Source organism: Ammodytes marinus, assembly GCF_949987685.1.
Source record: "Ammodytes marinus genome assembly, chromosome: 4".
Lineage (NCBI taxonomy): Eukaryota > Metazoa > Chordata > Actinopteri > Uranoscopiformes > Ammodytidae > Ammodytes > Ammodytes marinus.
The window spans coordinates 3,855,674-3,923,272 of NC_137233.1; the positions used below are offsets into that span (position 1 = coordinate 3,855,674).

Below are 67,599 nucleotides of genomic sequence, written 5' to 3' on the forward strand. Positions count from 1 at the left end.
ACACTTCCTAAGGATCTCTTCAGTGTTGGAGGAGAATTTCAGCTGGCTGTCGAAGATGGTGCCCAGGTATTTATACTCCTCCACCAGCTCCACCGGCTTCCCGTGGATTGAGATGATGGATGCTGCGGCCAGCTCTCCCTGCCTCTTAGAGAAGGTCACCACCATCTCTTTGGTCTTACTCACATTCATCTCAAGGCATGAGCTGTCGCACCACTCCACAAACTCCTGGAGAGCTGATCCATGCTGCTGTGAAGGACCTGAGAGCAGGGACAGGAGAACTGTATCGTCTGCGTACTTCACCAGGTGACACTGAGGCTGTGTGGATCTGCAGTCATCTGTATAGAGGATGAAGAGCAGAGGTGAGAGCACATGGTTATGGTTATTATTATGCACACAATCTGATACTGTGGATCACCCAAAACCCCAAATACTCCTGTTTCAAATGAAAATTGAAAATGTTATCAATTTGAGCAAGGTGTGGTGGCCAAGTGGTAAGGTGTTGGTCTCGTAAACCAAAGATCATGGGTTCAATTCCCATCCATACCTTCAACACCTTGTACAGTCTTCGTTCTAGATCTGGTTCAGAGTCTGAGAACCCTGGTTCTTTCTGATGAATTAGCCAGAGTTCATTCCTGTTTAAGTGTAACCAAGGTTTGACCATATCCTATGCCATGGTCTCTAACTTCTCCTGGCTCTGCTTTATTTTGAAAACCTCTCACCTTAAATCCAGCTCTTTATGGTTATAATCTACCCAAGCTGATACACTGGATCACGCAAATCAACAAGTACCACTGTTTCAAACTAGAATTGAAGATGATGCTTTTGTCTCCTTCCTTAAACTGTACCTTGAATCCAGAAATAGTTCTATATGGTTATAATGCACAATCTGATAGTGAATCGCCTAAGACCCCAAATACTCCTGTTTCAAACGAGAATTGAAGATTATATGATCAGATACAAGGTGTGGTGGCCAAGTGGTAAGGCGTTGGTCTTGTAAACCAAAGATCATGGGTTCAATTCCCATCCATACCTTAAACAGGCAAGACAGTAACCGGTTAGGGTTCCACCCACCTCTACTCACAAATGACTGAGCTTCTCACCCTCTCTAAGTGAGATGTCTTCATGAGAAAACCCTTTTTAACCACTTGTCCCCACAACATCATTGCTATAACTCTATGGGACGGTTTCACAGACATGGATTAAGCCTTGTTCTGGACTACATTGTATTTTCAATGGACAATCTCCATTCAAAATTCCATTTAGTCCAGGACTAGGCTAAATCCATGTCTGTGAAACTGGCCCTAAATGTTTATAATGCACTCAAGCTATTACTCTTGACACTTAATACTGGTGTTCCAATCGAAAATGTAAGATTATATGTGAAGAAGCAAGGTGTGGTGGCCAAGTGGTAAGGCGTTGGTCTTGTAAACCGAAGATCATGGGTTCAATTCCCATCCATTCCTCAAACATTTAAGAAGTTTCTCATCCTGACTTGTAAACCCTCTTTGGGTTGAAGATTAACCCACCTCTACTCTGCCCAGGGTCCTCACAAATGACTGAGCGTCTCACCCTCCCTGAGTTCCAATCACCATACTTCCCTACTATTTAGTATTCCAGAAAAAGATTCAGGATGTCCCAATACATGCATGTCAATTGTAGTATGCTGCAAATACATAAATACCCCACAAACTCCAGTAGCATTTTGGAGTATTCGTCTTTAGTCTTGACATTTCTCGACATAATGAAAAGAAATCTTCCTCGTACGATTTTTTTCTCTCTCCTGTGGCCCCAAAACTCTTCTGTACTTTAGTATGTAGTGTAGTAAAAAGAAAGAGTATGTGATTTGGAACGCAGGGACACCAGCCACCCTCCTGAGAAAACCCATTTTGGCTGCTTGTACCCACAATCTTGTTGGTGAATCTATATGGTTATATGGTTATAAATTCCAAACGAAAAAAAACAGAGCTGAAAACAATAGATACACGGTGTGGTGGCCAAGTGGTAAGGCGTTGGTCTCGTAAACCAAAGATCATGGGTTCAATTCCCATTCATACCTTCAACACCTTGTACAGTCTTCGTTCTAGATCTGGTTCAGTTTCTGTGTCTGAGAACCCTGGTTCTTTCTGATGAATTAGCCTGAGTTCACTCCTGTTTAAATGGAACCAAAGTTTGACCATCTCCTATGTCATGGTCTTAAGATGCTCTCTAACTTCTCCTGGCTCTGCTTTATTTTGAAAACCTCTCACCTTAAATCCAGCTCTTTATGGTTATAATCTACCCAAGCTGATACACTGAATCACGCGAATCAACAAGTACCACTGTTTCAAACTAGAATTGAAGATGATGCCTTTGTCTCCTTCCTTAAACCGAACCTTGAATCCAGAAATAGTTCTATATGGTTATAATGCACAATCTGATAGTGAATCGCCCAAGACCCCAAATACTCCTGTTTCAAACGAGAATTGAAGATTATATGATTAGATACAAGGTGTGGTGGCCAAGTGGTAAGGCGTTTGTCTCGTAAACCAAAGATCATGGGTTCAATTCCCATCCATACCTTAAACAGGCAAGACAGTAACCGGTTAGGGTTTCGCCCACCTCTACTCACAAATGACTGAGCTTCTCACCCTCTCTAATGCCTTGTTTCCAGTGGGTTGTAGCGGAGCGGTTCGGTCCTGGTATGGATTTTCATTTGCCAAAAGTTGGGTAGGGTAAATTTTAAGAAATTTCTCTTTTTGACTTGTATTACCTCTTGGGGTTAAAGGTTAACCCACCTCTACTCTGCCTCACAAACCACCCTCCTGAGAAAACCCTTTTTGGCTGCTTGTACCCACTATCTCGTAGCTCGGAAATCCAGACCCATATCTAGAACGATAGAGGGTCTGGCCACGATCAATATACCTTCCCAACACAAGGGGCGGCTCCTACATGTGCATTTGAAATACCACTCCACGCAATTGGATAACACTACGACCAATCAGAGCAATGAACAAGGTGACGTTTTAAGCCCCGTTCGTTTAGCGAATTTCTAAATGAAAAACTAGAGCTGATATCCATAGATTCACGGTGTGGTGGCCAAGTGGTAAGGCGTTGGTCTCGTAAACCAAAGATCATGGGTTCAATTCCCGTCCATACCTTAATCACCTAAAGCCTTGATTTAAAGAGGTTAATATCTTCAGCATTCATCTCATGTCACCTTCCAGGACAACTGTAATATTTACAGATAAGATTCAGTGCAACATGTGAAATCAATCATAGCATTTCTTGAGTAAAAAGAGCAGCCCAACTGTGTGTTATTGTAGAGTTGATCATCTAAAGTTTGATTCCCTTCAGTACAATTGTCAAAGTGTCCTCATGCAGACACAATGGAACCTCTCTCTCTCTCTCACACACACACACACACACACACACACACACACACACACACACAGGGGTAGCTTGCTTCCATATGGGGTGAGATTGTGCATTTACTAGTTGAATGGGCTTCAAACACCCTGTAAAGTGCTTTGGATAGTGCTATATAAATGCAGCCATTTTGTATTTCTGTATTCTTTCTTTGTTATTATCTGACAGTTGCATTCAGCGTGAGGCGACTGTCAAAGCCGCATTCATCCCTCAGAAGACTTTGTGTTGTTCCACAGAGAAAGACAGAAAGGTTTTGGTGAAAAATATTTAAGTTTTGGTGCCCAAGAGTCGAAGAGAAGAAAGTGTTCAAATCTTTAAAGGTAAACTCTGAAGTGTTGCTTCTTAGAAGACTGTTTTATGGACAATTTTGTATGTATTTTTTTAAATATTTTAAAAAATAATTCCATTGTTGCTTTAGGAACAAGGTGTGGTGGCCAAGTGGTAAGGCGTTGGTCTCGTAAACCAAAGATCATGGGTTCAATTCCCATCCATACCTTGAATTGGAGTTTAAGAGGTTCATAATCAATGGTTTGCATGCCTTTGATATTTAAAAAGGCAATCGCAAGGTTAGTCTTATCTTGAGGAACTTAATGCACTGTGGTGATTCAACCATGACAATTGTACATCAACTAGGTGAACACATTTTAGTTAAGAAACATTTCTATATTGCCAGAATGCAAATATAAAACCAAATGTAACAAAATCTTCCATGTACTGTATCCTCTTAAGTAGCCATGAGAATTGGAAAATATTTCTGAAACGGTCAAATGTTTCCTCCAATGATCATTAATTACATGTAACAGCAAACGAGAATCACACTGTATGTGATTCGGTTTGACTCAGAAATCAGTTGTAAGCCTCAGAATTCTGATCAAATTGATTCCAAAGTTGTACAGTAAATGCCCAGATTTATTCTCCCTCCCATAATTTTTTTCCAGCCTTCCCCTTTTTCCAGCCTTTTCCTTATACCTTTATATTTTCACCAATTGTTTTACTTCATATTTTGCTTCATCGTCTCCCTATCATCTGTTGTTTTTGTGCGTCTATTTCTCGACTATTCTGAAATCTGTTCTACTTGTCTGTCTCTGTCTCTACTCTCTTATTTTCTCGAGACATCTTGCAAAGAAACTCGCCTTCTTTCTCTGAAGATCCTTGACGCCTCAGTACATCAGATAAAAGAAAATGATCCGACGTGTGTGTGTGTGTGTGTGTGTGTGTGTGTGTGTGTGTGTGTGTGTGTGTGTGTGTGTGTGTGTGTGCGTGCGTGCGTGCGTGTGCGTGTGTGTGTGTGTGTGTGTGTGCGTGCGTGCGTGCGTGCGTGTGCGTGTGTGTGTGTGTGTGTGTCTGAGAGTTGATCTGGACATAAAAAACTATTTTTCACTCAATAGATATATCTACAGTCACATATTTGAATAGCAAGTTATCACAGACACACACACACACACACACACACATACTGTATCTAAGGATCAGTGGGTAAAGCTGTCATGTATAATTCATGAAACAGTCCAAAGAAGAAAAGTTCTTTCTAAAGTAAATATTCTGTCCACTGTCCATGTATTTAAAAAAAATCCTTATCAGCACATCAGAGTCACTCACATACTGCTGTTTGAAGATACAGATACTGCATACAGTGTATTTTTTTAAAGATTATTTTTTGGGCATTTTCAAGCTTTATTAGACAGTACAGAGTTAAAATGGGGAGACAGACTGAGAGAGAGAGAGAGGGGGGATGACCTGCAGTAAAGGCCCACGGGTCGGATTTGAACCCGCAACCACTGCAATGAACGAGCCGATATGGTACCCGTTCTATCCACTACACCACTGGAGCAGCCCATTATGCAGTGTATTTTGATGGGCACTGCTGCACTATCTAGACATCAACATAATGTCAAACCAGCGCAGATCGTTTGTAGATTACATTTTGTCGGAGGAAAATGAAAGTGTAAGATGTGTGATCACGACACTTAAGATAGGGCCGGCCTGTCTGTCTGTCTGTCTGTCTGTCTGTCTGTCTGTCTGTCTGTCTGTCTGTCTGTCTGTCTGTCTGTCTGTCTGTCTGTCTGTCTGTCTGTCTGTCTACATTACAGTGAGCAATCGGAAACAACCTGCAACAGCAGTCTCTGCACTGTTATGGCTAATGACAACCATCATGTATTCAGTGGTATCATGGCGCCATCTTGTGGAAACTTGTGGGACTTTATTTTTATTTTGTTTTTCAAAAAAGAGCATGGGACATGGTGTCACTATCACTTTAATTGAGAATTGAGAATACTTTTAATTTGCTTTGCACACAAAAAGTATTCATTGGTCACATCTTTTCATATTTCTTGAGCTGTTTTTGGTCTCAAAAACAGTCTCCCTGCGGCCAGCATATCTACCGAGGGAGTTCCCACAGATATGTATTACAGTTGTTTACATTCATCCAAAAGCTAATGAAGCTAAGGCCTGTGAGCAAGGTTTTAAAGGTTGCACAGAAACTTCTGCTAATCTCCCCTGACGCACCAAACCTCATCCTCAGAGACATGAACCATGTCTCCCTGAAAAAGACTCTCAGAGACTTCCATCAATATGTCACTTGTCCGACCAGGTCTAATAAAACCTTAGACATGTGCTATGGTAACGTCAAAGATGCATACAAATCTGTACCCCTCCCGCCCCTGGGGTCCTCCGACCATAACTGTGTACATATAAACTAGTCAAACAAGAATCATCATACTGGTGTGATTGTATGCATCAAAACTTTAAGTCAATGCTTAGACAAAATATAAAGATACACATAAACTAAAAATATTGAGTTATTTCAAAAAGGCTATATCGCTCAGCCCTATACATGAGTGTATAATTATAGTCTGTACACATCCATTCATATATTCACTGGTGATGAATGACAGTTATACAATTATGTTCACTCATTCAGAGATCCAGTGCAGATATCAATCTCTAGAGCTAGCTGCTCATATACTATATTTTATTTTACCTTCACTTGGCTTTTATGATTAGAGTTTTTTTAATTCTCTATCCTATCATTCCAGATACTGAGGCAACTGTAGCTCCAACAGCATTTCTACATATTAAGAAAATGCAGCTTAAGCTCCGTGAGGCCAAGAAGAAGCAGCACACAGTCACAGAACAAATCAGTGACCTGATTAAGGAGAGAGACTCCCTCCGCCAACAAGTTGGTGAAAGTAAGTTGGCCTAACACTTTCTTGGGAAAAAAACATGTTGCACACCTAACAATATATATGTGTGGTGTGTGTGTGTGTGCGTGCGTGTGTGTGTGTGTATAATTGAGTGGAAGAAAGGCCAACATTTCACAGTGACAAGACCTTCATCAGAGCATTACTGTGTTATTAACCAAACAATATATGTGCAGTTAATACCTGGAAGATAATATCTGTAGCATTGATTGACAGCAGACACAGCTGTCCAACTGATGAAATCTCGATTGATGAGTCAGTGAAATTAATTAATAAATAATACATGTGAGTACAGTGTTGAACAGAATGTATGTGAGTGTACTTGTATCGTCATACTTAGTAATGCATTTGGTATTTTATTTCTCTTATGTTGTAGATACAGATGATGGTGGGACAATTGACACATCTTCCTCGGCCAACTCGTCTCCTGGTCCATCTTCTTTCTCTTCATCCTCCAGTCCATCCAACTCCTCTTCATCCAGCTCCTCATGTTCATCAACTGATTCTAACCAATTCAGACGAGAAATCGAAGACAAGACGCAAGAAGAAAAAGAAGCACCGCCACCAGAGTCACAAGAAAAAGGATAAGAAGAAGAAAAAAAGGCTACATGGCAAGCAGAGAGGTAAGTGTACTCATGTGTGTCAGGCATATAGACGTCACAACGTCTGTCTGTCTGTCTCTCTCTCTCTCTCTCTCTCTCTTTATTAGCATGACCGTTAAAATACAGTGTTGCCAAAGCAAATAAAGGCAATACAGACAATAAATAAAAACAGACAAACATAAAAAAAAACAAGAAATAAGACTGCTCCCCTCATGTGTGTCTCTCTCTCTCTCTCTCTCTCTCTCTCTCTCTCGCTGTATAAAGTTTATCCAAAACTTGCTTGCTGGTGGGACTATTGTCTTGGACCTTCCAATTGCTCTGTGCCCATGTAATCTTGTTACTTGCAACCACTTTGCATCTATGCGTGTGTCTCCCTGTGTTGATTCACAACTTGTAGGTTTGTTATACTTACCTAAACTTCTATCTATTTCAGCACGTCATCCAGAGGAGGTTATCAAGAGATACAGGAAAGTTCTTAAGGCGTACAAGACAGGAAGGAAACTGAGCATGGCATATCGAAAGGTCGGTGTCGACCGAAACACCGTTGTCGCCAATGCCCCGATCTGTGAGCTGGCTGTTGTGGCCCCGAAGAAATACAAGGAGTTGCTGGTTGCTTATACACCACAGCAACGACTGCACGACTTTGCAAAAAAATGTCTGGAAGTGTTGATTAATAATCCAAACCTTTTGAGGGATGTTGAACATCAAAAGAAAAATGGAAAACTGATTCCTCTGTCTAAGAAAGCTTAGGTGTTGTGTCACTGTGGAATGGTGCCCTAGAGCAGTTCGATTGTAGCTCGGGTCTGGTTCAGTATAGTATAATATAGTATATATATATATACACACAGTACTAAGTATAGAGGGTCCAAGTTGTGCAAAGACATGTTCATATCAATAATGCCAATGGCTTAATTTTGATTTATTTTGTTTTCATGTCCTGCACAAAAAGTTCCCAAACCTTATGGGACATTGTCGTGATGTATGGACATTAAACGTCCCTCTGAAATGATGTTTATCCAGTGTTTACCGCAAAAAGTTCCCCAACCTCATGGGTTTGTATGTTGTTGTATACTTTTGTATACTACTGTTATGCCATGTGATGGCTCAGTATGTGTGTTTCTATAGATTAAACACAATGTTCAACATTTCATCTGTGGTGTTTCTTTGGTAAAAAAAACAGTACACAGAACAGCCTATGGGTGGAACAAGGTTGAGGTACAAAAATGTGATATTTTAAATATCATGTCAAATTTCTGTACCTTGAACTTGTTTCACCCATGTGCAGTTCTACAAAGTTTCACTGGTATTAGTAAAAGGTTAACAATCTATTAACAACTGATCTGTAAAGTGTGAGTTAATATATTAGTTAAGTATTAGTTAATAGTTTATATATGTTATTGGGACGTTATTCTAAAGTTGCAACTATTCCTCATTTACAAACAATTAATACATGAGGAATAGTTGCAACTTTAAAATAACGTCCCGATAACACACATAAACTATTAACTGATACTTAATACGTCATTAGTAAGTAATTCACTACTAGCTTGGAAATTATCTATCGGCTATCTAAAAAGCACAGTTACAAATCCTTAACAAACGGTTAACTGTCATTTAACAAGTCATTTATAACCAATTAACTAAACGTTTATTAATGGTCTATTAACTGTCTGTAAGGCATTGTTATAAATCCTTAACAAACTGCTAACAAACACTTAACAAATCATTAATAAATCATTAATTAAGAGTTTACTAATGATCTATTAACAAGTTACAACGGATAGTTATTATAAAGTGTTACCGAACCGTCTTCTAAAAAATAAATAAAACCATATTTAATTTTCCATATTCCACTTCACAATGATGCACCACTGTGTGTTGTTCTATCACATGAAATCCCAGTAAAATAAATGTACGTGTGTGGTTTTAATGTGACACAATGTGGAAAATTCCAAGGGGTATGAATACTTTTGCAATGCACTGTATATACAGCTCCAGGAAAAAACACACACACACACACACACACACACACACAGTACTGTAGATCAATCAAAGTAATAGGTCTGGGTGAACATTGCGTCTGTGCCAGCGAAGACAGGAGAGAAGTTGTATATGAGCGCTCTCTCTTCCTCTGATGAGCTGGGGAAACGATGGCCGCTCTTCATGGCTGGAGCGGAGAGAGAAGAGGGAAGAATGAAAACGTGTTTAGATCATATTATACTATTAATGACTATTGTAAGAGATAATTTTTTGGGCATTTTCAAGCTTTATTAGACAGTACATAGTTGAGATGGGGAGACAGAGAGAGAGAGAGAGAGAGAGAGAGGGGGGGGGGGGTGACATGCAGTAAAGGTCCACAGGTTGGATTTGAACCCGCGACCACTGCAACAAAGGCCGGAGCCAATATAGTATGCACTCTATCCACTAGGACACCGGAGCACCCTGTAAGAGCCATTGTTAGGTGGTCAATGTATGTTGTAATGTCATGTGTTGTCCACTAGTTGTTGCTGTCCTATTGCTTAGGGCAAGTTTTTGTTTTGTTACAAGACCAGTGTATTCATAAATTCATCAATGTTAATGCCAGAATCATAATATATAGCGTAGAGGTTTGTACACATTTCTAAATGTGTTTATGTAAAAAACACTCCAATAGATAGATAGATAGATAGATAGATAGATAGATAGATAGATAGATAGATAGATAGATAGATAGATAGATAGATAGATAGATAGATAGATTGATAAGACAGACAGATATACCGTTACCTTCAGAAACAAAGAATCTTGCTGTGTAGAAGCTGGCTGTGATAGCGGAGGTGGAGTGGACCATGCCGGGCTTATCGACCCACTCATAGAGACACTTCTCTGGGTGCCACTGGATCGCGTAGAACGGGTAACGGATGGCTAGGGGGACACAAAGACAAACACAAAAAATAAAGTAAAGTATAGGGAAGGGAATAATTTATTGTTGTTGTTGGGGCGCTCGTGGCCCAGGTCCTGCAGCAGACCCGGGTTAGAATCCAGCCCGGGTCGTTCTCTGCATGTCACTCCCCTCTCTGACCCATTTCACCTCTGTCTCTACAAACTGTCTAATAAAGCAACAAATGCCAAAAAATAAATGAATAGGCCACTGGAAAAAAAACATCTAATCAAAATATTTAGGGGAGAACGGGGTAATTTGTCACACGGGTTGGTTGTCACAATCGTTATATCTCGGAACCAGAAGGTGCTGTCTGTGAAACTAAAAAAAAAAACCTTGTAAATTTGTAAAATGTTTTGTTGGTGTTTTTATAAATTTTGGGTAAATGTACTTTCTTTGGTTTATCAATTTCACAAATAAGAACATTTTATTTACTATTTGTTTAGTTTCATATCTGTTTTCACACACGTTCTAACTAAACATAAAAAACTAAGTGTAATGTTGAACGGTACGGAACCTTCCATGGTGGAGATGAATTCTGTCTGGCCGTCGTCGTTAGTGGAGAGAACTTTGTAAAACCGTCTCAGCCTGGACGACCTGCTGTAGTTCTGTTGGTTCAAAGGCAAAAACAAAATTACATTTATATTATTATTTTAGACATCATACTACTTTTATCTTTCTACATAGAACAACAAACTCTGGTATAGGGCAGAACAATTACATGTGTATTAATATTTTAGCCATAAAACAAAGTGTCCCTTGCTGCATTGAATAAAACACATTTACATAATAATAAGAACTTTTTTCCTACTAAGTCATGTATGGAAATATTATGAGTTACATGATTTTTGGTGCTCATTCACCCATCTTCACACACACACACACACACACACACACACACACACACACACACACACACACAGATAGACAGACAGACAGACAGACTATATATATATATATATATATATATATATATATATATATATATATATATATATATATATAAATGTATGTGTGTGTATATATATATATATATATATATATATATATATATATATATATATATATATATATATATATATATATATATATATATATATATATATATAATTTTTATTTTTTTTTTCTGTAACAGTAACTGTGTATCTGAATCCGAATTTGATGAAAATGGGGTCGGGACCTGATAAGCCTTTGGCTTCTTCCGTCTCCCTTCGGACAACACAAAGTATGATGTATGAATATTTGCAAGAGAAAATTGTGTATTGTGTGGAATTGTCCGAAAGAATAATAAATAAATAAATAAATGGTAGAGGGCTTTTTATCTTGAGCAATTTGGGTTAGCACATGACTCCTCCCTGAAAGACGCAAACTAAATCTTGATGGAGCACATTCCAGTCACTTCAGACATGATGGGTAACACCTTAAAACCACATCCTGCAAAGTCTACTGTGTGTGTGTGTGTGTGTGTGTGTGTGTGTGTGTGTGTGTGTGTGTGTGTGTGTGTGTGTGTGTGTGTGTGTGTGTGTGTGTGTGTGTGTGTGTGTAAAATCAGCAGCTAACGAGTCTCAGGCCCTGGGGTGAAAGAGGCCTCAGTAAAAGACAAAAGGTTTTTTTTTTGTGCCTTTCTTACTGTCTCTTACGCCTTTACATTTGTCCAATTCTATACATACAGCTCTGGAAAAAAATGAAAAGACCACAGCAAATGTTCAGTGTCTCTCATTTTACTATTTCTAAGGCATATGTTTGAGTAGAATGAACATTTTGGTTTTATAATATAAACTACCGACAACATTTCTACCAAATTCCAATACTTTTTTTTTGTCATGAAGAGCATTTTCAATAAGTAATGTAGAGATGAAGATTCAAGAAAAATCTTTTTAAAGTTTTTTTTTTGTTTTAATACAGTAAACAGTTGTGGAGGGACAGAGATGAAATGAGTCAGAGAGGGGAATGACATGCAGAGAACGCACACACAGACCTGCATGGACAGACTCCAGTTGTGGAAGTTGGCTGTGATGTTTTCCTCAGACAGAGACTGAAGCACATCCTTTGGAAAACTCCGGAACAAACGGCTGGAATGAGCCGCTAGGGGACACAGGAGTAAAAAAAGTTATTGTAAAAAAATAATTTTAAACAAGTTCTGCACAAAGTGCACTCAAACAAGTAAGTGTAAGTACAGAAGTGTGCGATTTCAGACACAGCACATGTGATCGGATCACAAAAGTCAGATGTTAATGCCAAGTGGAAACGGGGTCTAAGCAATTTCCGTCTTGAAATGTAGTTTGAAACAGCAGTACTTTGGGTCTTTGGTGATCCACAGTATTAGATTTGGTGCATTATTACCAACTTCAGCTCCATTTTAATTTCCCTTCAGTAGTCAGTCTGGGTGTGCGGTATATTTGCCGGTTTTCTCAGGATATATTTTTGTCTGACCAATCAGCGAACAGAGGGAGTGGCTGAGGACGTTGAGGCCGTGGGATCCGCCCACACAACACAGCATTTCGCACCATGACTGATGTGGCTATGAGATTTATACTAATAACAACTTGAAGCTGAGAGCTGGTAGGAATGTTTACTCTTTGTTAATTTTCTAGCAGGATTCCAGTAAAAGGAATCCCACCCTGTTGTTGTCAATATAAAATACATAATCTTTACTATAGCATATGTATTAAAGTTAAGATTCATTCTTGTTTTAGTGGTATGTGAACTTGTGGTTTCCCCCATTCAGATTTTTGAAAGTGCTACGAGTGAACTTTTAAACATGTCTGAAATAGTCTAATTTTTTATATCTGGTGTGTGTGTGTGTGTGTGTGTGTGTGTGTACGTACCTGGTGTGAGAGTGAGGGGTAGAGCCACGCGCATGGAGTTGGTGCGTATGAGCAGGTTTATTTTAGTTTTATTTGATGTTAAGGCCGCCAGCTGCTGTAAGCCCAGACAGGTTCCCCAGATAGGAAAGAAGTCCCCGGCATCGTTCGCCTGTAGGAAATAATTAAGCAATTTCACATGAGAGGGAGCATGTTGTCGCTCTATATCAGCGCTGCTGTGATTCGGTCGTAGGTACGAGGCCGCAGGCCGAGTGCCGAAGACAAACACAGCAGCACTAAAGCCTGATTAAAGGCTGTTACATACTCCGCGAGAAGAAAGAAGAAAGTTCTCGGTGACAGAGCTGCGAGAAGTTCTTTCTGGTCTGACATTACATACTTCACGAGAACTCAACTGCCGAACTCCTCACCGCGGCGCATTGTTACCATGGAAATTTGACTCAGTAGCGCCAGCTGATTTCACTTCGCTTTCCTCATTGACTTCAAACTGACCAATCACACAGTAGTTCTCGGACAAGCTGCGAGAAGAAAGTTCGGCCCGGGTGATGTGTCGAGAACAAGCTGCGAGAACAGCTAAACAAGAGCTGAGAGAAGAAAATGACGTCATTTTCTTCTCGCAGCTCTGTCACCGAGAACTTTGTTCTTTCTTCTCGCGGAGTATGTTACAGCCTTTATACTTGTGCGGGTCTGCCCCTCTGCGTTCTCTGCTGGGTATCGCGGACAACGAACGTTCTCATGAACCGTTGATAGTAGTTTGCCCGTGTGGCAGATTGCACACTGCACTTTTCATGTAAATCGGCGAAATCCGTTACTAAACAAATGAAAACTGGAAGATTTTGAGTTTGATGATAATGAGGAAGAGCTCCTGTGCTGTTGAAATCCCTCCTTGTTGCTCTGATGCCCAATCAAACCTCTGCGGCGTCTGCGTCATCTGGCGCGTAGTCACAATTTTCAGTTGGTACGGCTCTGAGGCACCGCACAGGCTCTCTGCGGCTCCGCGGAGGCTCTGCGCACGCGGTACCGCACAAGTATAAATCAGGCTTTATATAGAGCGACAACAATGCGACCTCGAGAGTGATATTGCTTTTATACTGCAGTTTTACAACTTAAATTCACAAGTTAACTTTAAAATGTGATCTTTAATAATTTAAGAATGTATTTGCTTCCGCCAACACAAATAGTCCGACAACAGCAGTCAGAGCGGAGCGCGTTGCTATGCACCATGGCTAAAGTACGCAAATGGCAGCGCCTTCGATTCACAGGCTTCGATGAGGCGCGTCGCAAGCGCCAGCCGCTGGCCGCCGGCCGCTGGACGCCTATTCTTGGGTGGACGCGCGGCCACACGCTAGTACATTGACTTTGTATGTAATCTCGCCGTGCGGCCAGTGCAGTGTGTTCGCAGCTTTACCTTCAGAGCTAAGTCTGTCTGTCTGTCTGTCTGTATGTCTGTCTGTCTGTCTGTCTGTCTGTCTGTCTGTCTGTCTGTCTGTCTGTCTGTCTGTCTGTCTGTCTGTCCTCACCTTCAGAGCTAAGTCATAGAAGATCTTTGCAGTGCGACTGAACTGCGATGTCTCGATATTTACAACTCCTCCCGGCATCAACAACCTGCGGGAGACAGTTTGAGTTTAGGCATCATGCTAGGCTATCGTTCATACATGGCATACAATGGTTGGTATAACTTTGTATAATTGTGTGAACTGTCTATACTTTTCTGAACTTTAAGACAGCACGCTATCGCAAAAACCTGCTGTTTCAATTAATTTACTATATTTTATCCATTGTATTTATTTTAATTTTTTTGTGAAATAATTCAAACATAATTTTTGTTTATTGTGTTTTCATGCTTTTCATTTTGTTTTGTATTTTGTATATGCCTGAAATAAATTGAATCAATCAATCAATCAATCAATCAATCAATCAATCAATCAATCAATCAATCTAGCTTGTGTACACACAGTCACTAGAATGGCAAGTTATATGGAAAGCAATATAGGGTTTGTGTGATCATTAAATGTTGCAATAGCCTGCTTGGTACCCCATACTTAATGGGAACTTGTTAAGTATAGTATACCAAGTAGACTATTGCAACATATAGAAGATACCTTGACATGGTAAATGCACATATCTGACAGAGTTGTCCATTTGCGAAGGCCCTGCCCACATACATCCACATTGCACCATTTCTGATAAATCTGGAGTCAGATCCAACATCAACCTGACGTGTGGTGGTATTTAGGAATGTTTGCTCTTTGTTAGTTTTCTGGAATGATTTCCATAATGGAGATCCCCATACAACTGCCAAAATAAAATTCAGTGGCAACATTTGGCCATTGTTTCATAGAAAACATTTTGAAAGTAGAAAACAAAACAACTTGGTCATCTCACCCATTTATTGAAGAGAATATCCGAGTATACTCTTCTTCTGTGAGATTGATTCTAGTCGACAAAAAAGGCACAAAAAGAAAACATTGTTAAAACCCATCACTGTATACAGGTGAAACTCTAAAAATTAGAATATCGTGCAAAAGTTCATTTATTTCAGTAATTCAACTTTAAAGGTGAAAATAATATCTTATACAGACTCATTACATGTAAAGTGAGATATGTGAAGCCTTTATTTGTTATAATTGTGATTATTATGGCTTACAGTTTATAAAAACCCCAAATTCCAAATCTCAGAAAATTAGAATATTACATAAAATCAATAAAAAAAGGTTTTCAAATACATAAATGTCGGCCCTCTAGAAAGTATAATCATGCATATGTACTAAGTACTTGGTTTGGGCCCCTTTTGCATGAATTCCTGCCTCAATGCGGCGTGGCATGGATGCTATCAGCCTGTGGCACTGCTGAGGTGTTATGGAAGCCCAGGTTGCTTTATAGAGGCCTTCAGCTCATCTGTAGTGTTGGGTCTGGTGTGTATCATCTTCCTCTTGACAATAGCCCATAGATTCTCTATTGAGTTCAGGTCAAGAGAGTTGTCTGGCCAATCCAGCCCAGTAATACCATGGTCAGCTAACCAGTTACCAATGGTTTCTGGCACTGTGGACAGGTGCCAAGTCTTGCTGGAAAAGGAAATGGTCACCTCCATAAAGCTTGTCAACAGACAGAAGCATGACGTGCTCTAAAATCTTCTGGTAGATGGCTGAATAAAGAAGAAATGAATCATCAAAGACACCCTTACACAGTGTGACAAGCAACCCCATCAAGGGGTCGGTTGTCAAACACTATGGGGTTGTTTGTCACAATGTTATCTTATAACGAAGGAATAATCTTAAAAAGAAGGCAAGAAAGTAGAACTAAATTTGAAAGTTTAATTGCATTGTCAAGTTGACAAATAGGCCTACATAACGTTCTGTAGCCTTGTCAGCTGGTCTAGTTTGGGATTCACTGGGTTGTTTTGATTTTGTTGCCCTTCTTTCTTTTGCATGCTATGTACTGTCTAATAAAGCTTGAAAATTACCAAAAAATAATATCTTACAATAGTCATTAATAGTATAATATGGCTTGTGCGCTCAGCAAGCCGAGTCATAGTTGCGCAGGTCTTAGCAAGACGGCGACATCTCGAACAAGGCTATTACCTCACTTGAAGGCGGGTGTCTGTGTCTGTTGAAGTTTAAAACTATTGGATCTGCCCAGTGCCACTCTGGATCTGCCAACCAATCACATAACGTTTGGCCGTGACGCCATGCGCCGGCTTCTGACTTCAACTGAAACTGGCGCACGACCTCAACGTCATTGTTCTCAGCCACTCCCTATGTTCGCTGATTGGACCGGTAAAAATCTTTCCTGAGAAAGCCCGCAAATATATATACAGCGGACCCAGACTGACTACTGAAGGGAAATGAAAATGTGGAAGTATGTAGGCACATACGAAGGACGTTAGTATGGCTTTTAGTATGAGTAGGAAGTTAGTAGGGCTTTTAGTATGAGTAGGACCTTCGTAGGGTTTTTAATATGAGTAGGACGTTAGTAGAACTTTTAGTATGAGTAGGAAGTTACTAGAACTTTTAGTATGAGAAGGACGTTAGTAGAACTTTTAGTACGAGTAGGAAGTTAGTAGAACTTTTAGTATGAGTAGGACCTTCGTAGGGTTTTTAGTATGAGTAGGACGTTAGTATAACTTTTAGTATGAGCAGGAAGTTAGTTTGGCTTTTAGTATGAGTAGGACGTTAGCAGGGCTTTTAGTATGAGTAGGACGTCAGTAGGGCTTTTAGTATGAGTAGGAAGTTAGTATGGCTTTTAGTATGAGTAGGACGTTAGCAGGGCTTTTAGTATGAGTAGGACCTTCGTAGGCTTTTTAATATGATTAGGACGTTAGTAGAGCTTTTCGAGCACAGTCTATGTGAGAATACAGCCTATATTTGAATCATAACTAACACTACTAAGCATACTATACGTTATTTTTACTTTCTCCTACCCCCTTTCGAGCACGTAGAAAATAGTTTAATAGTTTATTCATCTGATACTATTTTAACTTGTTTTTTATTGCTTGCATGTTAGAAATAAAGACAATCAATCATTAACAGACAGTTTTACCTGATAGGAACCACCCTGGCTCCGCCCCCCTCCAGGAACTTCACATACGAAGCCGCGATGTAAGAAGAGCCGCGAGCAAACCGGTCTTTTCGACGGTTCTCCTGGGCCATCACACCTGGGGGAGGATAAGCAATAGCACATGAGAGGGAGCATGTTGTGTTTCTCTTCGGCACTCGGCTTCGTACCTACGACCGAATCACAGCAGCGCTGACATAGAGCGACAACATTGCGACCTCGAGTGTGCTATTGCTTTTATACAGCAGTTTTACAACTTAAATTCACAAGTTAACTTTAAAATGTGATCTTTAATCATTTAAGAATGTATTTGCTTCCACCAACACAAATAGTCCGACAACAGCAGTCAGAGCGGAGCGCGTTGCTAAACAACAACTTTACGCAAGTGAGCTCGTCCTGCTTTGTTTACTCTGGTAACATTAACCACGGCGGCCCAATGTCCTGTAACGTAACGGCGGATTTTAATCCAGTTGGTGATAAGGTCCGCTGCCCAATCCAAACCCCCATGCTTCATTTCCCAGAGTTTATGAGTATATTTCGGCCCGGGGGAAGTTATACAATGATGTGGGAAAGTTAGGCTAGGCTAAAGCTATGCTGCGTCCGGATCACGTCCGCTCGTATTATTCAGCAGCCTGAGTTTATCTCCACACACTATTGCTGTCTTCAGTAACGTGAGTGTGAGCGACTACCGCACACTGTCTCTGTCTGTGTGTGGCAGCGATGCCTTCTCAAAGGGGAGAGACTCGCCACAATCAACCTGAGTCACACTCTCTCACACACACACACACACACACACACACACACACACACACACACAGGTTACACAAGTGAAGCTCCGGCTCATCAGTGAGCCGCGGAGTGATTTTGACAGTTGTTTTACAGTTTGGTGAACAGTCCGAGTGATGTTGTTCTCTCATATCAGCACTCCTTCAGAACGCATAGAAGGTTTCTCATCCAATCAAATCACTCGCTCAGAACCACTGCTGTATAATAGTTCATATATGCCTATCTTGTGTGTCTGTCTCACAGACACTAGGTCAGCCTGGTAGACTGTTAGGAGAAACACTTAGGTCAGGTGTATAGATAAAGTCTCATCTCCTTAAGGTGCGAACACACTAGGCACTTTACACGCGTACAGACGCATATACAATCGTCCGTTTTTCCATAGGGAACCATTGGTTTACGTGCGTACATGGCGCGTAGGTGTGCCACTCGCGCTAAAGCAACATTTTAGCCGCGTTAGCCGCGTATGAGCCGCGTATATACGCACCTACGCAGCTACGCGAGGAGTTCAAAATTGAACTTTTTACGCTCCTACCCCTCCCTCACCTTTTTTTTGAGAGTTCAAATTAAATGGATGCTGGGCCGAAATATTCTACAATTCCTGGGAGAACAAAATGTTTATTTTGTGATTAACACATTACTACAACTAGGTGTGAAGCATACAAGGCATATACTGTATAAGGGGTCAAATGATAAGTTATACAAGTTCGCTGGCCAGCCTCCATTCCCCCTCAGCTCAGTGTTGTGGTACCCAGTCCACCTGCCCTGGGTAAGGGTGGGGGAGTAGGGGAGACCAGGTACAGTTGTAACACTTTTTGCAATAAATCCAAACCTATTTAAACTAGAGTAACCAATTTGTTATATTATAAACTTCAATCTGTTAGCTACTGAAACAATATATTTAAGTGGTTTTATGAAATGTGTAAAGGTTGCAAAATGAATTATAATACAGACTCTCTACTGTTACAACTGTCCCAGTATACAGGGACAGTTGTAACGCATGTCAGGGACAGTTGTAACATGTCTAAAATATTCAGAATTAATCAATCATATACTCAAAATGAAATATATTATTGATCAGTCATATTATTGTGACTATTCATTTCTTGTTTTTAAGTAATCAGTACCTTTTTTCATACTGCATGACAAAAAAGAAGCCATCAAATTACAATGTAAGAAGTGTTTTAATGAGTATAGATCATACATCCTCAAACATGAGATTGATTTAATGATTATAACACACAACCTCAAACATGAGATCAAGGCCAAGACTCACTACCTCAAACAGGTATATGATGAAGTTATTTAATTGTGTGTGTTAATTGTAATAGGGTGTTACAACTGTCCCAGTATCACCAACCATGTTTTCATCTCATGTGAGCTAGTTTGAATATTAGTTTGACACTTGTTAGCCATTTTTACTTTTAGCTTACAAAACAGTGATTCCAATAATACTTGTTTGGATTCATAGACATTTGACATAAGGACAGAATCCAAAAAATATTGTTTTACCTCAAAAACAGACTTTTGTTAATAACTTCTTCTTGAAGTATCTGATGTGGCTCTCCTTTTGAAAGAAAGGAGGGAAACTGACGGAGCACGAGCACAGTGAGTGTCATCACTCTAGCTTGTTTCTGATTGGAGGAATTCAAGGTGTTACAACTGTCCCGTGTTACAACTGTACCGGGTCTCCCCTACATCATGTTATGTTTAAAAGGCACATAGGTAATCTCTATCTATCTCTCCCTCTCTCTCTCTCCCTCCCTCCCTCTCTCTCTCTATCATGTTATGATGTTTAAAAGGCACATAGGTAATCTCTAGCAAACACTTGGCGAATGTTTGTTTATGTTTATACTAACCACGTTAATATTTGTCTCTCAGAGCCAGTGCCCCGCCTAGCCCGTTCCCCGAAACGTCAAAATCATAAATATAAACAGCTAATGGCTTGTGACATGTATCATGGAACATTTGCATATCGTCACCCTCTTAAAATAATGGCCAAAGTAATTTTTTCAGTTTTCAGGAAACACAAAAAAACTTAACCAAAGATTGAATATATGATATTTATTAATCATTTCACTCAAACAGGTTATGTCAAAATATGACTGTTGACATTTTGATAACAATTTATGTCAATTGTGTAACAACATAATAGGAATGAACCCTTTTAATTAATGTTTAACTTGCGACTTAAGCCATTTTTCACCCTTGTAAAATGTCCTTTGTTACTAAATATTCCTATATTATATAACACACACTGCACCTTTAAATGAACTGAATTGAGTATGTTCTCAAACAGCATGTGAGATGTATCATGGAAAATGTGCACATTATACTTTAGCTGGATGTGTTTTTGAGTGCAGACGTTCCCACACACCCTAAACATACCTTAGGCATGTGACTCTTAGCTCAGAGGAAGATTTGCACATTGTTTCTCGTTGGGTTCCTGGAATTGTATAAATAGCACAGGTGTAACTTAAACACTCAAACTGTCATCGCCTCAGAGTAATTACCCTTTCATCTGTATAAGAATGTAAAACGCCAAAGATCCACCTGTCTTTCATAATTGCTTGGTAGGATTATTTTTTTAAATGGCTCCTCCCATACACTCATACTTATATAACACAGTTTGTTCAGCCACACACAGACACGCAGCAAAACAGCCCATAGAGACAGAGCGGAACGCGTCATAATCGGAGGCCACGCCCATCGTGGGGGAAAACAATGCACAGCGCTCCATTCACTTTATACTGAACGACACAGTATTCTTCAAACAAACTTAATACGACATGCCTTTCACAAATAAACGTTACTTTCTTTAAAGCCACGACTCTAGTCTGTCTATAGTAATTTTCAATATCGAGACAAAACTCTTAAAGGCCTACTTCACCGGTTTGAATATGAAGGTGTATTGAATTCTGAGATCCTATGTAGTATAAATGTGCAAAAAAAATTAAATTGGTTCATCCTAGCCTGAGAAAAGGCAGAAAGAGTGTTTTTTTTAACCCTATATTTCTCTTTCTCGTGACATCACAGAAAGAGAAATATAGGGTTAAAAAAACATACTTTGTAAATATTACTGTGATGTCACAGTAAAAGACATCACAGTAATATTTACAAAGTAAGTTTTTTTTTAACTCTATATTTCTCTTTCTGTGATGTCACGAGAAAGAGAAACAGCGTTGGCTCTGTAAATGGGCATGTCACTAGCACTGACAGGCAGACTACGCCTTGTCTTTTCTCTCCATCCTTTTTTTCCCTTTACAGTGCCTTGCAAAAGTATTCATACCCCTTGGAATTTTCCACATTTTGTCACATTAAAACCACACACGTACATTTATTTTATTGGGATTTCATGTGATAGACCAACACACAGTGGTGCATCATTGTGAAGTGGAATGAAAATTAAATATGGTTTTACATTTTTTTTAGAAATAAACAACTGAAAAGTGTGGCAGTATTCAGCCCCCTGAGTCGATACGTTGTAGAACCACCTATCGCTGCAATTACAGCTGCAAATCGATTTGGGTTATGTCTCCACCACCTTTGCCCATCTACAGACTGACATGTTTGCCCATTCTTCTTAAAAAAAGAAACTTGAGCTTCAGATTTAGCATCAGATTGGATGGAGAGCATCTGTCAACAGCAATTTTCAAGTCTTTCCAGAGATTCTCAATTGTATTGAGGTCTGGACTTTGACTGGACCATTCTAACACATGACTATGCTTTGATTTAAACCATTCCATAGTAGATCTGGCTGTATGTTTAGGCTAGTTGTCCCTCTGGAAGGTGAACCTCCACCCCAGTCTCAAGTCTTTTGCAGACTCTAACGGGTTTTCTGTCCTGTATTTGGCTCCATCCATCTTCACATCAACTCTAAACAGCTTCCCTCTTCCCTGCTGAAGAAAAGCATCCCCATAGCATGATGCTGCCACGTCCATGTTTCACGGTGAGGATGGTGTGTATAGGGTGATGTGCAGTGTTAGTTTCCGCCACACATTGCATTTTCCATTTTGGCCAAAAACTTTAAGTTTGGTCTCATCTGAATATGCTGTGTCCCCCGCATGGCTTGTGGCAAGATGCTCTGGTCAGATGAGACCAAAATAGAAGTTTTTGGCCTTAACGCAAAGTGCAATGTGTTGCAGAAAACTAACACTGCACATCACCCTGAACACACCATCCCCACCGTGAAACATGGTGGTGGCAGCATCATGCTGTTGGGGTCCTGTTCTTCAGCAGGGAAGAGGGAAGCTGGTCAGAGTTGATGGGAAGAAAGATGGAGCCAAATACAGGGCAGAAAACCTGTTAGAGTCTGCAAAAGACTTGAGACTGTGGTGGAGGTTCACCTTCCAGAAGGACAACTAGCCTAAACATACAGCCAGATCTACTATGGAATGGTTAAAATCAAAGCATAGTCATGTGTTAGAATGGCCCAGTCAAAGTCCAGACGTCAATACAATTGAGAATATCTGGAAAGACTTGAGAATTTCTGTTGACAGATGCTCTCCATCCAATCTGATGGTGAATCTGAAGCTTGAGCTATTTTGCAAGAAGAATGGGCAAACATGTCAGTCTGTAGATGGGCAAAGCTGGCGGAGACATACCACATAGACTTGCAGCTGTTATTGCAGCGATAGGTGGTTCTACAAAGCATTGACTCAGGGGGGCTGAATACTTTTGCACGCCACACTTTTCAGTTTCAGTTTTTATTTAAAAAAAAAATTTAAAACCATATTTCATTTTCATTCCACTTCACACTGATGCACCACTGTGGGTTAGTGTATCACATGAAATCCCAATAAAATAAATGTACGTGTGTGGTTTTAATGTGACAAAATGTGGAAAATTCCAAGGGGTATGAATACTTTTGCAAGGCACTGTATATGTTAACAGAGAATCTTAACTGAACATACGTTCACATGTGGAGGTCTATAATGTGTTTTTTCAATATACTTTTGAGGACGGACAGACAAGCTGGCCGAGATGTAGACGCCGCCAAACGGAAGCTCTTGACCGTACCCTGGCATCCTGACATGATGAATCTCAGCTCTGTTCCCCCCTAACCTCCCCCAGAGACCACCCATCTTGCTAAGTAAGTATCTCCTCACTACCTGTCCTCACTGTGTGTCCGCTGAATACAAATATGGTGTTAATACACAGCCTAGGCTCTGTTAACTGGTATGTACAATAGTGGGCCCGGCGCAGCTATTAAAATGCCCATTTACAGAGCATAAACTGTCTATAAGAATGAGTTAAACATTTGCATTTTTAGCATTTTTGCCTCACTCTCCTGATCAAGAAAAGGCAACAGAAAACCATACATTTAGCTGTGTTATTAGCTGGAAGTAGCTACTTAGTGTTAGCATATACCAGGCTGAATGGTGAGAGCTACCTCTGACAGACACAGAGGCAGCCCTCACTTTTCAGCCTGGTATATGCTAACACTTTCTAAGGGGCAAATTAAAATTGATTCTGCATGTACTACTACTAAAAATTTGCAGAATGATATATTTGTGAAACTCAGACAACAAAGCATTCATTCTTACCTGATGGAAGAAAACATAAAATGGGCATGGCATAGGCTGAAACTAAACTGAACTGCTAACTAAACTAAGTATGTGCATGACTGAACTGACGCATCAGGTACAGCCCCCAATGTGTGCTCCAGTACCTTTTCTTTGCAGTAGGATGTAATTGTATTCTCTGCATGACAAAATTCAATATAACCAATATCTTTTTTTTCTTCTTCTTTTTCTTCTCAACTACAGAATCGTCAACATGTCTGCCCGTCTTCGGGTCATACGGAAGGAAGACGAACACAAACTTTATTTGCCTTTAGGAATCCCTGAGAGTTTGGAATAATTGAAAAACATCGTTTAACAAACATTTACAATTGACTACTTGTAGTTTGCAGTTAATTGACTTGATTTTCAGTTTTTTTACACTTTTTGAAACCCAAGACTTAAAGGACAAGGATCAAGATGGTTCTGGCTGAACCAGTGAAAACTTTGGCTCTTGAGGATTCCTTGACAACACACTCCAGTAACTGACTCCAAGAAAGCTTCTCCTCCCTTCGTTTTGAGGTTTAGTCTGTTCAGTTTGAAATACCTGCCTTCTCGTTTGATACTGAGCTCATTCTAACCACTGCAAATGAAGCCTTTAGAAAAGATGGATTCCTACTCATAAACCCTTTAGTCTGTCAGTCATTCGTATATGCATTTTTTTTATGTTTATGAAGTTTTGCAAAGCGCAGCTTTCTCGTCCTCTTCAACTTCATAATAACAGTGTTTTCTCTGATGGTCTAGTTCTCTTGTTTGTGTAACGTTGATATGTTTAGGAGGTTTAAACAAATGCTAAAACATGTTTGAATTGTGTTTGTTACTTCAAGAAATGATGTGCTGTCTAGACAATAAATCCTATGAACTCATGGTGACTTCATGATCTTTTTCTGGCTCTTTAAAGCACAATACTGTCTTGCACACAATATTTAAAAATCTCTGGGGCAGACACCATGCTATTTGAGGAGCATATTACTAATTTAATACCTGGCGCCTTGTAAATGTTGAGTTCATCACCAAAATGTCAGCCTTATACACAAGCTACAATTACCTTTGCATATGTGCTGCAGCTGCACTGATTTAAAAATATCTTGCTTGATCTACTTAAAAAAATCAATGCAGCTTTTTGCATCAAATTATCATGTAGACCTCACAAGAATACTATTTGTATGAACTACATCATAAAATCAAGTTGACTTTACTTGGTAAAATCAAGTTGACTTTACTTGATAAATGTATTTCTTACGTTAGAAAAATGATGTAGTTCATACAAATATTATTCTTGTGAGGTCTACTTGTAGCCTGGCATTCCCAGACCTGCCACTAGGCGCTGGCAAATTAAATTTGCTGCGCGTGTTGGTCTGGAGACGCTCCGTTGAAGCTTATCAAGACTACCAGAAATCTGGTATAACGTTTCAATTGGTTCTATCTAATATGGGCGCGCCAGAGCCCTTTATATGGTGCTCTGGGGAGGACGTAACCGGATGACGACAGTGACGTGCATGCGACGTCGAAGCCGTGATAGTAAACATCAAAGATGGCTGCGGATATGTTGTGTGAGTTTGAGACTGCTTTGGCCTCGACCCTTAACGAATTGGAAGACGGGACTCATAGCTTTCACTAGCAAGTAAGTGGAATGTTCTGTTTTGCCGACCGACAACGGCAAACGTTTAATTGAACAGTTTAACAGCTGTTCGCTAAACGAATGGGGCTTACGTCACTTGTGCATCGCTCTGATTGGTTGTAGTGCTATCCAACTGCGTGCAGTGGCATTTGAAATGCACGAGTAGGAGCCGCCCCTAGAGTTGGAAATTACTATTGATCGTCGCCAGACCCTCTATCGTTCAAGATATCAGGGTCAGGATTTCCAGGCTAGTCTACTTGATAATTTGATGCAAAAAGCTGCATTGATTTTTTTAAGTAGATCAAGCAAGATATTTTTATCAGTGTACAGTGGCCTTCAAGGACAAGAACAATTCAACATTTTAAACAATGCACCTGATGACATTCCAACTATGACACTTTCAAGATGGCGGCACTAGGCCTAAGGGAAAAAATAATAATTCAAAAAAATAATTTCAGCTATTATGCACTAAATTAAATGTACTTATAATTAAGATTATAATTACTTTCTCCAAAATCTGCTAGGAAATAAAACCCAAAATTCTACACACTGCAGGTTTAAACTGCCTACACACCTTGAATCATACATACTACAGTCTCAAGCAACCACTAAACCGGTTACAATGACGGCATTAACAGCCTAGTTTTTGTAATTAAAGCACACACACACACACACACACACACACACACACACACACACACACACACACACAGACTGTGAATCTTACCGATGACCGGTCGGGTGTTGAGCTCTGCGCTGCACATGAGGCACGCGAAGGCTGCAGCCAAATGAACGACAGTAATACAAACTATCGGGATGAAACTATCAGGCAACCACCCTGAATAAGTTGACAATGTGTGTCTGTGTGTGTGTGTGTGTGTTATGTGTAGCTCTGTTCTCTCTTCTCAGGGCTCCTGAAGCCCCTCCCTCACCTTGTTAATTGCCACCTGTGCTGCCTATAAGCCGGGCGGCTTAAATGACTCACCCTCTCCAGCTAGGGCCAGCAGCATGGCTCCCATCCACCTTTTGGTTTAAACCTTTGTTACAATAAATGCAGTTTTCTTACACCTTTAACCTGCTTTTGTGTACTTTATGTTGCTTCCCCGAGCCGGGTTGTAACAGTGTGTGTGAATAAGGTTACTAACTAAATCCTTCATGTATCAGTTCAATACAAAGTTAATGCTCTTTTTACTTTACTCATAACCACAATTGAGTAACGGCTTAGTGAATTATGTGACTGTGTGTTTGTGTGTGTGAGAGAGAGAGAGAGAGAGAGAGAGAGAGAGAGAGAGAGAGAGAGAGAGAGAGAGAGTGAGAGAGTGTGTGTGTGTGTGTATGAGTGTGTGAGGGCTTCGTTTCGGAGCAACACAGCCTGATATGACCACAGTCTTTTGTAACACTGTCGCTGATACCAGCCGACATCTGGATAAACACGTCTGTTTACATTTCACATGTATTTAGTTTAGTATTTAGGTCTCTGCTATTCTTGTGTTCCTCTTATACACTTAATTCTTATTTGTATTATTACTATTATTATTGTTGTTGCTCTTTTATTATTATTATTTAAGTCAGGTTCACACTTGTGTTTCTTGATACCTACACACTGTCTTATTGCTCTGTTGGAGGAGCCCAGGACTAAAGCATGTCATTGCCAGCGACTACTCTGTAATTGTTGTGCATATTTTTTACAGTGTATGTGGCCCATGCCGACATTATCTCCGTGGCTGGAGCAGAGAAAAGAAGAGGTAAGAATGAGAACATATGTAGATTATATTATACTATTAATGACTATTGTAAGAGATTATTATTTTTTGGCATTTTCAAGCTTTATTAGATAGTACAGAGTTGAACTGGGGAGACAGAGAGAGAGAGAGAGAGAGAGAGAGAGAGAGAGAGAGAGAGAGAGAGGGGGATGACCTGCAGTAAAGGTCCACAGGTCGGATTTGAACCCGCGACCACTGCAACAAAGGCTGGAGCCAATATGGTACGCGCTCTTTCCACTAGGACACCGGAGCGCCCTGTAAGAGCCATTGTTAGGTGGTCAATGTATGTTGTCATGTCATGTGTTGTCCACTAGATGTCGCTACCCTGTCACCCAGAATCTCTGTCAGTTCACAGCCTAAACTTTCCACCAAATATCAGAGCAATTAGTGACCTTCGAAGATATTTTTTTAAAGGAAACACCAATTAGAAATTAAGGCCATTGTCCATACAATTTTGCGGTGTAGAAACTGGCTGTTATAGCGCAGGTAATAGATAGATAGATAGATAGATAGATAGATAGATAGATAGATAGATAGATAGATAGATAGATAGATAGATAGATAGACAGAAAGTTACCTTCAGACACAAAGAATCTTGCTGTGTAGAAGCTGGCTGTGATGTGGAGTGGACCATGCCGGGCTTATCGGCCCACTCATAGAGACACTTCTCTGGGTGCCACTGGACCGCGTAGAATGGGTAACGGATGGCTAGGGGGACACAAAGACAAACACAAAAAATAAAGTAAATAAATTAAAACTACATTAATGTTACACTGAAAACAATTATTATCAACATCTTTCAAATTAATTTATTTTTTCTGAATTATTATTTTTTTTTTTTGAGGGGGCCCCCGCTTATGCCTCGGGCCGGCTCTGCACACACACACACACACACACACACACACACACACACACACACACACTCATTTGGCTGCAGCCTTTGCGTGCCTCATGTGCAGCGCAGAGCTCAACACCCGACCGGTCATCGGTAAGATTCACAGTCTGTGTGTGTGTGTGTGTGTGTGTGTGTGTGTGTGTGTGTGTGTGTGTGTGTGTGTGTGTGTGTGTGTGTGTGTGTGTTGTGTGCGTGTGTGTGCTTTAATTACAAACACTAGGCTGTTAATGCCGTCATTGTAACCGGTTTAGTGGTTGCCTGAGGCTGTAGTATGTATGATTCAAGGTGTGTAGGCAGTTTAATGTTACACACCAGAATTCCATTGATATGAATCAGAGAACTATATGACTAACATTGTGTTGCAATAGACTGTGGTCATAAATCAGGCTGTGTTGTTCCGAAACGAAGCCGTCACACACTCACATTTTAATTCTTTATTTGAGTCCACCAATCACATTACAACAGACAGGATTCAAATATTTCCAGAAATGAGATAGGACAGTGTTCAAGGGTATAAAAAAACATCTCCTGCGCCACACTGCCAGGCTGCCTGTCACCGCTGATATGGAGCAGAACTTTGACAGCTGTTTGGATGTCCTGCTGGAGAGCCCTGCCAGCCTTAACCCAGTGAAAACAAGATGGGACATGTCCCAAGCTGCCAAAGATCAACACCACAAGTTTGCTTTGATAGCCCAGTTCACTTAGTTTGGACAGAATGAGCTGGTACTTCATGATTTTATCACGAAAGGCAATGTCCATGTACAGATCGTACACACAGCCTACTTCAAGCAGCAGCACCTGCCTACTGGCTCTGTCCAAAAACACAACATCCGGGGTGTTAGGGATGTTACAGAACACATCAGTAGAGCTGTTGAACCACTCCGGCATAATACGAGAATGTTTGTACATGGTCACATTTTCTGACAATACTTTCTTTACAGCGCTAGCTATCAGATCGACAATTCGGTCGTGACGTGCAATATAAAGTCCTTTGTACATAGTACAGCCATTTACAATATGAGCAACAGATTCAAGTTGATGGTCTGAGTGCATTACACAGTATGGATGGTTGTGTGCAGGGTACCATAGTGCCAGGTTGTATTTAGTAGGTAGCACCTGCAGTCTGGCTTTAGCTGTGAAACAGAGGATGTCCTCACCGACAGCAGCATTTGTGTACATGGAGTGTGAAGCAGAGTGGTTGGCAAAGTCCAGGCATGCTAGCTTCCCCTGCATTCTGAGTCCAGTCCAGTGTTGTTTGGTCTCTGCTTGCTTTACGTGGAGGAGGAGTCTCCTAGCTGTTGTGTTCTGTAGTGTGTGTTTTTCCTCATTGTAATTGACAGTAGCCTTGACTGTTACAGATGAGTCTGTGACAACTGCATCAGATGGCTGTGGTGCTGTGTGTGAGTTATGTTGTGTCCATTCCAGTTTAACTGTCATTCTGTTGCACAGATCATTTAGGTCCGGCCAGTCCGACCGGACTCCAAAGCCTGCAGCCTGTGTGTCCAGTTTCCCGCTCCTCTTCCTCCTGAAGCCCAGGAAGCTGTCCTGGCCTGCTGGGGCCAGGGGCACCTTCCTCTTCCTGAGGTCCAGCAGCAGGGAGGCTCTGGCTAGCTCTCTGACTGTGGCATCGTCATTGTTGAGCATTCGGATGAGGTGTGACAGCCTGGTGGCAGTGTATACCCATTCCACGTTTGGGACACCCAACCCCCCCTCTTTATGTGAGAGGAAGATGATGTCTCTGGTAGAATGAGAATTCAGCCCTAGCCATTTCCTGACAGCCTGGACTGTTTTATTGTTCATGTCCCGTAGGACATTTTGTGGGATGTGGATGTTTGCAAAGAGGTGTTGAATCTTTGCCAGGGCCACCTGTCTGATAGCGTCCAGTTTCATGACCACAGGAAGGGGGAGGAGTGTGTGTGTGTGTGTGTTTGTGTGTGTGTGTGTGTGTGTGCTTTAATTACAAAAACTAGGCTGTTAACCTTCCTCTCGTGTTAGGGTCGCCACCGACCCGTTTTGGATTTCAAATGCATAAAATAACCACTTACATTTTGTTTATTGCATCAAGATTTCTTGACTTTGTCAGGAACCTCTATTTCAACAAAATAAAAAAATTAAAATTAATTTCACTTAATTATAAAATGCTCTGGTGGAAATTATAACACTGGTGGTGTTAGGGTCGTTTTCGACCCGGTTATAGAATAAGATGTAAAAAACAATCACTAGAGCCAAAACTGAAATCTTAAGTGCACTGTCAGCCAACACAATGACAGTCAGCTCCTCTCCCAATCATGTGAGCTCTAGGGGGGTTCTCATTTTGACTTTTTTTGCCCTTATACCTGCATAAAAGCGAAACAAACAGATGGGCATATCCAGACATGTGAGGTCAATTCAGTATAGAGTTGGTGACTTGAAGAGTGCACATCTCCTATTTGCAGTATTCAAAAATGAGGAGATATACAGTGAGCCAAGTTCTGGATCATGTTTTTGGTGAAAATGGCCACCTGATTCAATAAATAAGAGGTGTCGGGTCTGCCGAAGCACTAAGGACAGAAAGATAAAAGTATTGTGCTTTACCTGCAAGAAATATCTCTGCAAAGAACACTAAGGGTGTATTCACACTGGGAAAGTCCGCTAGTGCACTTGCTTTGGTCCAGACCAAATAGAGTTTTGATTTTTTTTGTTTGGTGTGGTCCACTTTCATATTGCCCCTTTTGCAAGTGAACCAGCATTACGAAGCAAAACCACACGTGATCTGAGGTCATTCATTCATTGGACAGACATTCTGGGGTGGAGAGAAACAGGAAGCACGAAGTTTAAACTGCGAAATATATATCATTGATATAATATGGGGCTAAAAATAATAAAAGGGCCTACATCTAACCTATAAATAAAGAGGAAAAACATCAAATTATTGTTGTTTCATATGGTCATAATGTGTAGCCTTATGTCAATGCCACGTTATGTGGCTTGTAGCCTACGATGTGAAACATCATTTTTACTGTATTTTTGGTGCTGGATGCGCGTCACGCGAGAAGAATAGGCTCAAGCTGACACTCAGCTGATTAAGCTGTGTATCAGCTGGGTCGGCGCAGTTCAGCTCCAAACTGACACGGGGATAGTATTGACGGTCCCGTACATGGGAAGCAAAATAAAAACACACACTTCTTGCGCAGCGTGAACCTGTTGGCACTGTGCGAGAGACGCTCCCCTCTCCTTCATCTGATCGCTGAACACATTCAGCATTTATATTGTTCTGGGCTCCCGGTCAAACCACAACTAATCTTCCTAATAATGGTGACAACAACACTTTCCCATAATGTGAAGCTGACGGCTATTTATTAAAAAAGAAAAGAAAGAAAAGGCACAGTGCCTCCTGCATTTGGGTCGGATCGAGTCCGAACAAATTCACACCACAAACGAACTGCAGCAGAGTGCGTTTGGAAACGCATCGAGACTACCTCTTCAGCTGGGTCTCGGAGCGTTTGTTTGATCCGCACCCGAGTGCGATTGCTGTATTCACACCTGCCTGAAAGATGCGCACCGAAGGCAGAAGTGCATCTGAGTTCGTTTCAACCGAACTAAACACGGCATGTGTGAATACACCCTAAAAGTGTTGCCCTTTGCCACACATCTGAACACACAACCAAACATATGCACACAGAGACTTTTACTCTGTTTTTTTTACTAGTTTTGGAACTAGTAATTGATTTCGATTGGTTTGATTTGTTGATTGGTTGTTGTTTATTTGACCTTACAAATCTATATTTTGTGTTGTGACTTGTTCTGGTTTTCATTGTGTGTTTGTATAATGCTGAAATAAAAGTTATTTTGCTGTTTTCTGAAATAAATATATATGGGTCGTAATTGACCAGTAACACCATAGATGTTAAAAAGGTCAATAATATTAATATGAAAAAATAAATAAAACAAATTTTGTTAAGAAATGTGTTCTCATACCCCTCAGTAATAATCAGGTAACACAACAACCAAATATTTATTTATATGATTCTCTTGAGGTTAATTTTACAATTTTTTTAATTGAAATTGAGGCGCATACTGACTAAAAAAAGGCCCAGCCTCCTCCACCAAAAATATTAAAAACAATATTTTCATGGATAAGGAAGCCTAACAAGGTAACCAAGAGATGAGAAACAAAAAGGATGATAGATAAATGTTTTTAGTGTTTTTTACAGCTGATTTCAGACACGGGTCGAAACCGACCCGCTAACACCATGGATGGTAGCAGGAAGTTAACACAGGAGGAAGGTTAATGCCATCATTGTAACCAGTGTAGTGGTTGCCTGAGGCTGTAGTATGTATGATTCAAGGTGTGTAGGCAGTTTAATGTTACAAACCAGAATTCCATTGATATGAATCAGAGAACTATATGACTAACATTGTGTTGCAAAAGACTGTGGTCATAAATCAGGCTGTGTTGTTCCGAAACGAAGCCCTCACACACTCACACACACACACACACACACACACACTCATTTGGCCTCATGTGCAGCGCAGAGCTCAACACCCGACCGGTCATCGGTAAGATTCACAGTCTGTGTGTGTGTGTGTGTGTGTGTGTGTGTGTGTGTGTGTGTGTGTGTGTGTGTGTGTGTGTGTGTGTGTGTGTGTGTGTGTGTGTGTGTGTGTGTGTGTGTGCTTTAATTACAAAAACTAGGCTGTTAATGCCGTCATTGTAACCGGTTTAGTGGTTGCTTAAGGCTGTAGTATGTATGATTCAAGGTGTGTAGGCAGTTTAAACCTGCAGTGTGTAGAATTGTGGGTTTTATTTCCTAGCAGATTTTGGAGAAAGTAATTATAATATCCATAAGTACGTTTAATTTAGTGCATAATAGCTGAAACATTTTTTTTTTTTAATTATTTTTTCCCTTAGTAAGGGTCTCATATATGTTCCATATTTCTGCATATTTTGGACCAAGGCCTATAGTGCCGCCATCTTGAAAGTGTCATAGTTGGAATGTCATCAGGTGCATTGTTTAAAATTTTGAATTGTTCTTGTCCTTGAAGGCCACTGTAGCTTCTGTTATTATTCTAAAGGGTTGGGGTTACCCAGGGAGCGTTGCATTCTAGAACTTTGTAGAACTTTCTTGATGATGTCATATTACACACTGCACCTTTAATGTTACAAACCAGAATTTCATTGATATGAATCAGAGAACTATATGACTAACAAGATTCAAGATTCAAGATGGTTTATTGTCATATGCACAACAATTACAGAGTAGTCGCTGGCAATGACATGCTTTAGTCCTGAGGGGTATACTACGAAGCGAGATTAAGGGCTGAGCGAGGTCTGTTGAGTCTAAAGCCAGAGTTTTCAGTATCACGAAAGGTGGCTCTCTTTTTACCTGGCTAGATCACCGTGGTAACAGAGGCTGCACGGCTAACCTGCTCAGACCAGTTTTTGTTTCAGAGTTTGAGCTTAAATTCGGCTCTTAGAGCGCTGCCCTTCAAGGAAACTACACATTTAGAAATCCCGCGGACCTGACTATATTGTCTGAGCGCTACATTCTCACTGAGGAAACTGTTACATCTAAACTTATTGATCAGTAAGTTAATGAACGAAACGAAGCCGTGACATTAGGCTTACAGAGTGAACTGTAACATCGCGCCGGGGCTTTTTGCCACATGCATACAGTTATTGAAAATGTAAAATAGCCCACACCTATAGGCTACTGTATGCAGCGCCACTCTATGCTCTCCTCTCAAATGATTTTACCTGGCGATATACACACACTGGCTCTTAATAAAGCGTTCTATAAAATCACAGGTTGCAACATTATTTCACTGTAGGCTTCTTTCTTTTCATCAGTAGCGATTACAGTTGGGACGTGACAGGTGACAGCTGTCACAGTTCGGACATCGTTGCAGACTCGCAGGTTAAGCTTCTCACAGTAGATTCATATTTGTCCGAAAAATCCAGACTACAGGTTTTTTAATGTAGGCCTATTGGTATTTGTAAGATACAAATAAAAGGCTAATAGTCTAAATCAAAATTGTATTCATTATGATGTGGCCCAAAACTAAATGATTTTCCATAGGCTATTCATTTGGGGACAGTGTCAGACTTAAATTACATTCTTAAGTGTGGGACTATAGGCGTAGTGCTATAAATATAGCAAAGTAGCCTATATTAGGCTAAATGGTATAGTGTTTAAATCCGAGTTCAACGTTTCATTGTTTTATAATGTCACGTTACGCACTGCGAGAACGATCGGCAAGATAAATAAATAATTTCAATGCTGGCAGCATTCCACTCTCCTTATTTGCAGTAAGAGTTTTTTTCGGCTCTCTGATTTCTGCTGTAATAATTCAGACTGACAAACTCTTCCTCTTGAATGAAGTTGGCGACACACTTTTGTTTTACTCAGCTGCTCACAATCAGTCCGTTTGTGTAAAGTTAGCGGCACAAGATCAGTCCAGTCTGTGCGGAAGCAGAGTCAAATGACGGTCAAACGCCCCCTCTCATGGGGACGCGCACAGAGCCTGAAGCTGAAACCCTCGTTCAACATAAGAGATTGATAACTGCCTTCGTGATACTGGTTAGCTCTGAGCGAGGGTATGTGTTATGTTGAACCAGATCAAAAAAAGAGAGCCGGGCTCTGTTGAGTTTGCTTTGTAGTATACCCCTCTGGGCTCCTCCAACAGAGCAATAACAAAGAGTGTAGGTATCAAGAAACACAAGTGGGAACCTGACTTAATAATAATAATAAAAGAGCAACAACAATAATAATAGTAATAATACAAATAAGAATTAAGTGTATAAGAGGAACACAAGAATAGCAGAGACCTAAATACTAAACTAAATACATGTGAAATGTAAACAGACGTGTTTATCCAGATGTCGGCTGGTATCAGCGACAGTGTTACAAAAGACTGTGGTCATATCAGGCTGTGTTGTTCCGAAACGAAGCCCTCACACACTCATACACACAAACACACACACACACACACTCTCTCTCTCTCTCTCTCTCTCTCTCTCTCTCTCTCACACACACACACACAGACAAACACACAGTCACATAATTCACTAAGCCGTTACTCAATTATGTTATATGTGGTTATGAGTAAAGTAAAAAGAGCATTAACTTTGTATTGAACTGATATATGAAGGATTTAGTTAGTAACCTTATTCACACACACTGTTACAACCCGGCTCGGGGAAGCAACATAAAGTACACAAAAGCAGGTTAAAGGTGTAAGAAAACTGCATTTATTGTAACAAAGGTTTAAACCAAAAGGTGGATGGGAGCCATGCTGCTGGCCCTAGCTGGAGAGGGTGAGTCATTTAAGCCGCCCGGCTTATAGGCAGCACAGGTGGCAATTAACAAGGTGAGGGAGGGGCTTCAGGAGCCCTGAGAAGAGAGAACAGAGCTACACATAACACACACACACACACACACACACACACACACACACACACACACACACACACACACACATTGTCACCTTATTCAGGGTGGTTGCCTGATAGTTTCATCCCGATAGTTTGTATTACTGTCGTTCAAAGCAATACAAGTGTCTTAGCTTCCTCTATGTTGTTGTCGACTCTCCCTGAGAATTTCTTTAAAAAAAAAATAATCCCAGTAAAGGGTTTTTTGCTGGGAGTTTTTTTCTCAGCCGAGCTAAGGGTTTAAGGGCAGAGGGTGTCATAGATAGATAGATAGATAGATAGATAGATAGATAGATAGATAGATAGATAGATAGATAGATAGATAGATAGATAGATAGATAGATAGATAGATAGATAGATAAGGGCAGGGTGTCATATTGTATCATATTGTATGGAATGTAAAGCCCACTGAGACAAATGTCTATTTGTGATTTTGGGCTATACAAATAAAACTCATTTGATTTGATTTTGTTTAAAGATGCTCTGAGGAACTTTTGAGTTTGTGTTGGTGAAGGAAGTTCTGTTAAGGTTGGAGGTCAACTCAGGTGGAAGAATATTTCAGGAGACTTGGATGAATTATGAAGCGATATTTATTACAGACTTGGCCAAGGAGAACCGGACTGCAACTCTCGTGACTTGCACTTCAATTCTGCTGCCAGACTCATGCTTAGAGCTGTGTACTAACCTGTTGCTGTGTGTGTGTGTGTATTAACCTGGCGCTATCTCTAACACCTCCCCGGCTCGGGCACCAAGCCAATGTTTTGGTTCAGAGCTGAACACAGTGAACCATAACATTCTGGAGTCTAAAGGTGGGAACACACTAGGCACTTTACACGCGTAAGATGTACGTGCGTAACGCAGCTAAAATGTTGCTTGATCATTTTGTGTCAAAAATGGTTATACAGGCGTAACGTGCCTAGTCTCCCTCCCGATATTGTATTTCCCTAATCAATACATTTTCCTCCTCGGTGTCTCTCAGCCTCTGTGTACACTGTTCTCCGACCCTGCCAATGTATGTGACGTCGTGTCAAGCCCAACGCTGATTGGCCAACGCGGCTAATCGTCACGCGTAGGAGCGTAAAAAGTTCCATTTTTTGAACTCCTCGCGTAGCTGCGTAGGCGCATAGGTGCGTATATACGCGGCTCATACGCGGCTAAAATGTTGCTTTAGCGCGAGTGGCACACCTACGTGCCATGTACGCGCGTAAACCAATGGTTCCCTATGGAAAAACGGCCGATTTTATACGCGTCTGTACGCGTGTAAAGTGCCTAGTGTGTTCGCACCTTAAGGAGATGAGACTTTATCTATACACCTGACCTAAGTGTCTCCTAACAGTCTACCAGGCTGACCTAGTGTCTGTGAGACAGACACACAAGATAGGCATATATGAACTATTATACAGCAGTGGTTCTGAGCGAGTGATTTGATTGGACGAGAAACCTTCGTTCTGAAGGAGTGCTGATATGAGAGAACAACATCAGTCGGACTGTTCACCAAACTGTAAAATAACTGTCAAAATCACTCCGCGGCTCACTGATGAGCCGGAGCTTCACTTGTGTAACCTGTGTGTGTGTGTGTGTGTGTGTGTGTGTGTGTGTGTGTGTGTGTGTGTGTGTGTGTGTGTGTGTGTGTGTGTGTGTGTGTGTGTGTGTGAGTGAGAGTGTGACTCAGGTTGACTGTGGCGAGTCTCTCCCCTTTGAGAGGGCATCGCTGCCACACACAGACAGAGACAGTGTGCGGTAGTCGCTCACACTCACGTTACTGAAGACAGCAATAGTGTGTGGAGATAAACTCAGGCTGCTGAATAATACGAGTGGACGCGATCCGGACGCAGCATAGCTTTAGCCTAGCCTAGCTTTCCCACATCATTGTATAACTTCCCCCGGGCCGAAATATACTCATAAACTCTGGGAAATGAAGCATGGGGGTTTGGATTGGGCAGCGGACCTTATCACCAACTGGATTAAGATCCGCCGTTACGTTACGGGACATTGGGCCGCCGTGGTTAATGTTACCAGAGTAAACAAAGCAGGACGAGCTCACTTGCGTAAAGTTGTTGCTTAGCAACGCGCTCCGCTCTGACTGCTGTTGTCGGACTATTTGTGTTGGTGGAAGCAAATACATTCTTAAATGATTAAAGATCACATTTTAAAGTTAACTTGTGAATTTAAGTTGTAAAACTGCTGTATAAAAGCAATAGCACACTCGAGGTCGCAATGTTGTCGCTCTATGTCAGCGCTGCTGTGATTCGGTCGTAGGTACGAAGCCGAGTGCCGAAGAGAAACACAACATGCTCCCTCTCATGTGCTATTGCTTATCCTCCCCCAGGTGTGATGGCCCAGGAGAACCGTCGAACAGACCAGTGTGCTCGCGGCTCTTCTTACATCGCAGCTTCGTATGTGAAGTTCCTGGAGGGGGGCGGAGCCAGGGTGGTTCCTATCAGGTAAAACTGTCTGTTAATGATTGATTGTCTTTATTTCTAACATGCAAGCAATAAAAAACAAGTTAAAATAGTATCAGATGAATAAACTATTAAACTATTTTCTACGTGCTCGAAAGGGGGTAGGAGAAAGTAAAAATAACGTATAGTATGCTTAGTAGTGTTAGTTATGATTCAAATATAGGCTGTATTCTCACATAGACTGTGCTCGAAAAGCCCTACTAACGTCCTACTCATATTAAAAAGCCTACGAATGTCATACTCATACTAAAAGCCCTGCTAACGTCCTACTCATACTAAAAGCCATACTAACTTCCTACTCATACTAAAAGCCCTACTGACGTCCTACTCATACTAAAAGCCCTGCTAACGTCCTACTCATACTAAGGTTGCGTTCCGAATCGCATACTCTTTCTTTTTTCTATTCTACATACTACATCCGACAATAAAAATAATCTAGTTAGGATGCAGTAGGCATACTATTGGGACATACTTTTCTCTCTTATTTCATCATAACATTGCGCCTTGATCTTGCCTCTTGCTTTTATATCCGTCGCATCCCGTTTGTTTTCATATGGAGGCTTCGTCGATGTTACGTCACTTCACATGCGCACTGGATTGTGGGTCAGAATCGCCCAAATAGGATGCACTTTTCAACAGGGCTGTAAACTAACTTTTTGGCTCACCTGCCAAGGGGACCGGTAGATGAAAGAATCTACCGGCCAAGTACATTTTTTACCGGCCAAATAATAAATTGCCTCTTTTTGTTGCATATATACATCTGTTTCAGTACTTTTCATTGAGATAACAGTATTATATAGCAGTACATGCTTAGAAAAGAGGCCAAAGTAATATTTAGAAATACATTTTAATATTATATTAATTTAGTTTCATTCATTTCATTTCAAACATTGCACATTTAAAACTTTAACAGTGCAAAACTGTGACAAAGGAAACACTCATTTAGGGCTGCAACTAACGATTATTTTAATAATCGATTAATCGGTCGATTATTTTTTCGATTAATCGATGAATCGGATTAAAAAAAACAGTGCAGACTGCAGTGTCAAAACACCAGGTTATTGCTCCAATGTCCAGGAACAATTAAAAGTAATATTAAATGATAAAAAATGAATAATAAACCTAACTGGGATAACACAAAAAAAACATACAATGTATGATATACATTTATACAGTTTAAGGGATGTCCATGGTAAACCAGTCAACCGATAAGATTTTTAACCAGTAAATACTAACGGTTAAAACAATTAAATCATCTTAATTTCTCTCAGATGACAGGAGATCATTAATTTTTATAGATAGTGATACCATTTGAGACTCCTTAACGATTCAAGTCTTTATTGATATCACTATTGATACTTTTCTATTATTTTGTTGAAATAGAACTTGTATTATTGCTTTAATTGCTGATATGATCCTAGCTCAAGATAGGACATTAAACAGGTCATAATTCCATCTTTACTATCTATTTTATATTGGTGGGAAAATCGCCAAAATCTAAAATTTCTTTTTTTTTGTGTTGCATTTGAACACATCAATCATATTACTGAGCCGGCCTGAACACATCACAGTTGACATGTTTGCTACTTTTTTAAAGCTAACTAGCTATATCCTTCCGATTTTAACATGGATTTAAAAACTGGATTACTATTTTTAACTGACGGGACTTTCTACACCGTTCGGTTGTGTGATTACTGCCGCTGCTTTGAATGACTGTTGATGCGCCGATGCCGACTCTCCGAGCCCGTCTGCACACAGTCTGCAGCAGCAGCAGCTGACAGAGTTTTTTTGGACTAGACGGATACTGAGTTGAAGGAGTTTTTTTAACCCAAATACAGCAAAGGTACAACACTTTTATATAGGCCTACAGTCCAGTGTTAGATATGACCAACCGCTTCACGTGCGGAAGGCTCGCTGTGGGTGTGCATGAACCTGTCGGCGGCTGGATGTAAACAGTGCCGCGCCTGCAAGTGATTTGTTAATCGCGCGACTCAACGAATCGATGACCAAATTCGTTGCCAACGCTTTTACTAATCGATTTTATCGATTCGTTGTTGCAGCCTACACTCATTACTTATTACTCATCAGAACTAAAAATGGGACCAATCCGATCCAGTATCTATTTAGAGCTCCATTGCTGCGCTCGAACTGCTTTTGCTGCGCCAAAACTTTTAAAGAGCGGCGTTCTTCACATTCTATGGCGGTGACGCGCACGCTACGTTTCTTCGGGGGAACTTATTTTCTACAGCGGTGACGTCGGGGGAGCTACTTCAGTGTGACACACAACAAATCACCAGTTTAGCTTGACGTTTGCTACCGTCATAATTTATCAGTTTACAGCTACTGCAATGTTTTGTTCTATCATGCATAATTTATCGCAAGAGCACGATCATCGGGACAAACTTTTACCCGCCCCAGTGGCATGTATCCCTCCCAAACTAAGTCGCCAGGGGAATATTTTGGTCGCATTTGGCGAGTGGCGACCGCTAGTTTACAGCCCTGCTTTTCAACACTAACAATCTTGGCCTCATGAAGTAGGACATCCGGGTACTTCTAACCATCCTAAATCTGTCCACAACAATCGGGACATCCTAAATCTTTTTTCTACATACTATATAGTAGAAAGTATGCGATTCGGAACGCAACCTAAAAGCCAAACTAACTTCCTACTCATACTAAAAGTTCTACTAACGTCCTACTCATACTAAAAACCCTACAAAGGTCCTACTCATACTAAATGTTCTACTAACTTCCTACTCATACTAAAAGTTCTACTAACGTCCTACTCATACTAAAAGTTCTACTAACTTCCTACTCATACTAAAAGTTCTACTAACGTCCTACTCATATTAAAAACCCTACGAAGGTCCTACTCATACTAAAAGCCCTACTAACTTCCTACTCATACTAAAAGCCATACTAACGTCCTTCGTATGTGAAATACCTGGAGGGAGCCGGAGCCAGGGTGGATCCTATCAGGTAAAACTGATGCCTACATACTTCCACATTTTCATTTCCCTTCAGTAGTCAGTCTGGGTCCGCTGTATATATATTTGCGGGCTTTCTCAGGATAGATTTTTACCGGTCCAATCAGCGAACAGAGGGAGTGGCTGAGAACAATGACGTTGAGGTCGTGCATCAGTTTCAGTAGAAGTCAGAAGCCGGCGCATGGCGACACGGCCAAACGTTATGCGATTGGTTGGCAGATCCAGAGTGGCACTGGGCAGATCCAATAGTTTTAAACTTCAACAGACACAGACACCCGCCTTCAAGTGAGGTAATAGCCTTGTTCGAGATGTCGCCGTCTTGCTAAGACCTGCGCAACTATGACTCTCGGCTTGCTGAGCGCACAGCATTTTTGCAGCATTTTTGTTGTGCGCTCAGCAAGACGCGCGTCATAGTTGCGCAGGTCTTGCTCAGACCTGGGCAAGTCGAACGAGGCTAATGTTTGTCAATTGAGCGAACATCATTTCATTTTAACATCTTCATGGGGATCTTCATTATGAATGCAGGAGGTTCGCCGCTTGGTCATATTGGGCCATGTTCACCGCAGTCGCCGCCGCGGCCAACCGCCGCCTCATCGTAGGCAGCGGTTGGCCGCGTGACAGCAGGAGGCTCGCCGCTTGATCATATTGGGCCATATATTCCTGACGCCGACGCCGAGATCAGACCTGTCTCACTTACGGTGCAACAACAACAATAACATGGTCCAGCTGTGCCAAAAAATACAGATGTAGGTTCACTGTGTAACCAGCGGCAGTCTTGTCACAAATATCATTGGGTGGACGCGCGGCCACGCGCTAGTACATTGACTTTGTATGTAATCTCGCCGCGCGGCCAGTGCGGTGTGTTCCCAGCTTAACTGTTTTGGGAGTATTTCATCCACGGCTTATATCAGACTGTGTGAAGTGGAAGCATATTTGACGGAGAGAGGACGCTGGCGCTGTCTGTTCGCCGCTTCTCCCCTCAAGCCTCAAGCTTCAAGTTTTAGTTTTTAGTTTTAAGTTTTAAGTCCTGAGTAAGAACTACTAAAACTACTTCTCACCAATTTCTGTGAGCGATTCATCGGTGAAACTGCCTGGTTGATGCACGGATCTTACCGACTTGGCGATTTCTCTATTCCATCCTGTGGCTGGTAGCAAGTGTCAACGAGCAGGTATCGGCGGTTAGCAGGACAGCTGACCGGCCTCGGCACTCTCAATCCTGCCCGTATCTCCTGCTCTTGGCTCCCTGGACGCCCGACACGCTTCATACTCTCCGGTCTCGACTTCACCGGCCATGTCCCTGATGCACCATCTGTGCAGAGTGATTCGCCCCCGAGTGTTTCTCCTCCTGTGTGTGCTACCTCTGTGGCTGACGGCTAACAACAGACGTGGAGCCCAAACGCCCGGCATAATGAACTTCTCTGCTGCTCAACTGATGAAGCTAAACAACCACAATACTCCTGCCTGTATGTCGGTCATAAAAGAACTTGGTCTCCTACGTCGGCCCCGGTACATCCACAGAAGTTCTCGAAGAAAGTTTGTTTTCTCCCGGTCTGATGACGCCATTCCCTCTGTCTGGTCAGCTGTGCGCCCTGTCGCATCTCTCCCTCGTCATCGGAGCGCTGTCACTCCATGGATTAGTAGCAGTGACACTGGAGCGGCTGCAACAGCGCCACGCATGGACATAGTCAGTAAGCGCGGGGTGAATTTCAGTCTACTTAAACCAGTACAGAGACTCGCTACTTCATTCAACATTAAAATCGAACTTTTCAATGTCCAATCCCTCACAAATAAATCATGCCTCATACATGATCACATACGGGACAAGTGTTTGGATATAATGTGCCTAACAGAAACCTGGCATCAACCAGATGTATTTTCTGTTTTAAATGAGACCTGTCCTCCTGGCTACTGTTACCTCCAACAAGCCCGCAGCTCTGGTCGTGGTGGTGGCTTGGCTGTCATCTACCGCAATCAATTGGTCCTGTCTTCCCTGCCCCTCCCTGAACTGTCCTCTTTTGAATGTCTTGCATTCAATAGCAAGCATCCTCTCCCCATGACTGCTCTTTTAATCTACCGCCCACCTAAACCAAATCCACGTTTCATCCCAGAGATGTACAATCTTCTTTCCACCTTCTGTTCAACTTCCCCCAACATCATAATTCTTGGAGATTTTAACATCCATGTCAACACCCCCTCCTGCCACCTTGCCTCCGAGTTCCTACAGCTACTGGACTGTCTAAACCTCAGGCAACATGTTGACTCTCCCACACACATCAAGGGGAACATCTTGGATCTTGTTATTACTGACTCCGCCCCTGTAAGTGCACCATCTGTGTATGATATGGGTGTGTCTGACCATAAGGTAATCTCTGTGGAGTTAGGTTCTCTGTCATCATCTATCAAGCCCAAACGTGAAATATGTTTCAGAAACCTGAAAAACATTGACACAAAAAATTTGGCTTCTGACCTCAAACACCTCCATCTTGTGCCTATGTCATCAGTCACTGAAACCGTGGACTTCTACAATACAACCCTGAGAAACATTCTAGATTTCCATGCACCCATCAAAGTTAGGACAGCAACATTCTCCTGCTCTGCTCCCTGGTATACATGTGAGCTGCGGAAAATGAAGGCAGTTGGACGTGCCCTTGAGCGCCGATACAAGGTTTCTGGACTTACTGTCCACAAACTGGCGTATCGGGACCACCAAAGGACTTATTCCAAGTCCCTTAAAGACGCTCGGTCACAGTTCTACTCTAACATCATCCAAAGCAGTCCTGGAAATTCCAAGCAATTGTTCTCCACTATAAACCACCTCCTTCAACCTCAAAACCCTCCACTTACAGGAATTACAGAAGATCACTGCAATAACTTCATGGACTTTTTCACAACCAAAATTGATACTATTCGCTCATCCCTCTCTGTTCCTTCCCCCCTGTCTGTTCCAGCCGCCAACCCTCAGACTGGCATCACGTCGCCCCTCTGCTCCTTTCCAGAAATCACCCAACTTGAGGTGCAAGACAACATTAAAGGGATGAAACCCTCCACTTGTGCCCTCGACCCCTTTCCCACTGCCCTGGTGAAAGCGCACAGCTCTGCCCTCTGTCCTCTGATTACCACTGTCATAAACCAATCTCTTCAGACTGGCCATATACCATCTGCACTAAAAACAGCCATTATCAAACCATTTCTCAAGAAACCCACCCTTGACCCTCAGGTATTCGCAAACTACAGGCCCATATCCAATTTGCCATTTCTCTCCAAACTTCTTGAGAAAGTAGTTGTCGGCCACCTACAGGATCACCTCCAACACAACAACACCTTTGAAAAGTTTCAATCTGGCTTCCGCTCCGCCCACAGCACGGAAACAGCTTTGTTGAGAGTCACAAATGACCTGCTGATGACTGCTGATTCTGGTTCACCATCCCTCCTCATCCTCCTCGACCTATCTGCAGCATTTGATACGGTTGACCATCACATACTGCTCCAGCGTCTACATGACTCTGTTGGCCTCAGAGGTACATCACTGAGCTGGTTTGAGTCCTACCTCACTGGCAGGTCAGAATACGTTGCCATGGGAGGATCAAGGTCTCGCTCACATGCTGTTGGCTGCGGGGTTCCACAAGGGTCGGTGCTTGGACCCATCCTGTTTATCCTCTACATGCTCCCCCTCGGTAAAGTCATCAGACGCTTCGGGATATCCTTTCACTGCTACGCTGATGACACGCAATTATACATCAGAACGGACACTCTTTCACCACCATCAGCAGCATCACCTCTCTCCATGCTCACTGCATGTCTGGAGGAGATAAGGGCGTGGATGAAGCATAATTTTCTCCAGCTAAACAGCTCAAAAACAGAAGCCATCCTCATTGGTTCCCCTCATCAGATCCGAAACTCCACCATAACCTGCATTACTTTCTCTGGCAAAGACATCCCTCTATCATCAACAGTCACTAACCTTGGTGTCAGGTTTGACCCCCAGCTAACCTTTGAGGCCCACATCAACCACCTCTGCAAAATATCATTTTTCCACCTAAGGAATATAGCCAGACTTCGTCCCACACTCACCTTAAGAGATGCAGAGAAGCTTGTCCACGCCTTTGTCTCCTCCAGACTCGATTACTGTAATGCACTTCTCAGCGGGATTCTCAGCAAGAGCATACAGAAATTACAACACATTCAAAACAGCGCCGCTAGAATCCTGCTGAGAGTACGCAAATATGAGCACATCACTCCCATTCTTCACTCACTACACTGGTTACCCATTTCCGCTCGGATCGACTACAAAGTCTCTCTCCTCACATTCCAGTGCATTCATGGCAACGCCCCCCAGTACCTCAAAGAACTCCTCACCCCCCAGACCTCAGCACGCTCACTCCGCTCCACCAACAGCCACAGACTTCTCCCCCCAAGGACTAAGTGCCGCACACTGGGAGACCGAGCCTTCTGCTCCTCTGCTCCTCGACTGTGGAACACCCTCCCAGAACACCTGAGGGTTCCACAGTCGATTGATTGTTTTAAAAAGGGCCTTAAAACGTACCTTTTTAAGAAATCTTTTAATCTGTAATTTTTTGCTCATGTTACTTTGATAACTGCTTTTAACTCTTGTTTTAACTTATTTTTTTTATTTTTTTTTGGTTGTTGTAGCACTTTGAGATTTTTTGCTAAATATAAAGTGCGTTATAAATAAAATGTATTATTATTATTATTACTATGCCTGCGTGCAGTTGGTTTCCATGGCGCTGCTGCAGCCGAGGCTTCAGTCCCCCTTCGTAGCGAAAATTAAAGTGAAAATGAATGACTGGCGGCTGCCACTAACATTCATGGAGGTGTTGGTGTGCGCGGAGAGTTATAAGTAAGACTTTTGCAAATGACAGGCTTTCTTTTCTGTTCTTTTCCGCGTAGTCTCAGTCACACACGGAAGAAGCTACTAGTAAAGGTCGCGCAGCAGGAAGTGCTAGGTTCCGGTTTCTGCTTCAAAATAAAAGTCAGAATTGACTAGACATTTAGCCGTTTTGCCAGTTAAATTATTTTAATGTGAAATTACGCTGTAGGACATGTTCCGTTTGAATTGACAGCAACTTAAATGCGAGCCAGATGTATGGTTTGTGGTGTTTCAGTTGTTCTAACATTACTAGTTGATACAACAGCATTTGAAAAAAACACGACGTTTCCTAGGCCATGACGAGCGTTAATCGCGCGATAAAAAAATGTACGCCGTTAAAATGGGTTTGAGTTAACACCGTTAATATTGCGTTAAACTGACAGCACTAATAATAACATTAATGAATTATTGGTTATCGCATCACAGAAGGCCTATTGGCCTTTAATAGTAAAAAAAAACACCACCTTAACTATGTTTACAGTTTAAAAATGTTTTTAATGAAATGCAAACCTCAGTGAATCATTCGCTCTTGTTTCTCTGTCCTGACATTCACACAGACTGAGCAGTCTTGTTACAAATTGAGCTAATAAACTGATCTTTGATTTTTTTTGCTGCAGAAGTTATCTCAGCTAATTTGATAATAAGGTGATTGTATGAAGAATGCTCATGCCAGAAACTCATACAGTGGTTTTGCACAGATAAATAGATAAATATTAGCAGGTTCTCAATAGTAGGGGAGAACGGGGTAATTTGTCACACGGGTTGGTTGTCACAATCGTTATATCTCGGAACCAGAAGGCGCTGTCTGTGAAATGTTGGTATGTAAATATCCAGAATTGGGATCAGAGGTCACCTACATAGTCTTCCTTGGAGTTAGACTGCTGAATTTGTGGTGAGACGACTGTTTGTGTTTTTCATGCCAAATTGAAAATATTTTGCTCCTCAGTATTTTTCTTCTAGGCTTTTACACAATGGGTTTATAACAAAACACTTGTTACCCATACAAAGTGTGAAGAGTAAACTATAGTTTAGATTGTGGTTAGAAAGCTAATTAGTTGTCAGATGGTTGTTGGCCTTGATGCTAGCAAGAAATTCAAGTTGGGGTTGGTCGTCACATTTTTTGGGGGGTTGGTTGTCACATGTTATCTCAAGGCTGCAGCCAGAAAAGGAACCCAATAACGAAATAAATTGTCAAGTTGTATCCTCACTGACACCCCAGAGAAGGAAAAACTAGAGCAGGAAAAGGCAGCTAGCATGCAAAAGAAAGAAGGGCAACAAAATCAAAACAACCCAGTGAATCCCAAACTAGACCAGCTGCCAAAGCTACAGTAAGTTATGTAGTTATAACCCCTTGATGGGGTTGGTTGTCACAATGTGTAAGGGTGTCTTTGATGATTCATTTCTTCTTTATTCAGCCATCTACCAGAAGATTTTAGAGCACTTCATGCTTCTGTCTGTTGACAAGCTTTATGGAGGTGACCATTTCCTTTTCCAGCCATACTTGGCACCTGTCCACAGTGCCAGAAACCATTGGTAACTGGTTAGCTGACCATGGTATTACTGGGCTGGATTGGCCAGACAACTCTCTTGACCTGAACTCCATAGATAATCTATGGGCTATTGTCAAGAGGAAGATGATACACACCAGACCCAACACTACAGATGAGCTGAAGGCCTCTATAAAGCAACCTGGGCTTCCATAACACCTCAGCAGTGCCACAGGCTGATAGCATCCATGCCACGCCGCATTGAGGCAGGAATTCATGCAAAAGGGGCCCAAACCAAGTACTTAGTACATATGCATGATTATACTTTCTAGAGGGCCGACATTTATGTATTTGAAAACCTTTTTTTATTGATTTTATGTAATATTCTAATTTTCTGAGATTTAGAATTTGGGGTTTTTATAAACTGTAAGCCATAATAATCACAATTATAACAAATAAAGGCTTCACATATCTCACTTTACATGTAATGAGTCTGTATAATATATTATTTTCACCTTTAAAGTTGAATTACTGAAATAAATGAACTTTTGCACGATATTCTAATTTTTCGATTTTCACCTGTATACAGTGATGGGTTTTAACAATTTTTTCTTTTTGTGCCTTTTTTGTCGACTAGAATCAATCTCACAGAAGAAGAGTATACTCGGATATTCTCTTCAATAAATGGGTGAGATGACCAAGTTGTTTTGTTTTCTACTTTCAACATTTTTCTATGAAACAATGGCCAAATGTTGCCACTGAATTTTATTTTGGCAGTTGTATGGGGATCTCCATTATGGAAATCATTCCAGAAAACTAACAAAGAGCAAACATTCCTAACTACCACCACACGTCAGGTTGATGTTGGATCTGACTCCAGATTTATCAGAAATGGTGCAATGTGGATGTATGTGGGCAGGGCCTTCGCAAATGGACAACTCTGTCAGATATGTGCATTTACCATGTCAAGGTATCTTCTATATGTTGCAATAGTCTACTTGGTATACTATACTTAACAAGTTCCCATTAAGTATGGGGTACCAAGCAGGCTATTGCAACATGATCACACAAACCCTATATTGCTTTCCATATAACTTGCCATTCTAGTGACTGTGTGTACACAAGCTAGATTGATTGATTGATTGATTGATTGATTGATTGATTGATTCAATTTATTTCAGGCATATAAAAAATACAAAACAAAATGAAAAGCATGAAAACACAATAAACAAAAATTATGTTTGAATTATTTCACAAAAAATAAAAATAAACACAATGGATAAAATATAGTAAATTAATTGAAACAGCAGGTTTTTGCGATAGCGTGCTGTCTTAAAGTTCAGAAAAGTATAGACAGTTCACAAAATTATACAAAGTTATACCAACCATTGTATGCCATGTATGAACGATAGCCTAGCATGATGCCTACACTCAAACTGTCTCCCGCAGGTTGTTGCTGCCGGGAGGAGTTGTAGATATCGAGACATCGCAGTTCAGTCGCGCTGCAAAGATCTTCTATGACTTAGCTCTGAAGGTGAGGACAGACAGACAGACAGACAGACAGACAGACAGACAGACAGACAGACAGACAGACAGACAGACTTAGCTCTGAAGGTGAGGACAGACAGACAGACAGACAGACATACAGACAGACAGACAGACAGACTTAGCTCTGAAGGTGAGGACAGACAGACAGACAGACAGACAGACAGACAGACAGACAGACAGACAGACAGACTTAGCTCTGAAGGTAAAGCTGCGAACACACTGCACTGGCCGCGCGGCGAGATTACATACAAAGTCAATGTACTAGCGTGTGGCCGCGCGTCCACCCAAGAATAGGCGTCCAGCGGCCGGCGTCCAGCGGCTGGCGCTTGCGACGCGCCTCATCGAAGCCTGTGAATCGAAGGCGCTGCCATTTGCGTAGTTTAGCCATGGTGCATAGCAACGCGCTCCGCTCTGACTGCTGTTGTCGGACTATTTGTGTTGGCGGAAGCAAATACATTCTTAAATGATTAAAGATCACATTTTAAAGTTAACTTGTGAATTTAAGTTGTAAAACTGCTGTATAAAAGCAATATCACTCTCGAGGTCGCATTGTTGTCGCTCTATATAAAGCCTGATTTATACTTGTGCGGTACCGCGTGCGCAGAGCCTCCGCGGAGCCGCAGAGAGCCTGTGCGGTGCCTCAGAGCCGTACCAACTGAACATTGTGACTACGCGCCAGATGACGCAGACGCCGCAGAGGTTTTATTGGGCATCAGAGCAACAAGGAGGGATTTCAACAGCACAGGAGCTCTTCCTCATTGTCATCAAACTCAAAATCTTCCAGTTTTCATTTGTTTAGCAACGGATTTCGCCGATTTACATCAAAAGTGCAGTGTGCAATCTGCCACACGGGCGAAACTACAATCAACGGTTCATGAGAACGTTCGTTGTCCGCGATACCCAGCAGAGAACACAGAGGGGCAGAGCCGCACAAGTATAAATCAGGCTTTAGTGCTGCTGTGTTTGTCTTCGGCACTCGGCCTGCGGCCTCGTACCTACGACCGAATCACAGCAGCGCTGATATAGAGCGACAACATGCTCCCTCTCATGTGAAATTGCTTAATTATTTCCTACAGGCGAACGATGCCGGGGACTTCTTTCCTATCTGGGGAACCTGTCTGGGCTTCCAGCAGCTGGCGGCCTTAACATCAAATAAAACAAAAATAAACCTGCTCATACGCACCAACTCCATGCGTGTGGCTCTACCCCTCACTCTCACATCAGGTACACACACACACACACACACACACACACACACACACACACACACACACACACACACACACACACACACACACACACACACACACACACACACACACACACACACACACACACACACACACACACACACACACACACACACACACACACACACCAAGGCTGTGGCTCTACCCCTCTCTCTCACATCAGGTACACAAACACACTGTACACACACACACACCAGATATAAAAAATTAGACTATTTCAGACATGTTTAAAAGTTCACTCGTAGCACTTTAAAAAATCTGAATGGGGAAAACCACAAGTTCACATACCACTAAAACAAGAATTAATCTTAACTTTAATACATATGCTATAGTGAAGATTATGTATTTTATATTGACAACAACAGGGTGCGATTCCTTTTACTGGAATCCTGCTAGATAATTAACAAAGAGTAAACATTCCTACCAGCTCTTAGCTTCAAGTTGTTATTAGTATAAATCTCATAGCCACATCAGTCATGGTGCGAAATGCTGTGTTGTGTGGGCGGATCCCATGGCCTCAACGTCCTCAGCCACTCCCTCTGTTCGCTGATTGGTCAGACAAAAATCTATCCTGAGAAAACCGGCAAATATATCGCACACCCAGACTGACTACTGAAGGGAAATTAAAATGGAGCTGAAGTTGGTAATAATGCACCAAATCTAATACTGTGGATCACCAAAGACCCAAAGTACTGCTGTTTCAAACTACATTGCAAGACGGAAATTGCTTAGACCCCGTTTCCACTTGGCATTAACATCTGACTTTTGTGATCCGATCACATGTGCTGTGTCTGAAATCGCACACTTCTGTACTTACACTTACTTGTTTGAGTGCACTTTGTGCAGAACCGGAGAGTGTGTCAAAATGCAGTGCACTCAAAACGGTCTAAAACTTGTGTGGAGCGATGGACACTTTCCACACTCAACGGCCGCCATCTTGCCTGCGTAGCGGAGAGGGCGGGACTTTTTAATCAAAATAGATGAGCTTGAAGCATCCGTGGAGACGGACGCGCTCTACAAAAGTTAAATTACACATTGTTTTTGTTTTTCCGCGACTAATGTTTCTGTTTTGGCTATTGATAACGCAAGCAGAAAAAAATACCACCAAAGAAGAACCGTCAAAATGCAAAGTCATTTCCGGTAGGTGCGCGACAGCAGTTTGGACAGTGCACTGTAGAAATGAGAGCACTGCGCCTATAAGTAAGTGTAAGTGTACTGCAGGGATAATAAAGTGCACTCAATGTAAGTGCACTTACGTAAGTGTGCGATTTCAGACACAGCAATGAATACAGCTCTAACTACAGGTGAGAACACTCTCAAGACGCATTGAGATCGGATCACAAAAACCACATTCGGAGGTGGTTTACGTCCGTTGTGACCACTTGTGTCCGCATTCATTTGGTAGTGGAAACACTAATGTGGTTTGTGTCCACATTAGGGACCTCCTACTCAACTGCTGCCCCCTGCCTGAGCGGAAATACGTTGAAAATGCATCACTGGCGTTCATGCAGCTTTTATAGAAGCCTCATGAAAGTTAGTTGCAGTATTGCAACTAACGTTCGTATTGCAAATGACAAGCTCTGTTTTCATTTCACTGCGTAAATCTGAAAACACGGAAATCACTGCTATTGACTGGAGAGCTGCAAGGCAACTACTTCCTGTTCTTATCTGCTTAAGAATAAAAGACAACTCGCGTTTGGCTAGTAACATGCTTTTAATGTGAAGGCGCACAGGAAATATTATGTTCGCATATGCAGTATCTTAACTGCATACAGAAAGCCGTGTATGCTACTGGTGTTGGTGACAAGAGTGTAGCAGACGTTAGAAAAGCCGCCCGCCAAACACACATCTTTCACCTGCCAAGAGTTTTTACCTTCATACACTATCTATGATATTTCCCGCATTTGGCGAGTGTTAATGTAGAGCCCTCTATGCAGTGTTGTGCATCGCTCCTCCTTGTCTAAATGAGACAGTAGCCTATTTCATCAACCTAGACTGGTAATTATCTTCGCATGCAATGCATTTTAATAGCTAAATACTTTTCTGGTATTGTAAATAATAGGGAAACATGGGGATTGGAACGCAGGGTAGGTTTGGATAGGACCAGCAAGCACCACTTGTTGTTAAGCATGAAGCAAATGGAAATGCTATGATTTCATGTGTTGTGCTTAACTTAACAGAGTTATGAACCTCTTAAATGTTTAAGGTATGGATGGGAATTTAACCCATGATCTTTGGTTTACGAGACCAACGCCTTACCACTTGGCCACCACACCTTGCACCTACTGACCACAGTTTTGCAAACTTATATATATATATATATTTATATATATTTTTAAGAAGACAAAAAATATATATAATAATCTATCCATGAAGTGATAATAACTTTTTTTACTCCTGTGTCCCTTAGCGGCACATTCCAGCCGTTTGTTCCGGAGTTTTCCAAAGGATGTGCTTCAGTCTCTGTCTGAGGAAAACATCACATCCAACTTCCACAACTGGAGTCTGTCTATGGAGGTCTGTGTGTGCGTTCTCTGCATGTCATTCCCCTCTCTGACTCATTTCATCTTTGTCCCTCCACAACTGTTTACTGTATTAAAACAAAAAAAAAATCTTTAAAAAGATTTTTCTTGAATCTTCATCTCTACATTACTTATTGAAAATGCTCTTCATGACAAAAAAAAAGTATTGGAATTTGGTAGAAATGTTGTCGGTAGTTTATATTATAAAACCAAAATGTTCATTCTACTCAAACATATGCCTTAGAAATAGTAAAACGAGAGACACTGAACATTTGCTGTGGTCTTTTCATTTTTTTCCAGAGCTGTATGTATATAATTGGACTAAATGTAAAGGCGTACAAGAGACAGTAAGAAAGGCACAAACTGAGGCCTCTTTCACCCCAGGGCCTGAGACTCGTTAGCTGCTGATTTTACACACACACACACACACACACACACACACACACACACACACACACACACACACAGTAGACTTTGCAGGATGTGGTTTTAAGGTGTTACCCATCATGTCTGAAGTGACTGGAATGTGCTCCATCAAGATTTAGTTTGCGTCTTTCAGGGAGTTATGTGCTAACCCAAATTGCTCAAGATAAAAAGCCCTCTACCATTTATTTATTTATTATTCTTTCAGACAATTCCACACAATACACAATGTTCTCTTGCAAATATTCATACATCATACTTTGTGTTGTCCGAAGGGAGACGGAAGAAGCCAAAGGCTTATCAGGTCCCGCCCCCATTTTCATCAAATTCGGATTCAGATACACAGTTACTGTTACAGAAAAAAAAATAAAACAAACAAAAAAAAAATGTTATATATATATATATATATATATACTAGGGCTGTCAAACGATTAACATTTTTAATCAGATTAATCAAAGGATTCCGTGGATTAATCACGATTAATCACGATTAATTCTACCATTCGAAATAGGCCCAAAAAATTACCATTTTTTCTGTATATTGTTATATGAATTGAAAGATAAAGGACAGAAGGTGAATATACATTTAAATGTAGTTTTTATTCATTGAATCTCCAAATGATGGTGTAATTACTGCAAATAAATTATAATCAACTAAAACAACCACATCATACTTAAATTTGGCTGTCTCTATTCAGCAAATATAGCATAGGCTATAATGGCATGTATTGAGTGAATCCATGGTTTTGCATTCCTGAATACAACCTGATTGCAGTTCGTTCGTGTGTCTGTGTGTAGAAAAGGCCCCAATGTTCATAAGTTAGTGTTTGATATTTTTTACAGTGTGTTAAGATGTGTTTTATTCAGTGTGGATAACTGTCAGTTAGGGCTGTGACGTCAGTCGGCCGGAGAGTCTGTTTAGTAAGTTTCCTTTCTCTTCTCCCTCGGTCGGATGTGTGAGCGTTGCCGCAGTAATCGATCATTCCACATGTGAAACGTGTTTATTTGAGTTTATGTGAATCACCCGTGAGTGAGTAAGTAGCCTACATGCAGTCCCGATCGCTGTTATAAATTAGGCTATAGTTTATGCATGTTATTAACGGCCACGATTCGCAACAGCTGTTGTAACGTCTCCTCACGAGCGGAGTTTAAGCCCAATTGTTTATTTTCCTGCGATCTATGCTGCTGTGTCTGTGAAAGAAGGAAAATAAAGAGCGGATAAACCCTACTCCTCGTCTCCTCGTCTCATGCTTATAGTCTGACGTTTTTGGCCACAAGTGCTGTTCTGGCCGACACCTCTGAAGTGAAACCTGTGATACAAGCAGATCAGCGCGGTACCGATACATCCACCAGTTTCCTCCGCTACAGTGTGCGTGTGTGTGTGTGTGTGTGTGTATAGCCGACGTTGTTGTCACGTACACACACCTCTGAAAACTGCAGACGTTTGTTTCCTCCCGTGAACGGAGCAGAATGTTTCTCCTGTTGCTTCCGAGAGCAACTGCCAGCCGCGACACAGACGTGGCCGTTAGCAGCAGTTATAGGTCCGTGGTTAGTAGTTTAAAACATAGACTAGCGTGCTGCTATGTTTGGCTGTGCGCAGCTACTGATCCTGGGTCAGCCACAGCGTAAGAGTGACTGTAGTGTAGAGCGGGTGGGATGCACGGGCGGATCATTCTGCACATGCGTTAAAAAAAAATAACGCATTAATTCCAGAAATTAATCACCCTGCGTTAACGCGTTAATTTTGACAGCCCTAATATATAACTTAACTTATCGTCAACTATTACCCCTAGGACTTTGTGTTGCTTCACCCTTTGAATTTCAATCCCATTTACCTGGATTTTTACAGCGACATCTGATGCTCTCCTGCCAAACATCATGAATTTAGTTTTTTTCTAAATTTAGTGATAACTTATTTCGGTTTAACCACCCATGTAACTTAGTCAATTCAATGTTTACGATCTCAACCATATTATCCAGATCTTTCCCCGAATAGAAGATATTTGTGTCGTCAGCAAATAAAATTAACCTTAAGACTTTCGACACTTTACGTATGTCATTTATATAAAGCAGGAATAATTTCGGCCCCAAGATTGACCCCTGAGGGACCCCACAAACAATATCTAAGCATGTCGATGTGAACTCCCCTAATTTCACAATTTTTTTACTGTCATGTAAATAACTTCTGACCCAGTCCTGTGCCAAACCTCAAATGGCTAAAATATTAATATACATGTAGTGAGTGTATGTCTTTTTTTGTGTGTGTGTCTGTCTGTCTGTCTGTCTGTCTGTCTGTCTGTCTGTCTGTCTGTCTGTCTGTCTGTCTGTCTGTCTATCTGTGTGTGTGTGTGTGTGTGTGAAGATGGGTGAATGAGCACCAAAAATCATGTAACTCATAATATTTCCATACATGACATAGTAGGAAAACAGTTCTTATTATTATGTAAATGTGTTTTATTCAATGCAGCAAGGGACAATGTGTTTTATGGCTAAAACATTAATATACATGTAATTGTTCTGCCCTATACCAGAGTTTGTTGTTCTATGTAGAAAGATAAAAGTAGTATGATGTCTAAAATAATAATATAAATGTAATTTTGTTTTTGCCTTTGAACCAACAGAACTACAGCAGGTCGTCCAGGCTGAGACGGTTTTACAAAGTTCTCTCCACTAACAACGACGGCCAGACAGAATTCATCTCCACCATGGAAGGTCCCGTACCGTTCAACTTTACACTTAGTTTTTTATGTTTAGTTAGAACATGTGTGAAAACAGATATACAACTAAACAAATAGTAAATAAAATGTTCTTATTTGTGAAATTGATAAACAAAAGAAAGTACATTTACCCAAAATTTATAAAAACACCAACAAAACATTTTACAAAGGTTTTTTTTTTTAGTTTCACAGACCAGCACCTTCTGGTTCCGAGATATAACGATTGTGACAACCAACCCGTGTGACAAATTACCCCGTTCTCCCCTAAATATTTTGATTAGATGTTTTTTTTCCAGTGGCCTATTCATTTATTTTTTGGCATGTTTTGCTTTATTAGACAGTTTGTAGAGACAGAGGTGAAATGGGTCAGAGAGGGGAGTGGCATGCAGAGAACGACCCGGGCTGGATTCTAACCCGGGTCTGCTGCAGGACCTGGGCCACGAGCGCCCCAACAACAACAATAAATTATTCCCTTCCCTATACTTTACTTTATTTTTTGTGTTTGTCTTTGTGTCCCCCTAGCCATCCGTTACCCGTTCTACGCGATCCAGTGGCACCCAGAGAAGTGTCTCTATGAGTGGGTCGATAAGCCCGGCATGGTCCACTCCACCTCCGCTATCACAGCCAGCTTCTACACAGCCAGATTCTTTGTTTCTGAAGGTAACTGTCTATCTGTCTGTCTTATCAATCTATCTATCTATCTATCTATCTATCTATCTATCTATCCATCCATCCATCCATCATCCATCCATCCGTCCGTCCATCCATCCATCCATCTATCCATCTATCCATCTATCCATCTATCTATCTATCTATCTATCTATCTATCTATCTATCTATCTATAAGGTAAACATATTTCACAACTGCTATAACGGCCTCCAGAAATGGTGTCAGTAGTTTATGTTATAAAACCAACATGTTCATTCTACTCAAACAGACCTTAAAACGAGAGACACTGAACATCTGGAGTGTTTTCTACATAAACACATTTAGAAATGTGTACAAACCTCTACGCTATATATTATGATTCTGGCATTAGCATTGATGCATTTATGAATACACTGGTCTTGTAACAAAAAAAAACTTGCCCTAAGCAATAGGACAGCAACAACTAGTGGACAACACATGACATTACAACATACATTGACCACCTAACAATGGCTCTTACAGGGCGCTCCAGTGTCCTAGTGGATAGAGCGCGTACCATATTGGCTCCGGCCTTTGTTGCAGTGGTCGCGGGTTCAAATCCAACCTGTGGACCTTTACTGCATGTCACCCCCCCCCCCCCCCCCCTCTCTCTCTCTCTCTCTCTCTGTCTCCCCATCTCAATTATGTACTGTCTAATAAAGCTTGAAAATGCCCAAAAAATAATCTCTTATAATAGTATAATATAATCTACATACGTTTTCATTCTTCCCTCTTCTCTCTCCGCTCCAGCCATGAAGAGCGGCCATCGTTTCCCCAGCTCATCAGAGGAAGAGAGAGCGCTCATATACAACTTCTCTCCTGTCTTCGCTGGCACAGACGCAATGTTCACCCAGAACTATTACTTTGATTGATATACAGCACTGTGTGTGTGTGTGTGTGTGTGTGTGTGTGTGTGTGTGTGTGTGTGTGTGTGTGTGTGTGTGTGTGTGTGTGTGTGTGTGTGTGTGTGTGTGTGTGTGTGTGTGTGTATATATACAGCTCTGGAAAAAATTAAGAGACCAGTCTGGATTTTTCTTAAATCTTCATCTCTACATAACTTAATGGAAATGCTCTTAATGACAATATTTTTGGGGGGAATTTGGTAGAAATATTGTCAGTAGTTTATAGAATAAAACCAAAATGTTCATTCTACTCAAACATATGCCTCTAAAGAGTAAAACGAGAGACACTGAACATTTGGAGTGGTCTCTTAATTGTTTCTCTTTTTTTTATACATACTGTATATATAAATGGAATTGTTGAGCTTTTTAAATGTATGTGTGAGCTGCTTGATACTCGAATTTCCCCGTGAGGATGAATAAAGTGTCTTCTATCTATCCACCTGTCTGTCTGTCTGTCTGTCTGTCTGTCTGTCTGTCTGTCTATCTATCTATCTATCTATCTATCTATCTATCTATCTATCTATCGTACTGAGGACTGAAACAAGAGCTAGATCAAATCAGAATTTGTCAAATAATCGTGGCCAAAGTTTAAAACAAAACCGTTCATATTCACATGATTGTATCTGTGTGTGTCTGTTTGGCCATTTGTAATGTATGGGCTTGTTTTGGGTCTTTTCTTAGCCTCTTCTTTTCCCCCTGTCTTTAATCTGCCTCTGATTGAGTGAGCAGGTGTGTTGCATCACTCAATCACACACAGGTGTTGTAATCAGTGGGCAGCATTTTTTGCCAAGCTGCTGTACTATCTAATAAAGCTTGAAAATGCCAAAAAATATGTTCAAATATTTCTGGATTTTTCTCCATCAGTCACCATTCCGACTAGTATACTGCATACAGTGTATTTTTTTAAAGATTATTTTTTGGCATTTTCAAGCTTTATTAGACAGTACAGAGTTGAAATGGAGAGAGAGAGAGAGAGAGAGAGAAAGAGGGGGGATGATCTGCAGTAAAGGTCCACGGGTCAGATTTGAACCCGCTACCACTGCAACGAAGGCCGGAGCCAATATGGTACGCGCTCTATCCACTACACCACCGGAGCAGCCTGGCATACAGTGTACTTTGATGGGCACTGCTGCACTATCCAGACATCAACATAATGTCAAACCAGCAGATCGTTTGTAGATGACATTTTGTGGATGAAAATGAAAGTGTAAGATGTGTGATCAAAAAAACATGAATAGACTATTTGACTTGTTGGCAAACTGAAAACTTTATGTTAGTTGTTTTTTTCTGTAGGTTACAATATAGTTAAGATAGGGCTTGCCTGTCTGCCTGTCTGCCTGTCTGCCTGTCTGTCTGTCTGTCTGTCCGTCTGTCCGTCTGTCCGTCTGTCCGTCTGTCCGTCTGTCCGTCCGTCCGTCCGTCCATCTATCTATCTATCTATCTATCTATCTATCTATCTATCTATCTATCTATCTATCTATCTATCTATCTATCTATCTATCTATCTATCTATCTATCTATCTACATTACAGTAAGCAATCGAAAAAAAACCTGTAACAGCAGTCTCTTCACTGTTATGGCTTATTTCAACTTGCATTCATTCAGTGGTGTCATGGCGCCATCTTGTGGAAACTTGTTGGACTTTTTCTTTTCTTTCAAAAAAGGGTTTGGGACATGGTGTCACTTTAATTGACAATACTTTTAATTTGCTTTGCACACAAAACATATTCAGTGATCACAACTTTTCATATGTCTTGAACTGTTTTTTCTCTCTCATATTCAACGCAATGCAATCAATGCAAATATCCAAAGCCACTGTGTTGAACTAAATATAATGTAGAATGTTCTAATTTATGTAGGATTGGGAAAAGTAATTTGTTTGAGGGACTCATTTTGCAAGGTGTTTATTCACACACACACACACACACACACACACACACACACACACACACACACACACACACACACACTTAAATATTTATGTCCAGGGGCCTATTGCATAAAAGTGGAATAAAGACATCCACGATGATTGATAAAGCCAGCCTTGACAAAGTCTAGCCTGGGCACTTTGGATTAGTCAGTTGCATAAACGCCAATCCAGGATGTAAAGGGGCTGCTTTGTCAAGCCAGGTGTAAGTCATTCTGTTAAGTGCCAGCCCACAGCTTTCAGAAGTAGACCCAGAGATCGAACACAGATTTACTGATGGAAAAATGGAAAAGACGGCCCATTTTCCCACAATGCCTTGCTAGTTTAAACCGTAAGTGAGGGGGCAGTTCATTTCATACAGGAGATGTATTCTCTGCCAACTGCTCTTGATGTCCCTGCATTGTTTTATGATAAAATAGTTGACAGTGAGCAGTCTGCAGGTGCATCTAAAACAATGAATATCATGGAAAGTCCATTCAAAAAGTGAAACTTTCATAGATTCATTACACAAAGTGAAATATGTCAGGCCTTCTTTTTGGATGATTGATTGATCATGGAATAAAAAATCCAGTATCTCAAAATATTAGAATGTTACATACAACCAATCAGAAAAAGGATTTATAATACAGAAATGTCGACCTTCTGAAAAGTATGTTTATTCTAGATTAATTTCACTTCATGTGTAATGAATTTCTAGAATATATTTAAGTTTCACTTTTTGAATTCAATTACAGAAAAAAGGAATTTTTCATTGATATTGAATTTTGTTTCAGATGCACCTCGATATAGTGATAAGTACAAAGTGAATTTATTTGACCCACACTTGCAACGTCATCTGCCATCGATAATCAATTGTATAAATATAGCCTGCAATATTGAACATCAATTATTGTAATTTATATCATTGCATCTTAATCTAATTATAATTAAGTTAATTATAAATGGTTCAGGTTAAATAAATAAAAAAGAAGAACTATTTAACTAAATGACAATGCAGTCTTTTATGTGGTACCTTAAAACAGGCTAATGAAAATAAAGCATTACACAGAAGATCATGGAATAAAGCTGGGAACACACCGCACTGGCCGCGCGGCGAGATTACATACAAAGTCAATGTACTAGCGCGTGGCCGCGCGTCCACCCAATAATCGGCGTCCAGCGGCCGGCGGCGGGGGCTTGCGCGGCGCGTGGCCGCGTGGCCGCGCCTCTCATGCGGTGAATCGGGAGCGCGGCCATTAGCGGCGCATAGAAATTGTGTCATCGAAGGAGCGTGAATCGAAGGCTTGTGCGGCGAGCACGCCGCCGCAGAAAAAGATGAAATTTTTCATCTTTTTCTGCAGCGCCGCCGGGCACCGCGCCTCCACAGCCAATCAGCGTTGAGATTGCCCGGTGGCGGTGGTCTGCAAGACGAGGTGGGCGTGTGGAGTGAGGACATCGGGCTTCCAATACATTCTGCAAATATGTGTAGGCTATTTTGCAGCTGTTTAGCTGTTGGTTGTACTTTAGCCAAGGTAGCGCCGGTTAGCATAGTGAAACTCACCAAGCTGTGTGCTGTTCCTGAGGATAATATACCCAAACTTGACGGCGGTGTCCGTGTGGAATTCCAATATAGTGCAGCGAAGAACCGGTGTTGTCCTCCGTCAGCCGGCACACTTTCACTTTCAGGTAGGCTGATGTTTGCCTTTATTTTAGCCGCTGAGCACACACTGCTGTTGTTATTGTGTTTAGATATGTTGCTGAATTGCTGTTAATGTGTGTGTATTTGCGATCGGGGTGCGTCTTCATGCTGTTTTAATGATATTTGTGACATGACTGCCGCTGGTTACACAGTGAACCTACATCTGTATTTTTTGGCACAGCTGGACCATGTTGTTGTTGTTGCACCATAAGTGTGACGGGTCTGATTTCGGCGTCGGCGTCAGGAATATATGGCCCAATATGATCAAGCGGCGAGCCTCTTTCGATCACGCGGCCAACCGCCGCCTTCGATGTGGCGGCCTGCGGCCGCGGCGGCGGCTCCGCTGAATATGGCCCAATATGACCCAAATGATCAAGCGGCGAGTCTCCTGCGTTCACGCAGCCAACCGCCGCAGGCGGCCAATGCGGTGTGTTCCCAGCTTAACTGTTAAACACCTTAGGCTCGTTCGACCTGTCGCCGTCTTGCTAAGACCTGCGCAATTATGACGCTCGTCTTGCTGAGCGCACTGCATTATGGTTAGACTTTTTGTCCCACTTGCACCCGCGGCTGGCTGCGGCTCGGCTGCTTGAGACTTTGAAGTCCCGCGGTATCAAGACGGACACAGACACTGGAGCAAGTCGCTGCAGTTGCTCCCCACGGGCTGCGGGAGCGAAATGTCTGATGGGAAACGTCTTGCTGACAGGCGGAGCTGAGCGCTAATTGGGAGTTTAAACCCCGTGCCTTCGATGCGTTTCCCCAATTGGTTAGGCAAAAGTCTGACATCACCGCTCAAAATTAAATTACGATCCATTCTTTTTGATTTTAATTTATGTTTAATCATTAGGCCGCCACAATATGCATTTAAGCAGAAATGTAGCCTACTTAATCAGAGTTAAACCTCCACTGATCTGAACCCTTGACATAGAAATAATTTGGATGTGTAACTCTCCTGTATAGATTTAAAAGTGAACACAAACTTGAGTCACATAAGATCTTGGTGAAGTGATTTTTATACCATTAAGATTAAATCATATCACTTATTTCCAGTGATCTAAATGGTCTGGGAATTGTATTTTACATGTAGTGTCGCAAAGCCAGACCAAAACTACAACAAGTAGTTGTTTGTTACACATCATAATACAGTTCATCATATCCATCTCTACAATATTAATAAGGGATCTTTTCTTAGACCTTCTTTAACTTTATTTAGGCCGATCATCTTCGTTATGTGAAGGGAGAAATACTAAACCTCCTTTATTTGGATTTGTAAATTATTCTTTATCACTTAAAATTAGGTTTTCTAGTAAAGTAACAAGAAAGATAAAGATGTGTGGGGAATGGGGATATTATATCTCGTTTCTTGTTTTGAAAATGCCCCTCGCTTTTAAAGTGTTTACTCGTCTTTGTGTTGTGTTCTGCTTCTAATCGGTTGTAGCATGTGTGACTCTCCTGCGAATATGTTTCTAATAGGCCTTCAAAATAAAACTAGAAAACAAACTGCATCCGCAACAAGGACGCTACTTCCGACTCGGAGCTGTCCGGCTTCAGTCAGGCTTTTTCGTCACTCCCCCGACTGCACTCGGCTACTCTCGTCTACTTTCCAGACGAGCTGAAAGTTAGGTCGAACGAGCCTCTTGATTTCAGATCGGAGTGACAGCTGACTGAGCCAATCAGGCAACAGAATAAGTTTATCCTTTACGTTTAGCCTGGTCGGGACCAGGTTAAACGTAAAGGATAAATCTCCATGGTAACTTATGTCCCTCTATGGTCCCTCCGCTTTTATGCAACCGGATCATGGCTAACACAAGCCAGGATAACCAAAATATCCTAGGTTAATCCCTTATCCTAGTTTTATGCAATAGGCCCCAGGAATGTGTGTGCTTACTGCTTTCTCTGGCAGCAAGGGAATGCAAAATGAGTAAACGTAAAAAAAAAGACAATATTTGTTATATCTGATAAAACTGTTTAAAAAGAATCCTTATTAGCTGGGTTTACTAGTATACTAGTCGGAATGGTGACTGATGGAGAAAAATCCAGAAATATTTGAACATATTTTTTGGCATTTTCAAGCTTTATTAGATAGTACAGCAGCTTGGCAAAAAATGCTGCCCACTGATTACAACACCTGTGAGTGTGATGCAACACACCATGCATAAAAGTGGAATAAAGACATCCAGGATGATTGATAAAGCCAGCCTTGACAAAGTCTAGCCTGGGCACTTTGGATTAGTCAGTTGCATAAACGCCAATCCAGGATGTAAAGGGGCTGCTTTGTCAAGCCAGGTGTAAGTAATTCTGTTAAGTGCCAGCCCACAGCTTTCAGAAGTAGACCCAGAGATCGAACACAGATTTACTGATGGAAAAATGGAAAAGACGGCCCATTTTCCCACAATGCCTTGCTAGTTTAAACCGTAAGTGAGGGGGCAGTTCAATTCATACAGGAGATGTATTCTCTGCTAATTGTTCTTGATGTCCCTGCATTGTTTTATGATAAAATAGTTGACAGTGAGCAGTCTGCAGGTGCATCTAAAAAATTGAATATCATGGAAAGTCCATTCAAAAAGTGAAACTTTCATAGATTCATTACACAAAGTGAAATATGTCAGGCCTTTTTTTTTGGATGATTGATTGACATGGAATAAAAAATCCAGTATCTCAAAATATTAGAATGTTACATACAACCAATCAGAAAAAGGATTTATAATACAGAAATGTCGACCTTCTGAAAAGTATGTTTATTCTAGATTAATTTCACTCCATGTGTAATGAATTTCTAGAATATATTTAAGTTTCACTTTTTGAATTCAATTACAGAAAAAAGGAATTTTTCATTGATATTGAATTTTGTTTTAGATGCACCTCGATATAGTGATAAGTACAAAGTGAATTTATTTGACCCACACTTGCAACGTCATCTTCCATCGATAATCAATTGTATAAATATAGCCTGCAATATTGAACATCAATTATTGTAATTTATATCATTGCATCTTAATCTAATTATAATTAAGTTAATTATAAATGGTTCAGGTTAAATAAATAAAAAAGAAGGACTATTTAACTAAATGACAATGCAGTCCTTTATGTGGTACCTTAATGGAAAATAAAGCAATACACAGAAGATCATGGAATAACTGTTAAACACCTTGATTTCAGATCGGAGTGACAGCTGACTGAGCCAATCAGGCAACAGAATAAGTTTATCCTTTACGTTTAGCCTGGTCGGGACCAGGCTAAACGTAAAGGATAAATCTCCAGGGTAACTTATGTCCCTCCACTTTTATGCAACCGGATCATGGCTAACGCAAGCCAGGATAACCGAAATATCCTAGGTTAATCCCTTATCCTAGTTTTATGCAATAGGCCCCTGCTCACTCAATCAGAGGCAGATTAAAGAGAGGGGGAAAATAACAAACTAACCCTGCGTTCCAAATCACATACTCTTTCTTTTTACTACACTACATACTAAAGTACAGAAGAGTTTAAGGGCCACAGGAGAGAGAAAAAAAATCAGATAAGGAAGATTTTTTTTCATTATGTCGAGAAATGTCGAGAATAAAGACGAATACTCCAAAATGCTATTGGAGTTAGTGGGGGCATTTATGTATTTTCAGCATACTACAGTTGACGTGCATGTATTTGGGACATCATAAATCTTTTTCTGGCGTACTAAATAAATAGTAGGGAAGTATGGGGGATTGGAACGCAGGGATAGTGTTTAATTCTCAAAAAAAAAGAAAAAGCATCAACTAAACTTTACCGGTCAAAAACAGGTCAGCAGCTTGGCAAAAAATGTACGTAAAGTGTGTGTGTGTGTGTGTGTGTGAGAAGGTGGGGGCGTCGTGTCTGCCTGTGCGTAAAAATGCTGCCCACTGAAACTGAAACACCTGTGTGTGATTGAGTGAAACAACACACCTGCTCACTCAATCAGAGGCAGATTATAGAGAGGGGGAAAAGAAGAGGCTAAGAACAAACACACAAAACAAGCCCATACGTAACACATGGCCACACAGACACACACAGATACAATCATGTACATATGTATTGTATTTTATCTTATTTGATTTTGATGTATTTTTAATTTTTGTTTTTTAAATTGTTTTTATTTTTATTCTCTCTTTTTTATTTATTATAGATAGATAGATAGATAGATAGATAGATGGGTGGGTGGATAGACAGACTGACTGACCTGTAAAGCACTTTGGTTGGACTGTTGTAAAGGGCTGTTTAATAAATAAAGTGCATTACATATGAACTTTTTTTTGTTTTACAATTTGGGTCACGATTATTTGACACATTTTGATTTGATCGAGCTTTTGTTTCAGTCCTCAGTACTGTCTATATGTGTGAGATAGATGGATGGATGGATGGATAGATGGATGGATAGATAGATAGATAGATAGATAGATAGATAGATAGATAGATAGATAGATAGATAGATAGATAGATAGATAGATAGATAGATAGATGGGTGGGTGGGTGGATGGATGGATAGATGGATGATAGATAGATAGATAGATAGATAGATAGATAGATAGATAGATAGATAGATGAGTGGGTGGATAGACAGACTGACTGACTGACTGACTGACAGACACTTTAAGCTGGGAACACACCGCATTGGCCGCCTGCGGCGGTTGGCCGCGTGAACGCAGGAGGCTCGCCGCTTGATCATTTGGGTCATATTGGGCCATATTCAGCGGAGCCGCGGCCGCCGGCCGCCACATCGAAGGCGGCGGTTGGCCGCGTGATCGAAAGAGGCTCGCCGCTTGATCATATTGGGCCATATATTCCTGACGCCGACGCCGAAATCAGACCCGTCACACTTATGGTGCAACAACAACAGCATGGTCCAGCTGTGCCAAAAAATACAGATGTAGGTTCACTGTGTAACCAGCAGCAGTCATGTCACAAATAACATTAAAACAGCATGAAGACGCACCCCGATCGCAAATACACACACATTAACAGCAATTCAGCAACATATCTAAACACAATAACAACAGCAGTGTGTGCTCAGCGGCTAAAATAAAGGCAAACATCAGCCTACCTGAAAGTGAAAGTGTGCCGGCTGACGGAGGACAACACCGGTTCTTCGCTGCACTATATTGGAATTCCACACGGACACTGCCGTCAAGTTTGGGTTCATATTATCCTCAGGAGCAGCACAGAGCTGGGTGAGTTTCACTATGCTAACCGGCGCTACCTTGGCTAAAGTACAACCAACAGCTAAACAGATGCAAAATAGCCTACACATATGCAGAATGTATTGGAAGCCCGATGTCCTCACTCCACACGCCCACCTCGTCTTGCAGACCACCGCCACCGGGCAATCTCAACGCTGATTGGCTGTGGAGGCGCGGTGCCCGGCGGCGCTGCAGAAAAAGATGAAACATTTCATCTTTTTCTGCGGCGCCGTGCTCGCTGCACAAGCCTTCGATTCACGCTCCTTCGATGACACAATTTCTATGCGCCGCTAATGGCCGCGCTCCCGATTCACGCGCCTCTCATGAGGCGCGGCCACGCGCCGCGCAAGCCCCCGCCGCCGGCCGCTGGACGCCGATTATTGGGTGGACGCGCGGCCACGCGCTAGTACATTGACTTTGTATGTAATCTCGCCGCGCGGCCAGTGCAGTGTGTTCCCAGCTTTATTCATCAAATTCAAGTTTCCAGCATTTCACACATCCATTTAAAAAACAACAACAATCCCATATACAGTTGTGTTCAAAATAATAGCAGTGTGTTTAAAAAAGTGAGGCAAGATCAAAATCCTTATAATAGCTTGTATTTCCAAACACGCTGTCACTGTCTTCAAAGTGTACTGTGGCTTGAATAGGGGCCGCAGACAGTTTGTCAGACGACCCCCAAACACTGAATTCAAGCCACGGTACACTTTGAAGACAGTGAAGCATGGTGGCACAGACATCATGTTATGGGGATGTTTCTCATACTATGGTGTCGGGTCTATTTATCGCATACCATGGATCATGGATCAGTTTGGTTACATTTAAATACTTGAAGAGGTCATGTTGCCTTATGCTGAAGAGGAAATGCCTTTGAAATGGGTGTTCCAACAAGTCAACGACCCCAAAGCGAACAAGATCTTGGTTCCAGACCAACAAGATTAACGTTATGGAGTGGCCAGCCCAATCCCTGGACCTTAGTCCAATAGAAAACCCATGTGGGGACATCATAAATGCTGTTTTTGAGGCAAAACCAAGAAATGCAGAGGAATTGTGGAATGTAGTCCAATCGTCCTGGGCTGAAACACCTGTTCACAGGTGCCATAAATTGGTCGGCTCCCTGCAACACAGATGCTCAGAAACAGAGGTTATACAACTAAATATTAGTTCAGTGATTCATAGGAAAGCTAAATCTTCGTGCATTTTTCAGTTGTTATAGTAAATGTTTGAGTTGTAAAGAAAAATGCAGACACTGCTATTTATTAACATTCTAATATTCCTTTTTCTTCACTTTCTGTAAAGATGAAGAAACATTTGACAAAAGTTTCTTCATGTTTGGATTTGGAATAGAATGTGCAGTGTCCCCAATGCATTTGTGTGTTTGGAAATAAAAGCTATGA

General features: G+C 41.3%; 3 protein-coding genes across 4 annotated transcripts in view; 1 reads left to right on the top strand and 2 right to left on the bottom strand.

Moving 5' to 3' along the window:
* Window positions 1-9,252: 9,252 nt before the first annotated feature.
* On the bottom strand, window positions 9,253-26,478 carry LOC307249227 (gamma-glutamyl hydrolase-like; the record flags this gene model as incomplete). Its single annotated transcript, XM_080025870.1, has 10 exons — window positions 9,253-9,374; window positions 9,974-10,111; window positions 10,645-10,735; window positions 12,106-12,212; window positions 12,956-13,103; window positions 14,470-14,554; window positions 15,335-15,385; window positions 17,489-17,603; window positions 26,196-26,246; window positions 26,454-26,478. The coding sequence occupies 10 exons, from the start codon at window positions 26,476-26,478 to the stop codon at window positions 9,253-9,255; spliced, it is 933 nt and encodes a 310-aa protein (XP_079881996.1).
* A 6,100-nt stretch (window positions 26,479-32,578) lies between these two features.
* On the top strand, window positions 32,579-57,848 carry LOC307249609 (gamma-glutamyl hydrolase-like). The gene is made up of 9 exons (XM_080026412.1): window positions 32,579-32,665; window positions 37,867-37,981; window positions 47,999-48,049; window positions 48,811-48,895; window positions 49,986-50,133; window positions 52,570-52,676; window positions 55,726-55,816; window positions 56,344-56,481; window positions 57,260-57,848. The coding sequence occupies exons 1-9, from the start codon at window positions 32,629-32,631 to the stop codon at window positions 57,379-57,381; spliced, it is 894 nt and encodes a 297-aa protein (XP_079882538.1). The 5' UTR covers window positions 32,579-32,628; the 3' UTR covers window positions 57,382-57,848.
* Window positions 57,849-63,153: 5,305 nt separating this feature from the next.
* Window positions 63,154-67,599, bottom strand: part of LOC307249608 (gamma-glutamyl hydrolase-like) — a 30,678-nt gene continuing 26,232 nt past the window's right edge. For both annotated transcript variants that reach the window (XR_013844842.1, XM_080026411.1), the window contains one exon: window positions 63,154-67,599. This exon is cut by the window's right edge. The gene's annotated coding sequence lies outside the window, so the exon portion shown is untranslated.

Excerpts from the sequence above, each read along its gene's own strand:
- LOC307249609 (XM_080026412.1), top strand. The coding sequence starts at position 32,629 with ATGTGCAGCGCAGAGCTCAACACCCGACCGGTCATCG. Across the intron at positions 37,982-47,998 it reads GCCAGGGTGGTTCCTATCAG|AATCAATCTCACAGAAGAAG; the intron begins GTAAAACTGTCT and ends TTTGTCGACTAG. Across the intron at positions 50,134-52,569 it reads ACCCCTCACTCTCACATCAG|CGGCACATTCCAGCCGTTTG; the intron begins GTACACACACAC and ends TGTGTCCCTTAG.